General features: G+C 40.8%; 2 protein-coding genes across 3 annotated transcripts; both read right to left on the bottom strand.

Annotated features, from left to right (window-relative positions):
• Positions 1 to 4,599: 4,599 nt before the first annotated feature.
• On the bottom strand, positions 4,600 to 13,761 carry LOC308403205 (uncharacterized protein). Its single transcript, XM_080892468.1, has 9 exons — positions 13,694 to 13,761; positions 13,226 to 13,297; positions 12,302 to 12,407; positions 11,655 to 11,725; positions 9,546 to 11,574; positions 9,119 to 9,460; positions 9,000 to 9,047; positions 6,754 to 6,852; positions 4,600 to 5,459 (listed from the first exon to the last, which is right to left on the bottom strand). Exons 1-9 carry the CDS (start codon positions 13,754 to 13,756, stop codon positions 5,224 to 5,226), a joined length of 3,066 nt encoding a protein of 1,021 aa, XP_080748594.1. The 5' UTR covers positions 13,757 to 13,761; the 3' UTR covers positions 4,600 to 5,223.
• A 504-nt stretch (positions 13,762 to 14,265) lies between these two features.
• On the bottom strand, positions 14,266 to 18,445 carry LOC308403222 (N-lysine methyltransferase KMT5A-A-like). 2 transcript variants are annotated; one of them, XM_080892490.1, is made up of 7 exons: positions 17,754 to 18,445; positions 17,015 to 17,135; positions 16,545 to 16,707; positions 16,184 to 16,376; positions 15,927 to 15,998; positions 15,566 to 15,637; positions 14,266 to 15,169 (listed from the first exon to the last, which is right to left on the bottom strand). In XM_080892490.1, exons 2-7 carry the CDS (start codon positions 17,130 to 17,132, stop codon positions 15,065 to 15,067), a joined length of 723 nt encoding a protein of 240 aa, XP_080748616.1. In that variant the 5' UTR covers positions 17,133 to 17,135; positions 17,754 to 18,445; the 3' UTR covers positions 14,266 to 15,064. The 2 variants fall into 2 exon arrangements, with proteins under 2 accessions (XP_080748616.1, XP_080748617.1); XM_080892491.1 differs by lacking the exon at positions 15,927 to 15,998 and having other exon boundaries at positions 17,015 to 18,445.
• Positions 18,446 to 72,089: the final 53,644 nt, after the last annotated feature.

A 72,089-nucleotide genomic window follows, 5' to 3' on the forward strand; every position in this document is an offset into this window, starting at 1 on the left:
ACTGTAACCCACAATGCTACACTTTACTGTTATCCAGAGCTGAATGTGTTGCTGTTTCAAGCCTGCTGACTCTGAAATTCCAGCGATCTGCTGAAAGCAGCTGAGAGGTGGGAGCATGCGCAGGCCAGCCGTGTGTATGTGTTTGTGTTCGCGCACGTGTCTGCTTTAAGTGAATAAATGACCTGACGTGAAAGAGCTAGACGATGTGTGTTCCTGCTTGTTTCTTCGCTTGTGTTTATGTATCTAAAAATGTCCGTGTTGTCAGTTTGCTCATCGATCTGCTGCGTGTGCATGTGTGTGAGTGTGCACCGCTGTGGGTTTGAATGTGTGCCGCAAGCTCAGCTGTTTTTGACATTTATATGGTGATTGATGTCCGGAGAGTGCAGTGTGCTCCTCTGCTACATCCATTATCTAATTCCCACTCACTGATTTCCAGGAATGTCATGGAAGGGTTCTTCCATGCAGAAAAAAACAGAAAAATTCTGTCATTTCATGAATTTAATCAAGACTGCCGTCGTTCATATAGAGTAGAAAATTTTCCTGAAAAGCATAAGTGAAAGGAATACTTTTGCGAGTGTGGATGAACATACATGTGTATATGTGTACTGAACGGTCTAAACTAACACTGACCAAATTAGAGCCATGCAGACCAAAGAAAGCCAAAATTCCATTGCACGTCTGGCCATCATATCTGCAGAATAGCCTCTGTCATCAGACATGCCATCATTTCCTCTTTTGATTGTATTGCCAGACAAAGCCATTTTTGACAGGCCATAGATATAGCATGATATTTTGTTACCACTTCATTTCCATTTTCACAGCCCAAGGGTCTCTGCATGAAACTCAGTGCTTTTTTTGAAGTAAATCTAGTTTATCTCTGAAGGCATGTTTGGTTTCCAGGTGCCTCTTTAGCTTGCTTGTCACCATGTTAGCGCCTTGAGGCGACTTTTGTTGTGATTTGGCGCTATATAAATAAAATTGAATTGAATTGAATAGTTAGCATTAGCCAACTTTTACTGGCAAATGATGCTCTGAGAGCTGTTACCATCACTGGTCCAGCTGAAGCTGTAGACAGGTTACATTGTGGATCCTTTTCTCATTTTTACTTTTGGTGGGTTGTATCCTTTTCACTGTTGATCACATACTTCGACACATCTCACACACTCACAAGATTCCACCATCAGGAAACTGCTCTTGGACAAAGGTTTATGCAGAAAGAAAGAAATGCACACTCACAAGTACTGATAAACTAAAAAAAATATTTCATTCAAGCTTCCCAATGTGTTAAGCATAGAGAAGCTGCTTCACAACATCTTTCTGTTTTATGTTTGTACCTGCAGTCACCCTGAAGGCGAGAAAGCTGTGCTGTGGACAGAAGATAAGAAAGTATGTATTTGTCTGGAGTCTGCTCCCACTGTAAAGATGCGTCACTTGGTGTTTTCCTTTCCCACTGAGTAAAAGCAGCAAATCTTTCTACATCAAATCTTTCTTTCTGCTTTTATCTCCTCTTCTGGAGATGCTTTCTGTGTACTGAGGAAACTTGGTCTCATCAAAATTGACGCAACAACTGCCACAAAATTTGCTGTCAAATGCCAATCGTGTGAATACTGCTAATATGCATTTTGAAGACCTACATAACGCTCCAGCCATTTCACTGCACTAAAATGAGCCTTTTCCATGTTTTTTTTTTTTTTCAGTTCTTTGGGTTAAGCTCATTGCTTTCTGTGTTGAAAAAAGTGTCTTACGGCAGGTTGCATCTGCTGTGCTGAAGCGCTGAAGATTTCCTTCTTTTCTATCTACACCCTGCTATCATGAAAGCGCTTGAACACATTTTGTGTGTTTTTTGTTGATATTTTGTTTTTTGTTTTTTTTGCATGCCATTTCATGCAATGTATTGGTTTAGGAATGGATCTAAACTTTGACTCTCAGAGTAATTTTAATTAACATTAGATAACATGCAAAAAAGTTAAAGTGCATGCATATAATAAACTTGAAGTGGCCCTTCTTTGTCTTTTGTCCTCTCCTTTAATTTTGTTCCCTTCACCTTTTCCCCTATCTTCCTTTCTAAGTTGCTTCCTTTAGTTTCTTTTTCTCGACTATCTTTTTTCCGGAGAAATATCTTGGCTTGCAGCAGCTGTTACGTGCACGCTCTGTGTGTCCATGTCTGTGTGCAGTTGTGCACTGAAACGTGATCTTTTGGCTGAAAGGAACAGTCTTGAAACTCTCACGTGTATCAGTGCAGCGTGTCACAGGAACGACCAAATAAGGCAGCAAGAGCAGCCGGCATCTGTTACAGCATGCGTGCATGTGTCAAGCTGGCAGAAGCAGCAGGTCTTATTATTATTTAAATAAATCACTTTTTCTCCAGGATTTGAAAGTGGTTTGAAAAGTGTGGGCAATTTTTAGAAATAAAAACAACATTTTTAATAGTGTCAGTTAAGTTCCTAGTAACAGGTTTCTTTCATTGTTCTTCCTGTGCAGGTGTAATGTGATTCAGAGGGGCTGGAAATTTTAGCAAAGATTAAAGAAGTAAAGCCTAGAAGAGATGCCTTAACTTCCTTTTTTGGTACATTGTTTGGGAAAATAAAAGTTGGAGATAAAATTTTCGTTCTATTTACTGACAGCCAGGAAAGTGGAGCTGGAGGATCCTCAAGAAAGGGAGGGCAACTATCATGTAAGGAGCCATTGTAGACCACTGTATTGATTGAAATACAGTATGTGTTTGACCAGACGTGCATGAGACAGATGACTGCAAAACACAGCTGCGATGAATCCCGTATAATGTCCAGTGAACTGTTAGAGACACATGGCCTTTCAGGGCAGGTGCAGGTGGAGCAGGAAGAGCCAGAAGTCCTCCTCGCTGTGCAATGTCTTCACGGTTTGCAAATGCCTCCACAGTATGTACTTCCAGACTCTTATCATGGTTGCACTTACCAGAGGAAGTAAAGGGGCCCATAATGTGTCTCTGCACGTATCACTTTACGTCTCCCTGTGGCAGCGGAGCGTGTTCTGAGTGCAGGAAATTGTCCCATAGCAGAAAACACAACTTGCTAAGTGACGAGGGAAAACCCTGATTAACTAATAAGTGTAGCTTTCTTGCTTCAGACCTGTAGCTCTCCCGGTGAACTGAGAAAACCACCGTCCTCACATAGCAACGCATTTTATGTTTTTCCCATAAAACCCATTAAGGTAACAAAGAGGAGAAAAACAAAAAGACATAAAGGAAACGGACAAAAATGAAAACATTCATCTTTTAACAATAACTTTCATCTAATACATGTTTTAACCTCATGCTTTCACTAAAAACTGCACATGTACTATCTTCATAATAGACATCTCCTACATCAAATAAAACTGTACCTACAGTATAAAAAAAAACAAAACAAAACAATAAAGCAAATGTTTATTGGTTGAGGTGGAAATTCCATCCAAGAACCAGTCAGGGAACAAATAATACATTAAACTTACACTTTCAATGTGGATGGAGAAGGCATTTAGGCTTTTAAAGAACTAAACTAGATGCACCAGAATGCTCAAACCGACTGAAGCGCCTGTTTCTGGAGAATTCTTATCTCACAGCATGATCTTTCAGGTCAAACTTGAACAAACGTCAAACTTTGACCTGCAAATTTGCACTGACCAAGTGGGACATTGCTATATATTGACTTTGCAGAGTGGTTCTGCAGCAAACCTATTAGACAAGAAAGTACCAGCAGAGGAATACTCACCAATATCAGGTTATAATGGCAGTGTTGTGAAACTCTGGGAATATGACTGCATATGAATACTCAACCAGTTGTTACATGAAAGCCAGCATTAAGTGACCATCAAGTAAAAGCATTATGCCAATGCAATTTCACATTGGCCCTGAGGGTGTTACTTGGTGTAAACTTGTCTTTTCTTGAATCATCTGATGATACAAGTGTGATTAATCTGATATAAACAATTACCTTTAATCCAGGCTACACAAACTTAAACTCTCTTCAGTCTTTCAACATCTAAAAGTAGATTAATGTATGTCCTAAAGGTTGAAACACGTCCATCTTCTGCTATTGTTTGAGGTCTCTGCAATTACATTTATTCAATGTGCTGCAGTGTATGAAGTTGTGCAATGTTTCAGATAATGAATCAAAGGCATCCTTCACATAAAAGCTGTAATAAAGCTGTACCGTAAAGCCTGAGGAGATTAACGTAGCGTGTACACCCGCCATGCAAGTTACTGCCTGTTACAGAGATGTACACGGGAAAATTTATGTCCAAACTGTTCATCTGTACATCAGAGGGAGAGAAATAACGAGGGAAGGGGAAGTGAAGTGGAAAGAGATGGTGGCAGAGAGGAGGAAAACGGTAACCAAAGAAGTAGAAGGAAAGACGAGAGTAAAAGTGTGCAGCTGAAAGAAAGAAGAGGATATTGATGACAAGTGAGTCAGTAACAATGTATCTATAACAGTGTGTGTCATTTGAGTTGTGAAATTAAAACTAGGTCCCAGAGGATCGTGGGATATACGTCTACGCCCATGTGCTACTTTCCATTCCTGAGTGACACCTTTAAAACTAATAGACTTCCCTGAGGAGTTCTCACACACACACACACACACACACACACACACACACACACACACACACACACACACACACACATACTGGTAAAGGTGAATTGGAAGGACAATTTTTTCAAACAAGATTTTTGCAACACTAAACGGACCCCCCTTTCCGCTTGTGCTAGATAGATGAAGTGCATCTTTAAAAATCCCATTTGAGTTGTACAACACAAATCTCACTTCAAAATTGTGAAAAACACACCAGAACTCAAAATATAAGAACCTGACAACATGGTGTAATAAGAGGACAACACTAATTAGGTAACTTGGCTCCTCCCCCTGACATGAACAGTAATTGTCAGGGCTAACTTTATTAACAGGACAAAGGCCATACACATACACAAACATGTATTTTGTGTGTATTAAAAGGGCAACAGGTGAATAAAAGGAACAAATTGAGTGCATTTTACAAAAACAGGATTGTTTTGTTAACAGAAATGAAAATAACTGGCAATATAAAATTATATGTCCTCTTAGATCAGATGCACTAAAACAGTGTCAACAAAATGAATTTACCAATCTTCTAATAGTAAAATTCTAAAATAAATAAATGAGAAACCAAAACATACAAAATATCTTTTGTAACTCCTCCAAGAAGTACTTTGGAGTTATGTAGACTCCTCTACATAGGATTTTCTTTTTTCTTCAACGACACGCCCCGATTCCTCACAAAATCTCTGATGTTTTGAATAGAACGACCAGCCAGAGCAGGATCTTCTGCAGTTTTGCATTGCTGGCATTCGATAATAGTGGCCAGTTTTCCTTTTTTGATATGTTCGCCAAAATACTTCATTATCGCAGCAACCTCCGTGGGAGACCAAGGATGCTTTTTGACCCTCCTTGCATTTTCCAGAGAAGCTAGAAGCAGAAAAAAATAAATGTAAACAAACTACTTTTTAAACAATTTTTAAATTAAAGGGGACGTATTATGCTCAATTGTGTGAGTTGACATGGTTGTAGGATGCAAAAATATAATGGCGATAATCGGCTTCCTTCAAATAAGCCGAAGAATTGAGTTCTGCACACACTAGTTTTACAGCCCTGCTAAGAACAGTTAGTGTTTAGTCTACACAGCCCAAAGACGGCCTTTGCATTGTCCACGAGGACAGGTGCTGAGGCTGTGATTATGCTGGATTGTGCAAAATACACTACCTGGGACCTAAAAGAGCTCCTTTTTTAGTTGTTGAAAACCTACACTTAAGGAGTCGGGAGGCAATTCATAACCAAATATACATACAAAAGCAACAAAAAAAAAAGTGGGTTTTGCATAATATGTCCCCTTTAAGGTGAATTTGTTGTAACAGTGTTTCTTTGGTATAAATCCTGTAATGCTGACTGTTTAAATACTTATTACAATGGATGAATACATTTATTTAAATGTAAAATTCTGAAAGGTAGCCCACATTAAGTCAGAATTCCAATAAATAGCTATGGCAAATCACTATGGATGGAGAGCATTTTATTCCACACACCGTTATACAACAAAAAACATGTATAGCATGATATTGTAATAATTTGAAATGTATAACATATACTCAAACATTTCATATATAACTGTCTGACTCAAATGTTTATTTAAAAACAAGGGTGGACCCTGCCTGACCATGAGGTGGGCCTTCAGGTTTTTTCAGTGAACATAATTTTCTTCAAGACGTTCAGGTTACAGCCCACAATTAGCCAAACCAGCCCAAATTTTCCAATATTATCCAGATTCTGCCTATGGGAATAAGATGATGTTCAGAGTATGGAGATAATGTAGAAGCCCAATGGTTGAGGAATCCTCAAAATTAAAAACCCAAATCATAATATGTTCTCATTGCTTTGTTTATTAATTGTTTTGGTGCATTGCTGTTTTGAAAATGATAAGTATTTAAATGTATTACAGATTAAAACAGGCATAGGGAAAGTAATTTAAACATTTATCCCATTACTTAATACAAGGTATTGTTCCACATTGAATGTGATTTATGTTTTACCTTACCAAGTAGGTTAATATAATTGTCTAACCAAGTTGTAGAATTATGGTACGGTCCCTGGCAGAAAGATGAGCATAGTCACCATACTGGCTTGGGTGGTGTGGATAACTGGGTTCAAAAATGCATGAAGTTTACATTTGTGCTTAAGTGACTTTTGTATGCATGTCACCATTTACCAGATTGTTTATTTGTTTTCTTCTTACTGCTTGGCTTCATCTCCTTGTTTAGTATTCTGTTGGGTTCAATGACCTTACCCGCTCCATTTTTACTTTGTGCTGAAAAACAAAACAAAACAGTAAGCATATATTTGTTGTATTAAATCTCTTATAATGTAATGTCAAATGCTCCTGAATGTGGTCAAGCAACTAATGGACCTTGAAATCTTGAATATGGTTTCTAAGATAAATCCAGAGTCGCAACTATGACTTTTAGTTTAAGGTGACACATGTGAATGTGGAATATGGCTAGAGCTATTACAGCTGATATTAAAAGATACAAGGCTGAATTTTTCTCCAAACAAGACTCCGGTGTAGTGATGGGATTTCCGGCTCTTTTTAGAGATCCGGCTCTCTCGGCTCGGCTCACTAAAAAGAGCCGGCTCTTTCGGCTCCCGAACCGGCTCTTCAGGTTATTTTGTTGCTTTCATTCATTTATTATTAACAACAATATAAAATTATGCACAAAATGAATTACTAATGTTTAAAAACGTGTTTTCTATGTATATATGTTCATTATATAAATCTGCTTTTATTTATTCACTCCACATAAAATTTAAAAAATAAATTATAAAATACAAAAACCTACCATTTACAATTTAACTTTTAAAATTTAAACTTTAAATTTAAAAATACCAAGTGCCCAGTGCTCAGCTCAGTGGGTAGACACACTGGCAGCTTCACTTATATCACACTTAATTCACTGCGTTTTATCTTCCCATCGCACTGATGAGTGGACAGTTTTCAGGTGCCCGTGCACCGGCTCTATATGATATCCTTTTCTTGCAGACTCTACACTCTGCCTATGTATTGTCAGTAAAATTTAAATGGTTCTAGATTTTGCTTCTTTTCTTGGTGTCACTCATTTTCTTTACTCCACCTTTCTAATGTGACGACATTGTCTCTTGTTGTTGCTCCCGGCTCTCTTTCTCTCTCTCTCCCTGCTGCTCTTTTCGTGTGCTACTGCTGTTGCGAGTGTAACTACCGCCCCTAGCGCCTCCCTCTGCTCAGAGGCGGGAGGGGTGCAAACGCAAGGCTCTGTTTGCGCCCCTCCCGTCTCTACTCAGCGCAAACACAAGGCTGACGTGCAGCGAAAAAAGTGAGAGAGAGGGCAAGAGAAAGTAAAAAAAAAAAAATCCACGGCTCCCAATAAGGAGCCGGCTCGCATCGTTCACTTCAAAGAACCAGCTCTAAGAGCCATTTCGTTCGCGAACGACCCATCACTACTCCGGTGACTGGTCAACTTTCCACTCACCACTGATTTACTGTAGAAAGAGGATGAGAGCGTAGAGGGAATACTTCAGAAGCGCAAACCAGGTAAATAAAGAGTAGTAGATCAGCCCTCCACACACCAACTATTTTCATCTCTCTTGATTAATCTCATCTCCTTCTGTCTCCTGCAGGGCAGCTTCCTTTCTAACATCCTTCAACAAACCTTCCTCACTGTCCCTTGTTTGCACATGCCCAACACAACCTCAACCTGGCCAATGTAGAACAATGTAGACATTTTTTCCAACATGTGCAGTCCCAATGATATTGTTCTTCCTAATCCTATCCATTCTCTCCACCCTCAAAAAGAATCCCAGCATCTTTGCTTTCCCCAAACTCACCTCCAAGAACTGCAATCTATTAAGAACTCTGCTGCCCCCTTACTCTACTGCACTCACTCTAGAGACTATATCACCACATCCTAAAAAGAACATTACTGGCTGCACACTGACTATAGTATTGAGTGCAAACTCCTAATCAACTTTTAAGCCTTCAACAACCTCGCCCCCGCCACCCTGAGGGATTGTCTTTACTGTCACTCTCCCACAACACTGCTAACACTAACCTCCTTACCCCCATCATCAAAATCATAAATCTGAGGGTACAATCCTTTGCCACTGCTAATTGCACCCTCTGGAACTTCCTCTGCTCATTAGATTCTCTCTAGAACTTTAAATCACAGCTCAAAATCACCTGTTCAAACTAGCATTTCCTACCTGACCATCCTCCAAAACTGACCTTTCTATTCTGTTGAGCTGGTCTTTAGAAAGATCCTTGACTTTCTTTAAATTACCATTTGGACAAAGGTAACAATCACTGGAAAAATGATAGTAATGAATTATCTTTTTTTTTTTTACATAAAGATAGCAAAGATAGCAAAAGTGTCTAGGAAGTAGTTACAAAGGTAAAAGCTTCAATAAATGATGACAAACACATACCTGGAGGTTCCTTGACAACTTTCTTCATCATTCTAGTATCTATAGAATCTGTAATAAAGTCTATTAGTCATGTGATTTCATAAATTGAACAAAGTTGAGACTAATCACATTGTACTTACCAATCTGTGGATATACAAGATTTCCTTCATTGACCTCACGCTCCGCTCCGACCTCCTCACGCTCCGCTCCGACCTCCTCACGCTCCGCTCCGACCTCCTCACGCTCCGCTCCGACCTCCTCACGCTCCGCTCCGACCTCCTCACGCTCCGCTCCGACCTCCTCACGCTCCGCTCCGACCTCCTCACGCTCCGCTCCGACCTCCTCACGCTCCGCTCCGACCTCCTCACGCTCCGCTCCGACCTCCTCACGCTCCGCTCCGACCTCCTCACGCTCCGCTCCGACCTCCTCACGCTCCGCTCCGACCTCACTTTCTTCACTTGAATCTGTCAACTGTAGGTTATCTAACAAAATAAAAGATTGTCTTAATGAATTATAAGGTTATAGTGCAGGAAACGTGTATAATTCTTAACCTTAACACCACTTTACCTTCGATTTCAATCTCTTCAAGTGTTTTGCCTTGAAGGCTTTTGAGAGACCCTTTCTCCATGGCAATCAGTAGTTTGGATATTTTGGCAAGCTGGGTAGTAGCCTCTGGAAGTCTATAATATTCGCGATGAACACGAATATCATGACCTAGGAAGTTGGCAACTTGGTCTAACTCGTGATTCTTGAGGTTTAAGATCTGAGACAAAGTTGCGACATGTTTGCGCAACTGCGTTGAACGTAGGTGTTCAGGGTTTTCAGCCCCACATTCAGTCGCATAAATCCTCAAACAGTCCTGTCCTCTGTAGGGAGTCAGACAATGAGGTCTGGCAAACAGGAATATGTTTTCTGCCAGAACACCACAGTCTTGTCTTTTCTCTGTCAGCCGTGTTATGGCATTCACCATGTCTGGTGAAAGTAGCACTGCAACCTTGCGTCCTCGTTTACCCCTCAATTCTACACGACTGAAGTGTTGACAAAGGTAAAGTTCAAATTTTGTCAGTCCAATTGCAACATCCTTGTGCAGGGTACTAGTGTCTCTCTCCTGGAAGCCATTCAGTGTCATCTTTGAAATTTCTCCCCCTCTTCTCCTGTTAAATAGTATTACATTTGCCATGGTAGCTTTACAAAGTTCACTGTATGATTTTGGTGAACTATGCTCTTCCAAGTCCTTCAGTGCTTGTTCTGTAGTCTTCTCCAGATGTCTATGAAGACGCTGAACATCTTCTGTGAAAGGAAGTGTGGAAGGCTTGTTGAAGTGCCGCTCGTTTAGTGTGGTTAATGCAGTATGGGAGATGAGTTCTGACCACTTTGTAGCATAAAGGGTTTTGAAACTCTGGGTTGACTTTATCAGTGCACTGTCTTCTGCCATCAGTGCTCTGCAATGTATAATATCACAGACTTTCTGCAGTGAGTGTCCCAACTTTAAAGCAAGGCTTGGAGTCGAGTAGCAGTTCTTTTCTTCATCATACCCACACACCTTCTTAACAGCTTTGATAACCACATTGAAATTTGCAGGTCTTACAGCATCCTCAAAAGTGTGTATTGAGCATTCTTTCCGAAGTGTGAGCAGAAGTCTTCCACATTCTCGGAGTGTCTGGCGAATGTAGTCAAATTTGGTGGGATCTTTCCCATGTTTGTTAAAGAATGATTGAGCAAGCTGAAGAATAGAGAAGTCACTTCGCACAGTAGAAGTTATTTCATCATCTTTCATGACAGCTAATATCTTCCAAACACCGGGGGAAACTTGCTGACACAGAGCTGACTCACTCATACAGGCCAGGGACAAGACCTTTTTTCGTCCCCCCTCTGAATTGGCCTCCACTGGTTTTGAAGAACATTTACGAACATGTCTCCAAAGATCTCTTTTAAGATATAATGCCTCGCAATAAATGCAGTGAATATAGTCTTTTCCTTTGTAGGGTTTTTTTGATGTGCGTCTGGTTTTTAATGATCCAATCCCACTTGCGATGACCTCCGAGTTATGTCTGTGGTTTCCTTTGTTTCGCAGCTTAGAAAGCATTTTCAAACGGTCTTTGGACTTCTTGGGAAGACTTAAAACTCGAGCAACATCTGCATGTGATTTCTCATGAGTTTTTAAATGACGTGTAAACTTTGTCTGTAGTTTTCCACAAATGTAGCAGTATGTTTTGTTTCTTAGTGAGGAGGATGTTTTTAAGGAATCTTCAGCCGTAGTATTAGAGTCATCAACAATGCCTTCAGCATCAGACTTTTCTGCTGTGGCAATAACCCCTGATACGTCGAGCTGTCTTGTGCCAATTCCATCTTCAGATATTGATTCGGCATCTTCTGAAATTCTTTGTCCTACTCTCTCTAAAAAACTTTCTAGGCGAGGTCTTTTCGTTTTGCAAGCAGATTGACTGCTGGAGATCTCAGAGTTCTGTACTTGTTTGCAACTTATATTTAAAGGCTCTGATTTGTTGTCCCATGAGCTGTCTGAGTCAGCTATAGAATCTGGCACATATTCCTCTTCTGATGAAGCCCCCTCACTTGAACTATCTTCACTAAAGACCTAATAACAATCAAAAACACAAAGTAAGACTTTGTTTACCTTACATATTTTACTGAGAAGAATTCTGCAAAAACACTTACCTCTGGAAGAGGTTCAGTGAGGTTCACCTTGTGGCTAACATAACATCTTTTGTGCCAGGACTGGTAGCAAACTAGACAGAGAAAAATTAAGTTAATAAAAGAAAGGTAGTTAAAGCCGCTTTCCCCAATTTAAAAAAAACAGGCTAGATGGAAGCATAAACACAGTCAAGAAGGCTCCCCCCTCCCATTGGATATTATCCATAGGCCACACCCCCTGGTGTGCTTTGCTGCTAAACAGGCCAGTGCATAGTGTGGTGGAGCCATGTTAATGTAGAATTTAAGGAGTCAGGAAAGACTGTTCTATCGTTTTTCTGGACTGAGCCATGTTATTGGCTGATGGTTTTAGACAAATGCAACAGAACCACTTCATTTTTTTTTCTTTAATCTCCAAACAACATTTATAGCTATGCTTTGTTAAAATGTTGTTATGAACATGAAAAAAAAATATGTTAAGCCAACTTGTTTTTGCAAATTGGGTATAGCAGCTTTAATAATGACATGGTAAGTAAATATGTAAAAAGTGCAGATGTAAAAGGTTCATTATGAACATATATCATATTTACTTATGGATTAGTTTTTATAGTGTTCCTTATGGATCATATTTAAGATATTCTAATGTACCCAACCTTCCATAATTAAATAATTACCTTCACATCTCACACCACTCCATTTCAGAGGCGAAAAAGGTCCTCCACATGCAAAACATTTTTCTAAACTTGACATTTCGTCAGGGACTAGATCATGATCGCAGTCCTGTTTGGTAAAAAAAAACAAAAAAAAACAGTGTAATCAAAAACAAAATTCATACTTTTGTGATGTAAAATATCACAACCAAATAGTTGTTTTGGTTCCTCTTTAAAAAGGAGTTAAGGACGGAAGAAAAAAAAAAAAAAAAAAAACAGGTTCAAGTGTTACTAAAACTATTAAATCAATTTTTGTAACTTTTGCAATGCAAAATTTAAAGGGAAAAATACCTGCTGTATATAGATCAATTTTCAAAACAATTTGTTCTTCTAGGTTTTATATTATGGTATATATTACAAAACCACAATGAAAAGAAAATTCATTGTGGACCCACAACACCCAAAAAAGATTAGACTTACAATTTGTTCTTTCTGAAATGAGAAGATGTGTCCAAAGTTTTGACTGGGAGTGTAAAAAAGTATAATTAAATCATGAAGTCATGAATCCATCAAGACATAACGGATGGCCTTTACACAACAATGTTACATAAATGTGCTTAGCATTAACAGGAAAGAGTTTAGCGATTGTTTCGGTTGTATTTACATGCTCCTTCCTATAGTAAGCTTCATTCTTGCTCCTTGATCAGCTGAAATTCAAATATGCGATCTAACTACATCAGAGTTCATTTCAACCAAGCCGAGAACTACGTCTTTATGCAAACCAGATTTAGGGTTGGGGTTTCATACTTCTTGTTTCAAATCTCAGTCCTCCTAATGCGTGCATCTTACTTGGTCAAGATAACCAAGGACCCACATACCTCAATACTGCCTAATAACTAGCACCTCAGTCTACAACTAAAACAATCTGACACTGAAACTCCAATTTACCTTTGTTGCGTCGTTAGGAGAGGAACTGGCTGCATTCTCATCCACAGCCTGAGATGCCACCATGTTGGATTTCTAAGGAAGAAGCATGAATAATGAATGGCAGTCTTTGGGTCTAGCCAAGATGAATACAGTCCTCCTAATGTCTGGACCTGTCCAGTTGAGTAATACACAGGACCCGTGTGTGTATGCACAATTGCCAGAGTAACTCTCATTGATCTGAATTCATTTCTAAACTCAGTCCTCCTAATGTCTGGACCTGTCCAGTTGAGTAATACACAGGACCCGTGTGTGTGGGCGCACTTGTAGGTAGAACTCAGTTGTTTATACTTCCTGTTTCAAATCTCAGTCCTCCTAATGCGTGCATCTTACTTGGTCAAGATAACCAAGGACCCACATACCTCAATACTGCCTAATAACTAGCACCTCAGTCTACAACTAAAACAATCTGACACTGAAACTCCAATTTACCTTTGTTGCGTCGTTAGGAGAGGAACTGGCTGCATTCTCATCCACAGCCTGAGATGCCACCATGTTGGATTTCTAAGGAAGAAGCATGAATAATGAATGGCAGTCTTTGGGTCTAGCCAAGATGAATACAGTCCTCCTAATGTCTGGACCTGTCCAGTTGAGTAATACACAGGACCCGTGTGTGTATGCACAATTGCCAGAGTAACTCTCATTGATCTGAATTCATTTCTAAACTCAGTCCTCCTAATGTCTGGACCTGTCCAGTTGAGTAATACACAGGACCCGTGTGTGTGGGCGCACTTGTAGGTAGAACTCAGTTGTTTATACTTCCTGTTTCAAATCTCAGTCCTCCTAATGCGTGCATCTTACTTGGTCAAGATAACCAAGGACCCACATACCTCAATACTGCCTAATAACTAGCACCTCAGTCTACAACTAAAACAATCTGACACTGAAACTCCAATTTACCTTTGTTGCGTCGTTAGGAGAGGAACTGGCTGCATTCTCATCCACAGCCTGAGATGGCACCATGTTGGATTTCTAAGGAAGAAGCATGAATAATGAATGGCAGTCTTTGGGTCTAGCCAAGATGAATACAGTCCTCCTAATGTCTGGACCTGTCCAGTTGAGTAATACACAGGACCCGTGTGTGTATGCACAATTGCCAGAGTAACTCTCATTGATCTGAATTCATTTCTAAACTCAGTCCTCCTAATGTCTGGACCTGTCCAGTTGAGTAATACACAGGACCCGTGTGTGTGGGCGCACTTGTAGGTAGAACTCAGTTGTTTATACTTCCTGTTTCAAATCTCAGTCCTCCTAATGCGTGCATCTTACTTGGTCAAGATAACCAAGGACCCACATACCTCAATACTGCCTAATAACTAGCACCTCAGTCTACAACTAAAACAATCTGACACTGAAACTCCAATTTACCTTTGTTGCGTCGTTAGGAGAGGAACTGGCTGCATTCTCATCCACAGCCTGAGATGGCACCATGTTGGATTTCTAAGGAAGAAGCGTGAATAATGAATGGCAGTCTTTGGGTCTAGCCAAGATGAATACAGTCCTCCTAATGTCTGGACCTGTCCAGTTGAGTAATACACAGGACCCGTGTGTGTATGCACAATTGCCAGAGTAACTCTCATTGATCTGAATTCATTTCTAAACTCAGTCCTCCTAATGTCTGGACCTGTCCAGTTGAGTAATACACAGGACCCGTGTGTGTGGGCGCACTTGTAGGTAGAACTCAGTTGTTTATACTTCCTGTTTCAAATCTCAGTCCTCCTAATGCGTGCATCTTACTTGGTCAAGATAACCAAGGACCCACATACCTCAATACTGCCTAATAACTAGCACCTCAGTCTACAACTAAAACAATCTGACACTGAAACTCCAATTTACCTTTGTTGCGTCGTTAGGAGAGGAACTGGCTGCATTCTCATCCACAGCCTGAGATGGCACCATGTTGGATTTCTAAGGAAGAAGCGTGAATAATGAATGGCAGTCTTTGGGTCTAGCCAAGATGAATACAGTCCTCCTAATGTCTGGACCTGTCCAGTTGAGTAATACACAGGACCCGTGTGTGTATGCACAATTGCCAGAGTAACTCTCATTGATCTGAATTCATTTCTAAACTCAGTCCTCCTAATGTCTGGACCTGTCCAGTTGAGTAATACACAGGACCCGTGTGTGTGGGCGCACTTGTAGGTAGAACTCAGTTGTTTATACTTCCTGTTTCAAATCTCAGTCCTCCTAATGCGTGCATCTTACTTGGTCAAGATAACCAAGGACCCACATACCTCAATACTGCCTAATAACTAGCACCTCAGTCTACAACTAAAACAATCTGACACTGAAACTCCAATTTACCTTTGTTGTGTCGTTAGGAGAGGAACTGGCTGCATTCTCATCCACAGCCTGAGATGGCACCATGTTGGATTTCTAAGGAAGAAGCATGAATAATGAATGGCAGTCTTTGGGTCTAGCCAAGATGAATACAGTCCTCCTAATGTCTGGACCTGTCCAGTTGAGTAATACACAGGACCCGTGTGTGTGGGCGCACTTGTAGGTAGAACTCAGTTGTTTATACTTCCTGTTTCAAATCCCAGTCCTCCTAATGCGTGCATCTTACTTGGTCAAGATAACCAAGGACCCACATACCTCAATACTGCCTAATAACTAGCACCTCAGTCTACAACTAAAACAATCTGACACTGAAACTCCAATTTACCTTTGTTGCGTCGTTAGGAGAGGAACTGGCTGCAATCTCATCCACAGCCTGAGGTGCCACCATGTTGGATTTCTAAGGAAGAAGCATGAATAATGAATGGCAGTCTTTGGGTCTAGCCAAGATGAATACAGTCCTCCTAATGTCTGGACCTGTCCAGTTGAGTATTACACAGGACCCGTGTGTGTATGCATACTTTTCAGTATAGCCTTTATTCATTTAATACTATTTATACTTATACTGTACTATTTACATTATACCTTGCTTCTCCATGGCCAGTTGGAATCACCATAGTTATAGGTGATTTCTTCTCCTGGACCAATATCTTTGATTGCAAACAAACAGAGATGGGGCCTTCCATCCACTCTGGTAACTGTCATTTTACTGTTTGGATTCACATTATCGTCATTTACAAGTCTGCCAAGTGAGCCGTCCTCTCTGGTAGCATCAACACTAAAACAAAAAGTATACAATAACAATTACACTCTGTAAAGAAAGTCATTAAGTATATTAGGTTGTAGAACGTCTGAATAACATTTTAATATTCAATTCAAAATATTATTTGAATATTATAATTTGTAAACCTCATGTATTTTATCCTTTATCAAAGCAGTTACATACCATAACTGTTTTCCATTGAACTTGAAATCAAATATGAAAACCTTGAGTGCATCATGGTAAAGTTTCATTCGGTTTTCTTGTTCCTCTTTAGTTATGATTTGTCCTCTGTACTCAAAAAGAAAATCTCCCTTTTGAAATGACCGACAGCTGAACACACCGCGACCTAAAGACACACATCAAAAACAAATTGGGCAATAAACTATAAACCATTTAATTAAAATCCTTCTTGTTTTTAAATATGTTTTTTATTTGATTATATTGTATTATTTATTTTGGAACATGTAACATGTTCATAATTCCTTGGGGAAAGACAAGGAAAAAATAGAAATATAATAATAATAATAATAAAACAAGTATAATTATATTCGTGATTATTAATTTTCTCATGCATGGTATGCTACAAAAAAACTACAAAAAACATAAAAATTTCTATTTTGAGAAGCTGACTGCATTCTTTGGAATCAACTCACCTTTAAATGAATCAATATACCTCACATCAAATCCTGCCTTGTCTTCACCTAAGGAGCAGTAATACCTAGCATCTTGTATGGGATTTATTTTAGCTCTCCGTGGCCTTGTTGCCGCCATCCCCTGCAAAGATCAGGTATTAATGACTTTAGAAATAACACATTATACTACAAAATGTATGTAGACATAGAAATAAACAGATCGAAAAATCTATTTATGTTGGGGAGAGTTCCCCTAAAGGTTCCAAATATCTGTGTTTCCCAAAAGTTCCTCCTATCTTGTATCACTGTGTGTCAGAGGCTGCATGCCCTACCTGTGGAAGTTCTGTTTCGTATATTTTATTTGGTCTAAGGTTACTGCAAATCTTAATGAGTTAATTTTCATATCCACATTTCCTTAACCTTTTATATTTCTTAAAGTTATAAATTAAAATAATGATTTAGTATGGTTGAACAATAAGCATATTTGTCCTACAGTTTTTGTTTCATTTGTAAAATATTTTCTGAAAACAGATCTCACTAGTTTTAAAACCACAAGTTTTGTGATGCTAAAACCAAAATTAATCAAACCAACAGCAACAGAATGTCAAACTTTTGCTACTAGCATGCTGGCTAGCTAAACTGTCAAAAATTAGATGCTTTGGTGTATCCGAACGTAATATAATAACCTATATTACTTTGCTTTATTGGATGAATATATTTATATAAACATCATGTGTAAGGGAATTTGTATGGTTCTCACCTGATCTTCCACGAAAGCAGTAAGATAAAAGCTGTCTCATTAAATCCTCATGTCGTGCACCTGAACTCTTTAGTGTCCTCTTCTTCTTCTTCTGCTCTTTAAATGTTCATGGTGGTTGGCAACCAGCGTAGATGTACATTAGCGCCCCCATAGTGCTGAGGAGTGGATATCATTGGCCAAGAACAGTGGATTAACACTGGGATTCTTGCAAATAGAATGCTATGATGTAATAGAGTTAAATTGCTCTAGTGCATTCTGACATAACTCACTTGGAATATGTAGACTTAATAATACTGTATAAAATGTAATTTTTCCAAAAGACTGATATTTATGCTTCTAAATTTTTAAAGAATGAAACAAAAGTAGTAAATGGGGATGATGAGTTTTAGTAACAACTTCAAAGTTATTTGGCTAAAAGAGTTTTAAAATTCAAATAATTAACTTGGACCAAAAAGGCATATTATTGCTACAATGAGATTGGTGAATAAAAATAGATTAGACCACAGATATTTAAGTATTGCAGCAATACAATTAATTTTCATGACCTTAAGTGTTTTTGTGATGCTTTCTTTTTCTTTTTAAATAGTAAAAACTCATGACATAATTAGGACAAAGTTTATAATGAAATAGAAAAATCTTTATTATTGTGGCTGGTCTGGGATGCTGCTGCAGGTGAGATGGACTCACCTGCATTGTATCTACAATCTGTTACAGCAACTGTATAATTATTGTAATTGTTGGACAGCGTGAGGGAACGACCGGCTCAGGTGAGCCACAGGCTGGTGCGCTAGCGGGATGGGGGTGCCGCTGGAAGCGTGGGCGGTCCCTGGAACCACCTCGTCACCAGCGCCGCTAGATCTACAGGCGAACGCCCAGGTAGTCACTTCCCCGTGGCTGGGCTGGGGCGCTGATGCTCCAGGCCTATTCCCTCGCTTGCTCATGGAGGGGGGGGGAGGTGGCTCCTCGGTCTTAGTCGGGGGAAGAGGGTATGTGGCGGGGCGTGTTCTGCGATGCCGCTGCATGTGAGATGGACCCACCTGCACGGCATCTATAATCACACCACGCTGGCTTAAAACTTGTGCTCTGCTTGTGGTGTTGTTTGTGGTGATGTGTACGGCAGACACAAACATACCTTCCCACCCTCATACACACAACCACAAACACTCGGCCCTCACCCAACGTGGACACAGACATAAATGGACACTGTACACACAATCACACTCCCCAAACATTCTCTACATCCCAGGTCCAGGTATTCTTGCCCCGGAGGGGGAACTCATACCCAGACCCAGATGTTGCCCTCCTCCCTGAGGTGGAAATCAAGCAGACCGTCCCCGGCTCCGCAGTGGCAGGGGGCCGCTGCAACCCAGGCCTCGATCAGATGGCCAATTCCACCTTCAGGCCCCCCCGCCCTGACGGCTGGCAGAGAGTGGGGCTCTGTGAAGACCCCATGCCTCCCTCCGCTCGCTCATATGTAGTGTTGCTGCGTGCTGTTCTAAAGTGCATTTAAAACACGGGAGGAGATGTCATCTGTTCTTTTGATATTCATCAGAACCCTGGCTGCAGCATTTTGGATCAGCTGAAGACTTTTAGTTGCATTATGTGGACTTCCTGATAGTTAAGAGTTATAGTAATGCAGCCTTGAAGTAACAAAGGCATCAACTAGTTTTTCAGCATCACTCCTGGATGGGATGTTTCTAATTTTAGCAATATTATGGAGGTGGAAGGAGGAGACCCTAGAAACCTCTTTCATGTCAGATCTAAATGACATGTCTTTGTCAAAAAATAACACAGAGGTTCTTTGCTTTATTACTGGAGGCTAATTTAATGCCATCCAGATGAAGGGACTGACCAAGTAATTTGTTTTTCTGAGCTTCTGGTCCAAAGACAACTTCTGTCTTGTCGGAATTCAAAAGGAGGAAGTTTGAAGACATCCAGGTTTTTATGTCTTCCAAGCATGCCCGTAATCTTTATAACTGATTAGGTTCATCAGGATTTAGGTGTGCATAGCTATGGAAATTTATCCCATGCTGTCTAATGATTTTACCAATAGGGAACATATATATAGTAAAAAGGATCAGTCCAAGTACAGAACCCTGTGGTGTACGCCACAAGTAACCATAGAGGTTGAAGAGGATTTATCATTTACGTAAACAAACCTTGAGTCTGTTGGACAAGTAAGATTTAAACCAGCCTAGTGCTGTTCCTTTGATCCCTGCAACATTTTCAAACCTTTTCTTTTCCTTGACTACCTTTTAGATACCTCAGAACATGTTTCACTGCTGTCCAATCATCAACAGTTGGCGCATTGAAGTGTTGTGACAGTTTGCTGACAACATAGCTTAAATCAGGTCGCGTACAATAGCTCAGATAAATAAGACATCCTACCGCTTCACGATATCTCCTCACATCTGGTAATGTCTCGAATTTATCAGAATGAGTCCATTTCTGTTCACAGGGTGTTAACCTTGGCTTACAGTTTTGCATGTTAAATCTTTTTAAAATGTTCTCAATATATATTTTCTATGACATTTTGACACATTCTTTTTCTTGAAGAAAATCTATTCCTAGAAAATGGTTAAGTTTCCCCAGATCTTTCATTTGGAATTTAGAAGAGAGCATTTCTTTCACGCCTGAAAGCACATTTTCATTGTTAGCTGCAATGAGTAAATCATCCACCCACACTATGATGATTACTTTTTCACTTTCAGTTTCTTTTGAATACACACAATGATCAGCAATATTTTGTCTAAATCCACAACTGCTTAAATAGTCATGTAAGGTTTGGTTCCAGTTACGACCCGATTGCTTCAGCCCATAAAGTGATTTCTTTAGTCTATACACCAGTTTATTAGTCTCACTTGATTCTGTCTCAAAACCTTCTGGTTGTTGTATATATATTTCTTCATTTATTGGTGCGTGTAGATAGGCGGTTTTTACATCCATCTGGTGAACCAACATATCATCCTGAACCACTTTCTGCATCAAAACTCTCACACTCGATAAATTAGCAGTCGGTGAAAAAGTCTCCTCATAATCAACTCCTTTTGTTTGACTAAAACCTTTAGCCACAAATCGAGCTTTATATCTGTCTGATCCGTCTGAGTTCTTTTTAACGGCATAAACCCATTTACCCCCCACTGCTTTCTTACCCTCTGGTAAAGTGGTTAAAGTAAATGTGTCATTCTCCTTAAGGGATTGAATTTCTTCATTCATCGCTTTTTCCCATTCTTTTGACTCACTTGACACAATAGCTTCACTAAATGATGTGGGTATTTCACACAACAATCTGTAGCAATAATCAACACTAGTTTGCATCTGTTCATTTTCACACTCTTTCACATCCGTGATATAATCACTCAAATAATCAGGTCTCTTTCTGATTCTGGATGGATAACGTGTAGCTCCAGCATCTACTTTATCCTCAGTTTTAACCTCGGACTCAGTTTGACTGCTTTCACTACCATCTGGAATGTCCTCATCCTTCGTCTGTTTGGGTTCACCATCTTTTCTGGATTCATAAACCTCATCTTCATACATCTGATCACTCTGTGTTTGTTGATCCATTGTCGCGGGATTTAGTATTTTTATCAATCTGTGCTTTTCAACCTTCCCGGTTTTTGGGAAATAGATCAAATATGCTGGACTATTTTTGTCATATCCCAAGAAAACACCTTTGTCGCATCTTGGATCCAGCTTTCCCCTATTTTGTTTATAAGCATAGCACAATGATCCGAATTTTTTCATTCTAGAAAGATCAGGTCTTTTTCCAGTTAACATCTTATACGCTGTCTGACCTGTGCGTTTGTTAAAACATCGGTTCCTAATCACTCCCGCGGTTTGTACTGCATATGGCCATAAAGACTTTGGCAATTCGCTCTCAACTAACATGCATCTCGCCATGTCAAAAAGTGTACGCCAGTTCCTCTCTGCTGTTCGGTTTTGATGAGGCGAATATGGCGCCGAAGTTTCCTGCCTAATGCCGTGTCTACTTAATAAATCTCTGAACTGACTGCTTGTAAATTCAGTTCCATTATCAGAACGAATGCCCTTGATTTTCCCATATGACGCCACATCTGCAATAAATCTTTCAGTTGCTTGAGTTGTATCACTTTTGTGTTTCAGATTATATACAAATGTTGCACCTGAATAATCATCAACAAACGACAAAACAAACTTAAACCCTTCTTTAGAGTTTGGCGTAATCGGACCAGCCAAATCCGTATGTACCAACTCTAATGCTGCCCTGGCCTTTTCATCCGGTTCTCGGTTCCTAGTTTGAATAAACTTCCCTTGTATACAGGCTTCACATTGCATATTTTTGTTGATTTTACCCTTAATTTCCATTCCATCAACGACATTTTGCAGATTTTGAACATCCTCATAATTACAGTGTCCTAGGATTTCATGCCACGTTTGCATATCAAAACATCCATTACATTTATCTTCAAACTCTTGCACAGTGTTTATAAAGAACAGTCTCTCGTGTTCATATATAGGGAATTTTGTTCCATCAACATGTTTAAGAAAACTGTCCCCGTGTTTGAAAACCACAGTGGCTCCGTTACTAGTAGCTGCTTTTACTGACAAAATGTCCTGTGGGAACGATGGAATGTAGAGTGCTTGTTTCAATGTTACCTTGTGGCTGCGTCCTTTACTGTCGATCATACTTATCTCAGCATCTCCTCGCCGCTTTGCAGCTCCTCTGCTCCGCCTTCCGTCAGCCAACTCTACACAATGAGCCTCGGGTTGAAATGTGTCATCAAAAGTCTTAAAACTCTCGATCTTCGTGAAGATATGTGACGTCGCTCCCGTATCCACCAATAGCTGGTTATTCAGCATCTCTTGGCCGCCGTCCGGGACCCTCTGGGGTTTGGAGCCCGTCTTGAACGCGTAGTCCTTCTCCACGACCCCTCTCGCTTCATCCCGTCTTAGCTTCCTTCTACAGGTCGCATCTTTGTGTGTACTACTCCGGCAAAAACTGCACCATACTCTAGATCGGCACGTTCTTGCAGTGTGTCCCTTTAGTCGAAAATTTAAAACACACAATCTCATTATTCTTTGATCTTCGGTCATCTGCTCGCCATGAAGTAGAATCCTGGTCTGATTGCACTTTTGTCCTCATTACGTTGTCATTAGTTATAGCCACACGCATTCGCTCGGTTTCTTCATAACTTCTGAGTTTTACTTTAAAATCTGAAAATGTGATTTTTGCTTCACTCTGTGTAACGTGCACAATCAGGGGTTTAAACGTCTCTGGTAGACCTTTCATTATCATTGCGATCAGAAGTCCATCAGTTAGTGACTCACCCGCATTTTTTAACGCTGTGATAATTGCTTCTGCTCGGATAATATAGTCCGTCACACTTTCATTCTTTTCATTTGTGAGAGAAGTGAGTTCGGTGTACAGACTTATGATCCTTGGCTTGCCCACTCCTGCATAATGACCTCTCAAAATTTTTAGGGCCTTCCGTCCGTCATCAACTGCATCTCTCATAACTAACGATAAACTTTTGTCATCCAGAAATTGTATCAACTCTGCATATGCTTCTGCATTTTTGTCATCATCTTCACCATCGGCTTCTTCATCACCCTCAGCCTTTAAGATGACATCTTTCAAACCTTGTAGTCTGAGATGACCAAGGAACTTCGTTTCCCATATCTCATATTTCCTTTCATCTCCATCAAATTGCAAACGGGAATATCGACTGCCCGACTCTGCCGTGCGTCTGCTCATGATGCACAAAAACGCTTACTCACTCAATCGTGCCAAACTTTTAACACCTGCCGGTAACTTGCGCAGCGGAAGCGTGCTGGGCCCATAACCTGTTAGCAGAGCTGCTCTGGGCCACGTCATGGCATAATATTTTTGAGGGAGAATAAAAAGTCAACACACATATCTTATTTCTGATGGAGGACTCTGCCACTACACTTCTCCAGTCCATTCACAAAGTCGTTGCATGGTGAGACATGGATAGGAAGTGGGCGGAGCCTTTTACCGTCATTTTATTGTGACGCAAAGTACAAACACCTGTGGACACACAATCCAACAGAAACGTTTCCAGCGGTGAGTATCATGGTTGCTAGGCAACCTGAGCAGTGCGACGGAGCCTAGACCGTCCCATTTCACAAGCCTCTCACTTCCGACCTTAGCGGTCTTTGAGTACGCGGCCCTTGTGGACTGCTAAGGCTGCGTATTTTAAGGCTGCAGACCCTGAATTGGGATACAGCCACAGAGACAGAACACCAAACCATGATAACCGAAACATGGGAAAATAATAATCAAAACTGTACACTAAGAAAGCAGAACAACAAAGCATGGAGCAGCAAAAAACCAAAACACAGACAGCAATAAATACAAAACACACAGTGAAGGGAAAGGGTGAACACAAGACCCAGGGAACACAGATAAACGTGAAGGCAAGAGGACCTAAAACAGTGAATAAAAAATAACCACAAACTCAAAATGCTGGGTCGAGAGACCCAGGACCATGACACCTAAATGCATTGAGTTGCCACTATGTGATTGCCCAATTAGTGAGTAGTTAACGAGCAGTTCGAGGTGTACCCAATAAAGGTCACTCTTTTTTACATTTGTTTTAGAATTGCAATATCCTCTTTACACAGGGCCAGGAAAGCATTTCCCCTTGAAAAATAAGATAATAGAAAACAACCTATATTTGTATTCACTCAGGTTCTCTTCATCTAATCTGATAACAGATAAATGAGAGAACAAACCAAAAAATAAATAACTTATCAGTCAAATACTTTTTCATACCACTTTGTAAGTACGTAACTGTATTTACTTAGTATAACTGTGAATAATTACACAAAACCTTAGTGTTTCATATAAAAGCAAAGCTTCATATGTCTTCTTTCCAACAAGGTAAAGCAGGCTTTTATTACAATTAAGTTCAACATACAGTGGTTCATTTGGTGTGGTCATTTTGGAACATTTACCAGTTATCTAACCCACATGTGAATTGGAAGGACTGTGTAAGAATTGGCGGGACAACTACACACAAGCCTCATTATTATTCACACATGTGTGAATATTCATGAGGTCCTGCTATTACACACGCTACCACCAGGGACACTCTTGGTGATACACAGATTTAACACAAAATCAAGTTTATATGTATTAAACCGACATCTTGATTTTTTTGTTTTTTTAGGGTTAGTGGACCAATAGAAACCACTCTACGTTGTTAGATTTCAGTCAAAATTAGCAGGACACCGCCTCTGTCCTGTTAATTCAAAATGTCCTTCTAGTGTGGTGTGTATTCAGACGAAATGTCCAGCTAATACATGTTTACCAACGCACACACACACACACACACACACACACACACACACACACACACGGGGAGGATTTATACCTGCTCCAGGCCCACCAAGCTCCAAATCATGACGGGACATGTGATTCACCCCTGCGTTAGACCGTACTCCCCATACAACACAAGTATATCTATATAACTTCCCACACCATATTTCTGTGTAAATTACTTAGAATCACTCCAGAACTTACATATTTTGTGAAACACGTGATCTTTTGTCTAAGCAGTGATGTTCTCATGACACCTGTTATCTACACAGAAACTATTACAACACATTTTCCTGCGGAAAATTTTAATTTTGGTTCTGAAGGAGCTGAACAGCTTGTCGTTCATAGATTACAAACAGCTGTTGACCAAGAAAATCAAGTCCCTCACTCAATGACCCAGTGTTTGAATTAGCCGATAAAATGATAAAGTCGTGGTTAAAAGTGCGACGGGCTTAAATAGTTCTGTGTCTGATAAACTTTTTGAATGTCTACAGTTTACACGTGAACTTTGGACTCACATTCTGAAGCCAGATAGACATAGATAGTCCACTTCAGACAGGTTTGCACTATTGGGAATACTTTTAATTTCCAGATAGGCCAGCTCTTGATGCCCACTCAGTAGCACTGAAGTTGCCAACAGATTAACTATACTCTTTACATATTGTCACCATGCAGATTTTAACAGGTCTTACAGATTCTGTGTCCATGACTCTTCTAGGGTCTGCTCGCGTCTGATTGACGTAAGTTTCATTATCAGATGGTGAGTCTGAGGGTCTGTGGAGATATCCGTGTGCCTGCCAATTTTCTGTGATGTCATCATAAGTAGATCAACAGCCAGGAAATCACATCATCTGTATACTGGACTCTGGAAAAGGATGAAACTGTGTGTTAGCAGAAAAGGAAATATTCATCCTTTTCCAGAGTCCAGTATACAGATGAAACTGTGTGTTAGCAGAAAAGGAAATATTCAAGAGATTTGTAAAAGGTCAGAACGTAGCTTTTGTTATCCTTTATTTTTACAAGTAAAGGTCTCACAATATTAAAATCTCTTTTTCAAGACAGACCTACTTTGTCATATATATATATTATTTGTTAACCAAACAGTGATGGTTTACTGAGGGTGGACCCTGTACAAATGGAACAAAGGGGGTACCCCTCAAGTTAAAGTGAACTGGATCCATCAGTCATCAGTTTCTGATGAACTGAGAATGATTTGTGTTAGCTACTACTGTGGCTTGGTTAACTGTGAACTCTGCTGACACAAGGATTAAACATATATTGTGTGGTTGACCAGTCAAAAGTGTGCAAGTCCCTCAAGTCAAAAGTGTGCAACTTGAGGGACTTGACAAATACCTGAAGGACTGGTTAAACCTTTTATAGACTTGTGGTATATGTAAGGGACAGCTCTGCACGACTGAAGGATTAGTCAGTTGTGTGAGTAAGGAAATAAAAGTTCAAGAGGATTGCAAAACCTTCCTGAAACTCAAACATCTACCAGACTGGTCAGATAACTAAGACATGACTAGCTTAGCTCCATCTAAGACTGAACTATTGAGACTTACCAGACAGGCATCTATATCGTCATAATTTAAGGTTTGTTAGGTTGAATTATTTTAAGATGTGCATGAACATCCTAAGAAGGCACAGTATAACATTTACACGATGGTTAAAACTTGTTTTTAAACTTTACTTCAGAGTAAAGTTGACTCTGACTTTATTATCTTTCTCTTTTCCACAGAAACTGAACATAAGCAACACACTGAATACCAGAAGAGCTGACAGTGTGATTCACTCCTACTCTTAAATACTTTCCCATGTTGAACAATGAGAAAGGGCAGGACACTGTTTACAGAGCCGTGCCGGTGTATGACAGAGGCATCACTCTGCCAGTAAAACTCACACTACTATCAAACTGAGAAAACAGAGAGACCATGATTATAAAGATGAATAAAAAAAACACGAATCTTTTTCCTTTATAGTGCTCGTTTCATTATGGAAAACATTTAAGCCAGCCATCTCATGTGAAATACATTATGTAAAGCTTAAATAGCACTAATAATCTTAGTCCAGGCTTTAACTTCTGTTAAATCTGAAACCAAGCTTCAGAGTAGGCGGTGTCTGCAGTGGCGCTATAGTTTTTAAAGTCAGTACAATTTGAAAGACAGTAGCAAATCAATTCAATTTTTATTAATATAGTGCCAAATTAGAACAGAGGCCTTAAGATGCTTTATTTTGTAAGGTAAAGACCCTCCAATAATACAGAGAAAACAGAAAAAACCCCAACAATCATATGACTTCCTATGAGCAAGCCCTTTGGCGATAGTGGGAAGGAAAAACTCCCTTAAACAGGAAAACTCCAGCAGAACCAGGCTCAGGGAGGGGCGGCCATCTGCTGCAGCTGGTTGGAGGTGAGGGGATGAAGACAGGACAAAAGACATGCTGCGGAAGAGAGCCTGCGTTTAATAATAGCTAATAATTAAATCCAGAGTTATGTACAAACAGAGTGACTGAAACAGGTAAATGAAGATGAAACACTCAATGAATCATGGGAATCCCCCAGCAGCTGAGTCCGACTGCAGCGTGACTGATGGAATATTAAAGGTCAGCTGATCTAGCTGTAACTGTAAGCTTTATCAGAAAGGAAAGTTTTAAGCCTTATAGTAAAAGTAGAGAAGGTGTCTGTCTCCTGAATCCAAACTGGGAGCTGGTTCCAGAGAAGAGGGGCCTGAAAACAGAAGGCTCTCCCCCCCATTCTACTTTTAAGTATTCTAGGAGCCACAAATAAGCCCACAGTCTGAGGATGAAATGACACAGTACTACGAGGTCTTTAAGATACAATTGATTATTTGAAACCTTGAAAGCCAGCAAAGATAAACCAATATAAGAGTCCTTATACAGTACACTCACAAGATCATTTTGAATCAAATGAAAGCTTTTCAGGGAATTTTAAGGAGAACCTCCTAAAAATTACAGAAGTCCAGCCGAGAAGTAATAAATGAACTAGTTTTTCAGCATCATTTTGGAAGCTTCTTATTTTAGAGATGCTTTGCAAGTGGAATAAACCAGTCATTCATATTTGTTTAATATGCACACTGAAGGACATATCCTGGTCAAAAATGACTCCAAGATTACTCACAGTGTTACTGGAGCTCAAGGTAATGCCATCCATCAGCGCAAGATAAATAGGCTGTGTTACTACTGAATTGCTCTGATGTGAGATAATCAGGATGATATAGCAGACATAAATGATTAGGTTAAAATGGAAGTGAATCTTGTATTAGTTTCTTTGAGTTAGAGAAGTCTGGGCAATGAATCCCAGACAAACCCCCAGTCTGTCATGACTGTCACAGCACAACGTCATTAATAGCGTTTACATCATTAACTTTGGTCCAGGATCAAAATTGCAAATGACCAGTCAAGTTCTTGTGATGTCATAGCTTTGCAATGTGGGAAAAATACCCTTTTTCATTTAAAAGCATTTCAAGGGTTTTCCTTATTTATACCATGTAATTAATATGTTATAAAATTAGGATTGCTGCTAGCCAAAGTTAGCTAGTGATCGTTTTGCAAATGCTAATGCTAACTGAATGCTCACCATTGTATAAATCAGAATGTTTGTGTAACTGTTTGCATTAAGATTTCACAAAACTACATTTATTAACAAAAATCATTTAGTTATTGCTTGAATCTGTGACCCAAACCTAGGAGGCTCCAAGAATAATTTACTATAAACATGCTCTGATAACAAGAACATGATGTGACATACCCACAAAGAAAGGATATTGCCATTAATACTGAAGGATTTTGCTTTGAACTCCTGGATGGAGAATCTGAGATGCCTGAGAGGCTGAACTTTGGGCAAAACAAAATCCTCTCGAGCATTTTCATTGTTTTGGCTGAGCAATCTGACATATTTCTAGGACTCACAGGAAGCTGTTGTGCGTGTGCGTGAACGTGTGCAAAGTTCAGCTCTGGTTTTGCCAAGTGGTGCAAAAGACTTGTGAAATATGTTCAAACAAATGTTGTGTTTAAATGCTGTGATGAAATTGGGAATAAATAAATAAAGGTGTTGCAGAGGTTTTGGCATCAATTCCTGGTCTCTTTAGACTTCAGGTACACATGTACACCTCTATTCTTTGTGTATTAGATAACATGAAGAAATGAAATTATGCAGAGCTTGCCAAGCCAAACACACCCACACACTGATTCCCATGGGATTTTTCTGCATGTGTGCGTGTGTGCAGTTAAGGGTTAGGGCATGTGCCAGCAGGTCAGACTTCTTAATGTGTGACTGAAAATGAAAGATAAGAGTAAATGAGAGAAAATGTTGAAATAATAACAGCAGACAGGCAGATTATTAAAGATGGATGAATAGCTTTTAGGAATGGCAGGTATTTCTTTTTTCCACCTGATTATTCCAAGTAATATCTTTTTGTATAATTAAAAAAAGTTTACTAGAAACATAAACCAAAATCACCATGAAGTTGTACTGAAAACACAAACATTTTCTTACCATTTAATTGTTAAATATAAACAAAAATTCAAACTTTTATGCAAGTTCTGGTAAGGAAGAGGAACGACAGAATTTTCAAAATAAGGCAAGAAAAAATAAGACTTTATGCAGGAGCTTCTGAAATGCTTCTAGTTTGATTTCAATCTGAGTGAAGGATGGAACAAACGTGAATCTGTGTATTTACTGTCATATTTACTGTCACTTACATAAGTGCAGTTAGGCCATTACATTGTTGACTGAAGTACTGAAGCTGACCAAACTTTTCCAGATTTAATTCTTAATGTAATCATTAACTTCTTCTCATCCTCAGGCTTCTTATTTCTACTATTGTTACTTTTCTGTTCACTGAGCTCTGATCTAACAATAGATGCTTCATTAAAACACACTGCTCTGCCCTTTAACTTGCAGGTACGTATTATGTAGCTGGCCTAAATGAGTAACTTTAGTTTGTAGACCTAACACAGAGCACCAAACTGAGTACTGCAGGTTTACGATAGATAAATATATATTTTTTGTTTTGACATTCACCTGATTAGAGATATTGTTGGACTTTTGTCTTTCTACAATGTAAACTATTTGGAAAATAAATTTACCTTTTTACACTTTAGCAGTTCACATACTGGACTGGTTTATTGCCCTCTGTGTTGAGCATCTTGATCCAAATAAACAATGTTGTAAATAAGCTAAAATTGATACTGAGTGAAAGTTTTGGTTTGTTTGTTTTTAAAAAATACAAATATCATGGCAAATATCATATTTTGTGATAGCTCCAACTCCTGACTGCAAGACCAGCATTTGTGACTGAGAAAGGTTGACAAAGCCCAACCTTTCTCAGTTTACTGACAGCACAAGTACATATTGCCTCAGACTGTGAGTACATAGTACAGTTGAATGGCCTTCTGGGTAATACCTACCTTTATGAAATGTGGGAGTGCCTTCTTGCCCTTTCAAGTGAGTTGACAGATGACTTAACTTAGTGAAGAGATGTGGCTAATGGAAGTACCGCTGGCTCCAGAACTTTTGTTTGGTTAATCTTTATGTACACAGGGGAGGTTTGCTGATAAGGCCGATTTTTTTTGTCCAGTTCCTCCACACTTTACATTACACATTTACTTCTATATATACAGTTGGCATAGGCATTGAAGTATAGGTAATTATTAGCTTTCCCAAGTAACTCTTTATCTGTATTCTAGTTTATCTATTTTAAATTATGTAATTTGTTGCAAGATGCTGTGTACAAACTCCCCCTTTTAAAAAAAAAGGCAAAATTGCTGTAAAATAAAGAAAATGAATGAGTTATACTTCTTTAAAAATTATACTTGAATATAGATTTGTTGTGCAAAAAGGAACAGCAACATCTACTTTTATGTTTTAAAAATGAATCCCAAAGTAACGATAAACCTGTTTCAGGGTTCAAGCACGTACTGCAGGGGTCCCCAGTCCCAGTCCACGAGGGCCGGTGTCCCTGCAGGTTTTAGATCTCACCCTGGGTCAACACACCTGAATCACATGATTAGTTCATTACCAGGCCTCTGGAGAACTGAAGACATGTTGAGAAGGTAATTTATCCATTTAAATCACCTGTGATGGATCAAGGACACATCTAAAACCTGCAGGGACACCGACCCCCGTGGACTGGGATTGGGGACCCCTGTTGTACTGCATTCACTGAAGTCGCTGTCTTGTCATGTTAATGCTTTTATAATTTCACTACTCATGTGCTGCATGTTCTTAAATACCATTTTTAAAATCTCATACACAACGGTACATAGCCTCACGATTTCCTGGGAACTAAATTTTGGAATACTTCAGAAAAGAATCACTCAGCCAACAAAGATTTCAGTGTGGGAATTATCTGGATTACTTGTTTTTCAGAACAAGTTACCCAAACCATGCAGCAACATATTAATTAAAACTTTGTGTTGTAGATGGACCCTTTCAGTTCAATTCAATTTAATTCAGTTTTATTTAAAAAGAGCCAAATCACAACAGCAGTCGCCTTGAGGCGCTTTATATTGTAAGGTAGACCCTGCAATAATACATACAGAGAAAAATCCAAAAATCATATGACCCCCCCTATGAGCAAGCACCTTGACTAGAGTGGGAAGGGAAAACTCCCTTTTAACAGGAAGAAACCTCCAGCAGAACCAGGCTAAGGGAGCAGGGGGCATCTGCTGCGACCGGCTGGGGTGAGAAAAGGAAGACAAGACAAAAGATAAGGGAACCTTTGGACCAAAAAAATTGCTAGCACATCAGAGTTAAAAAGTAGATTGTAGTCTGATGTAATTATTCTACTAAAATGCCTCCTGGATGATAGATATGCAAGATGTTACCTGTGGAACCAGGACACGCTGAAGTGTCTGTGTTTGCATTTTCTATATTAGTTTGGAAATATAAAATTAGAGTATTGGTATTGTCACAATAAGTGGAAAATCTAGTCACAGTTATTAATTATCATGAAAAGCTTTACTTCTAATGCCACTTTTATAAAACAAGGTTACATAATGCTTTACAGATAGTGTTATGACCCAGGGTCATTATTTGCGGTACGGGGTTGTTATTGTTTGTATTTGTATTCAGCGATGCTTGTTTCCAGGTGGAGGCCGCCCATTGGTGGAGGAAGGAAAGAGGCCAGCTACAAAAGGGGTTGGACTGGGCCGGTGAGGAGACTTTCCTGGTTTCCCGTGAGCTGTGTGACTGGGGACCGTCGTGGTGTGTGACTGCACGGGGCTGCAATATTAATGTTGAAAAAGGGTTGTACCTGGGCTTGGTAGCTGTAGGGGTGGGAAGCCGTTTTCTTTTATTCCCCTCTTTTTTCCTGTTTCGGGTAGGGAGACAGGTTAGAGAATTGTATTTTGTTTTGGAATCGTGGGAGGTAAGTTAGCTCTGTTTTTCTTTCTAGTGTGTTTTGTTTGTTGTTTTGGCATCGCCCACCCTGAAGTTTGCTACCTGTTCAGTGAATAAATTAACCAACTCTCGTCATTCTGCCGTGGTGTGTTTTTTTTTGTCGTTATTATGTATCGGGTTTATCTTTTTGTTGTGTTGCACCCCGGCTTCGGGCCGGTGTGTAACATAAATGGGGGCTCGTTCGTTTGAGGGATTTCGGGTTCGTTTGTGTGTCGTGGGGCTCGTGTGGGTGTGTGGGGTTGTTTTTTGTGTGTTTGGGGGTTGTTGGTGTGGGTGGCCGCGGATGGAGTTCGATGTGGACAAGTTTGCCGAGGCGCCTTCCTTGCAGCAGTTGGGTCGGTGTCGGAGGGAGGATTTGTTGCTTATTGCGGGCCGTTTTGATGCGCGAGCGCCGGCGGGGGTAAAGAAGGAAGATTTGCGGCAGCTTGTCACGGTGGCTTTGAGCGAGCGGGGTTTGCTGTCGGGCGTGCCGCTTGTTGGTGGGACGGGCGGGGCGGTTGTGGAGCCGTTGGCTCCGGTGTCTGTTCCTCCTGTGGCCACCCCCTCTGTGGCTCCTCCGGCTCCGGTGGTGGGGTCGTCGGCGGAGGAGCTCCAGTTGTTGCTCCGCATTAAGGAGGTGGAGTTGAGTAGTCACCGGTTGGAGGTAGAAGCGATGCATCTGAGGGTGAGGGCGTTGGAGTTGGAGCGTGGACCTCCGCCGCGTGCCCCTGACTCTACGCCGCCCACGCCTGCGCCCTCTGTGCTCCCTGCGCCGCCGGCGCCTGGTCCCGCCCCGGCTCTCCGTCAGGATTTTGATATTGGGAGGCACATTAAATTGGTGCCGCCCTTTTGTGAATCGGAGGTGGAGTCGTTTTTTCCTGCTTTTGAGCGTGTGGCTGCCGCGTTACAGTGGCCGGAGGAGGTCTGGGTTTTACTGTTGCAGTGTCGGCTGGTGGGTAGGGCTCAGGAGGTGTGGGCTAGCCTGTCGGCATCTGAGAGCTTAGATTATGGTGTGGTTAAGGCTGCTGTATTGCGTGCTTTTGAGTTGGTGCCTGAAGCGTACCGTCAGAAGTTTCGGCAGTGTGTGAGGGGGGGGGATCAGACTTATGTGGAGTTTGCGCGCGAGAAGGGTTTGCTCTTTGATCGGTGGTGCCAGGCTAGTGAGGTTAAGTAGTTTGCACAGCTGAGGGAGTTAGTGTTATTGGAGGATTTCAAAGGGTGTCTGCCAGAGCGGGTGGTTGTTTATTTGAACGAGCAGAAGGTCGTTTCCCTCGCGAAAGCGGCGGTTCTGGCAGATGAGTTTGCTTTGACGCATAAGAGGGGTTTTTCCCCTCCGTTACGTCGGGGTTCTAGAGTTTTGCCGGAGGTGGGGGGGGGGCGTTCTCCCCCGCTCTCGCGGCGTAGCCCTACGGTGGCCGCTGGGGACCGCCGATGTTTTTTTTGTCATGAGCTCGGTCATCTCGTTGCTTCTTGTCCCGTGCTGAGGGCGAGGGAGGGGGCGCGGGCCAACATTTCGGGGGGGGCCGTGCAGTGTTGCTCCGCGGTAACCCGCCCTAGCTTAATGCCGATTGGCGTCATTCCGCGGGGGATAGATGAGGTGTTTCGACCGTTTATTTCGTCGGGGTTTTTATCGTTGTCTGGTGATGCGGGGGACCGGGTTCCGATCACCGTCTTGAGGGATACAGGGGCGAAGCATTCGGTGGCGCGGCGTGGAGTCGTGCCTTTCTCTCAGCAGTCGTACTGTGGTTCTGACTTACTGGTGTGGGGTATACAGATGAGTATTTTACGCATGCCTCTCCATACGGTTACTTTGACCTCGTCTTTTGTATCGGGCGCTGTGCGGGTGGGGGTTCGAGATCAGCTGCCGATTGAAGGCATTGATCTTATTTTGGGAAATGACTTGGCCGGGGGAAAAGTGTTTCCGGCTACTCCGGAAGTTATTGAGTGTCCTACTTCGGATCGGTTATGCCAATTCCCGTCGGAGCTGGGTGACTCCACGGTTTTTCCGGCATGTGTGGTTACTCGTGCTCAAGCTCGTCGCTTGGGTGGTGAGGTGGACATATCCGAAATGTTTCCGGACGGCTCTGAGCCGCATGATAGTTCTGTTCCGGGGGTGGATGGTGGGACGGCGAAGGTTTTTAGTGTGGTGTCGGAGGATTTGCGCCTGGCGGTAAACAGGGAGCAGCTCATTGCGGCCCAACAGGCTGATGATACGTTGTCTGCCTGTCGAGCTGCTGCCTTGCAGCCAGGGGCGGTGCCTGGTTCTGCATCTTATGAAGTTGATCGCGGGGTTCTGTTACGCAATTGGGCTCTGGTGGGTGGGTTGGGGGGTGAGGTGGTCACTCAGGTGGTGGTGCCGACGGAGTACCGACCCCAGGTTTTGAGTCTGGCCCATGAGCATCATCTGTCAGGCCACTTGGGGATTAAAAAAACTTATGACCGAGTGCTTCGTTACTTTTTTTGGCCGGGGCTTAAGTCTGATGTGGCGTGCTATTGTCGGTCCTGTCATGTGTGCCAGGTGTCGGGTAAGCCCAATCAGGTCATTCCACCCGCCCCGTTACATCCAATTCCTGCAATAGGGGAGCCCTTCGAGCATGTTATTGTGGACTGTGTAGGGCCTTTACCGAAAACTAAGGCGGGTTACCAGTACGTACTCACCATAATGTGTGCGGCCACACGGTTTCCAGAAGCTATCCCCCTGCGATCGCTTAGGGCTAAGGCCGTGGTGAAAGCCTTAGTACAGTTCTTTTCTATATTTGGGTTACCGAAGTACATTCAGACCGATCAGGGCTCTAATTTTCTGTTGGGGGTTTTTGCTCAGGTGATGACTGAGTTGTCGGTTAAGCACCGGGTGTCTAGTGCTTATCACCCAGAAACGCAGGGGGCTTTGGAGCGATTCCATCAGACCTTGAAGGCCATGTTAAGGAAGTACTGTTTTGAAACTGAGTCCGAATGGGATGTGGGCCTGCTGTTATTGCTATTTGCCATTCGAGAGACCACACAAGAGTCCCTGGGTTTTAGCCCGGCGGCGTTGGTTTTTGGGCATACGGTGCGTGGACCCCTACGTCTGCTCCAGGAGGGGTGGCTCGCGCAGCCCGACCAGCCGCGGCCCGTGCACAACGTGCTTGATTATGTAAGTTCGTTTAGGGAGAGGCTGCACGCTGCATGTGAGTTGGCGCGCAGGTCGCTTTCCGGTGCTCAGGAGAAGATGAAAGAGAGGTATGATAGGAAGACCCTCAAGCGCACCTTTTTGCCTGGTGAGCGTGTTTTAGTTCTCTTACCCATTGTGGGTTCATGTTTTCAAGCTCGTTTTAGTGGTCCGTATGAGATCGAGCGCCAAGTTAGTGACACAGATTACCTGATTAAAACCCCGGATAGGCGGAAGAAGTCCCGGGTTTGTCATGTTAATATGCTCAAGAAATATGTGGACCGGAACCAGAGCCAGACTAACTCTGTTTCCCCTGTGGTGACGGTGGGTTCACCCTCCTACCAACCGGAGGTGGATGGGTTGCGTGAACCCCAGGGACCCAGCTCAGGGGCCCGCTTGGAGAATTCAAAGATCTTGGAGGACCTTGAGGCTCATTTGCTTTATTTGGGTGAGCCCCACAGGCAGGATATTTACAATCTGATCTGTGGTCATATTGTGCTCTTTAGTGACAAGCCGACTCAAACCACTATGCTTGAGCATGATATAGATGTTGGCGAACACCGGCCCATTAAGCAGCATGCCTATCGGGTCAATCCCGGAAAGCGGGCAATCATGAGAAAGGAGGTGGAATACCTGTTGGAGAATGGTTTTGCGGTGCCCAGCTTCAGTCCATGGAGCTCTCCTACTCTCTTGGTGCCTAAATCTGATCAAACCCCACGTTTTTGTAATGATTATCGTAAAGTAAATGCCATCACCAAGCCAGACTCTTTTCCGCTCCCCCGTATGGATGACTGTGTTGATAGGGTGGGCTCAGCCAGATTTGTCACCAAGCTAGATCTTTTGAAAGGTTATTGGCAGGTGCCCCTGTCGCAACGGGCGGCGGAGATTTCAGCTTTCGTGACACCAGACCATTTCCTGCAATACACGGTGATGCCGTTTGGGTTGAGAAATGCTCCCGCCACGTTTCAAAGGCTGATGAACATGGTGCTACTGGGTGTTCAGGGATGCGAGGTCTACTTAGATGATATTGTGGTTTACTCGCTGACCTGGCTAGAGCACATGGAGACGCTACGGGAGGTTCTTGTCCGATTGAAGGGTGCCTGTTTGACATTCAATTTGGCCAAATGCGAGTTTGGCAAAGCTGTGGTTACCTACCTAGGGAAGCAGGTGGGACAGGGGCAGGTACGCCCTCTCATGGCCAAAGTCCAGGCCGTCTTGGATTTCCCTGTACCAACTACGCGGCATCAGCTTCGCCGTTTTTTGGGAATGTGTGGCTACTATCGAGGGTTCTGCAAAAATTTCGCCACCGTGGTTATTCCTCTGACGGCCCTGACAAGTCCGTCGTGCCTGTTTTTGTGGAACTCTGATTGTCAGGATGCCTTTGACTCAGCCAAAGCCCTGTTATGCAGTGCCCCAGTGTTAGGTGCCCCTGACTTCACTCGGGTGTTTAAGTTGGAGGTGGATGCCAGTGCGCATGGTGCGGGTGCTGTACTCCTGCAGGAGGATGACCAGGGTATTGATCACCCCGTGTGTTACTTCTCAAGAAAATTCAATAAACATCAGGTGAATTATAGTACCATCGAGAAGGAAACTTTAGCGTTACTCTTAGCCCTCCAACATTTTGAGGTGTATGTCAGTTCCAGCCCCGCTCCAACCGCTGTGTATACGGACCACAACCCCTTGGTTTTCCTCTCTCGCATGAGGAATAACAATCAGCGTCTCATGCGTTGGTCTTTGCTGCTGCAGGACTTTAATATTGACATCCATCATCTTAGAGGGGCTGATAATATTGTGGCCGATGCCCTATCCCGGGTGGAGACCTAGGTCTAGCATCTCTCTAATGAGATGCTTGATTTTAGGTGGGGGGGTGTTATGACCCAGGGTCATTATTTGCGGTACGGGGTTGTTATTGTTTGTATTTGTATTCAGCGATGCTTGTTTCCAGGTGGAGGCCGCCCATTGGTGGAGGAAGGAAAGAGGCCAGCTACAAAAGGGGTTGGACTGGGCCGGTGAGGAGACTTTCCTGGTTTCCCGTGAGCTGTGTGACTGGGGACCGTCGTGGTGTGTGACTGCACGGGGCTGCAATATTAATGTTGAAAAAGGGTTGTACCTGGGCTTGGTAGCTGTAGGGGTGGGAAGCCGTTTTCTTTTATTCCCCTCTTTTTTCCTGTTTCGGGTAGGGAGACAGGTTAGAGAATTGTATTTTGTTTTGGAATCGTGGGAGGTAAGTTAGCTCTGTTTTTCTTTCTAGTGTGTTTTGTTTGTTGTTTTGGCATCGCCCACCCTGAAGTTTGCTACCTGTTCAGTGAATAAATTAACCAACTCTCGTCATTCTGCCGTGGTGTGTTTTTTTTTGTCGTTATTATGTATCGGGTTTATCTTTTTGTTGTGTTGCACCCCGGCTTCGGGCCGGTGTGTAACAATAGATTACTGGAAAAAAGTGAAAACACACAAAATAGTCATTAAAATGCAAAGTAAAAGCTGCTTTATAAAAATTGTTTTTACAGGACTTTAAAAGAGAAAAAATAAAGTTTGTACTGTATGTATAAAAAAAGTTTGTCTTACATGTCTTGGACTTAAAAAAAGAAGCAAAGGAGAAAAGGCGGAAACACGCCAAATTATACAAGAACAAGACCTAAAATCTGTGAATCCAGTTTATGTTCAAATAGGTGTCAATATGTATTGAGGCTGTGGCTGTGTTGAAGAATAAAGGTGGTCATACCAAATGTTGACTTTAAAACTCATTAGAATTTAACCTGTATTTCAATGTACTCTCATGTTGTGTTATTTGACAAACACTGAGCCAAAAATGCAGAAATGCTGAGTGAGAAACTAAGTGCACCTCATAATTCAGTTGCTTGTTGAACCAACTTTAGCAGCAACAATAAAGTTAAATAAATAATTGTTTTCCGTGTCACTTTTTGTCTCTCACACCACTATGGAGGAGAAAGTTAACTCTTTTTAGCAGTTTTCTATTAAAATTAACTTTAACATTTAACATGCTGACGTTTGTGCTTTTAAAGAGGTGCTCACCAGGGCTGGGCTGGGACAAAAAATTGGTCCGGGCATTTTGACTAGAGACCGGCCCATAAAGCCTTTGAATGAAAACAAATGCTGTTGTGACAGTGATGTGCACTGTCTTGTTGGTATATGTATGATTTCAATACATTTTACATCAGATGACCACTTTGGTTGTAAGACTCAGATAATTATTTTTTTAGAAGTGAGACATTTTAAATGAGAATAAGAAAGTATTTCTTTGTGCTCCCCTTTCCCTTTTAATGCCCTACATGAGCCCCTGGCAACACTTTGCTAGATCCACCCCTGCACAGTTACCAGCTGTCAGCTACTTAGAAAAGGATCCTGGTGTTATTTGTCTCTCAGAAACAGTTCATAACTTCCCTTCAACTCATTCATGTCACCTGAAAGGTAAACCTGTTTCTCCATCACCTGTTCAGCTCTGATGATTCAGTAAGGACATCTCCTGGTTTCATCTTCATGTTTCCCTCTCACCAGATATCCAAACCGATATCATGACCAGCAGCTTTTACGGCTGTGGCTCAAGCAAACATCAGCTGATACTAGAAAGTAATATTAAATAAATTCTAACAACAGCTTATCACGCTTAAACGTGCTGCTGGTTTCCTCTTTCTGGTGCAAAGTGGGCAATAAACAAACAAGAGAGAAAAGCCGATCAGCTGATCATTGATCAGTAGCAACAGAAGAGGTAGGGGCAGACAATGAGAGAAGAAGAGGCAGGTGCGCACCGTAAAGACACAGAGTAACTCCAGCTTTGTGTCTTTTTTGCATTCTGAGGTCCGGGACAAATCGCATTGCTTTCCACCTCAATACTATTTCCTTCTGTTTGTCTTTGATAAGATTGCTTTCAGAGCCGTTGCCCAAGCAAGGGGGAGCGTGCATCCGAGCTCCTCAGAGTCCATTATGACCAATTGGCTAATCCATCACCTTTCATTGTTTATACCGTTACAAAAACAAACAAACAAAAAAAACATCGGCCCATAAAAACAAAAAATCACAATCGGCCCACCGGGCAAATGCCCGGTACGCCCAATGGCCAGTCCAGCTGTGGTGCTCACATTTGCTGATGATGCGTTAATGTAGCACATTGGATTAGCAGCACCTGGCTGCTAATTACCCTGTTAGTTCCCATGGAAACAATAAGGATGTGCTTAGTTTTTCCACAGGACTGCTTCTTAATTTTTGTTTCAATTACAAAAAAAAAAATGATGACGTATGCCATGTTCTTTAGTTCATGTAGGTTAATTCATGTAAGGTTGTATTTACCTAATTTTAGGAGCTTCTCAGATTATTTCTTTCTGATAGAACGTCTTATAATAGAAAGAGGATGTGCATCCTTTTTACCACAATGTATAAATGCTAATGCTGTCTTCATCATCATGCTGCATGTAATGTCTTTACAACTCTTCTTTAGCACATGCAAGGCATTGCATTTCATGTATTTAATTTATATGAAGTATGAATTAGTACATGTGCACATGCACACACACTCACAAAGTAGAGATAATTCTGACAACCAAAAATAGCTTGAAGTTAGAATCAAATGTTAGATTCAAACTATTTAAAGAGTATAGTTAGCTTTGAATTATTATAACAGGGGTGAGCTGGATCTTAGTATTGAAGTCAGAATCTGCAGTGTGTTTTTTTTGCTTGTTGTTCGAGGCTAGCAACAGCACTGTTTGGTTTCAAATCTATCTAAATCTATTTAAAAATATACCACATGTCACTTCCTTATTATTGCATAACAATGTCACTTCTCTGCATGCATGCATCAACGAAAAGTGATGACCAAAACAAAGAAACACAACGAGAAGCAAACACAAAACACAACATTAAACTTTAAAATTAAATAAATGCACAAAGGAATAAAGTCATGCTCAGCAGCTCCTCCTACAGCCTCATACTACAGCTCTTTCCGGTTGTCTCTGATGTGATAAAACTACTTTGGTTTCCTAGAAGTACAAAATCAACTCTGGCCTCTTCCTTTCAGACAGGAAGCTTCCCTGCAGCTTGCTGTCTTTTGGCAGCACACAAACATCACAGAACAACCTGAAAAGATCTGCAGATGTGGGTATTAGTGTATGTCTGTGGTCTGCGGTCACACACATATACACAAACAGGTGAAGTGAGGTTGCTCCGTTTCCATGGCTGCAGCAAGTTCCTGTCAAAGTCAAAACATGGCAACAAGAAGAAAACATGCCTTGAAATCTTACAGGAAGAGAGCAGGGCTTTAAAGTGGTTCACTCTCACTGCAGTTACCATAATAGCAGAAAGAAATATAGAAAAGGAAAATTAAGAGAAAAAAAATCATAGAAAGAAGAATAGAGAAAGTGAGACAAGATGTGCACAGGTTATGAGAGCAGGAGCAGGGCATAAAAGAATAAAGAGGGAGATGAAAGACAAGCATAGAGAATGAATGGAGGCCTGCAGCCTTCTTGCAGTCACAACAACAAAAAAAAAAAAGGAAAGGAGAATGAGAAAAGCTGCTTGAGGAATTCCATTCAGTCATTTCTAAGAAGGCGTGGGAATTTCTTCAGGACTGCAATGGAAAACTCCAAAGAGGGAATTATGTGCTTGAAGGGTCAAGATAGCACACATGCACACACACATGCACACAAGTAATCCCATTTTACCATAATGCTATGTTCAATGTTGGATTTATGCTTAAGTAGTTTCAAGTTATGAAACTCAGAAAAATGCTAATAAGAACTGGTTTGCATTTACTGCATGTACTGTAGCATGCATTGTTGTTGGTTATAGCAGCCTTCCTTCATTTGTGATGCAGGAAGAACAAGTAACACTTTTCAGTGCACACAGACTCAGTGACTGTCACAGTCCAGGCTTTTCCTAACTTTAGGTTGACTTCACTGGAAACCATCATGAGGTCAATGAAAGATATGAAGAAGAAATAATGAGGAATTAGGATGAGAGAAGAGCAGATGTTACTGATGTGGATCTGCTGTATTCAAACTTACCAAAAAGTCCTAAAGTTATAATAATAACAACAGCAACAACAACAATAAGAAGAATATCACCAGAAAAACAGAGAGCAAAACAAAACAAACAAACCAAAAATCAATCAGATAAAAAAAAAGAAATAGATTTCTGAGTAACATCTCTTCGCAAAATGGGAAATGGGGTCAACTGGGATGTTAAATGTAACCATATAAGTGAATGTGTTTTATGTACGCTTTTTGCATACCTTGGATTTGTACTAATTATTACTAATTACCATATTAGCTTATAATTAAAGATATTGTTCCATCTATCCATTTTTTTCCATTTATTGGGGGAGATGAATATCTATTTCATCGAAAATCTATTTTCTAAATCAGACACAGGAGGAACGTGCACAGAAGAAGAAACCCCAAACAGAAAGACCCCAGCCAAATAGTGGAAATGAAGGCAATAGTAAGCCAACATTGCTAACCACTGCACCACTCTGCCCTGCAATAATAGTTACTGAATAATATTGTATTACTTTAGCCAAAGAAAGCAGGTGTGTGAGCAAGTAGCTAAATCCGATGCAGCATATCTGTTCTCCTTGGAGATGAATGGATTTACATTTAGCTACTAACAAATAAATAACAATAAGTTTAACCACATTTACCACAGAATTGCTCAACAGGCAAAATAAACAAAGATGCATTTTTTTTGCACCTTTGGAGGTTTAGATCATGACACAGAAGCTTCACTTATTGATCTGAAGTTATGGAAATTTTCCAGTTTATGATGGTTTAAAAGTTGAAATATGTTCATTGTTCACAGGTGACAAAACCGAATCAGTTCAGTGAGTATTCCGGGGTACCCATTGTATCACAGTCTTAAGGATTACCTTTAAACCATGTGATAATTTTAGTTCACTCTCTTGTATGGCTTTTAAAGACCCTTTTTTTGTTTACTGCTGAACACTCAGCAGACATGTCATTATCAGCTACTGAAGGCCTCCTACATTCAAAGCACAGCTCAACTTTTCTCTTTCCCAGAAGTCTTGCGTTACTGTGGGGGGTTTCTCAAAATTAGGGGTCAGATCCACAAATGGCTCACAGGTGTCCCCCTACCCAGCCCCCTGCCTCGACACCACCCCCCAGGAGCTTTCACAGACTTGATTTAATGAGCAGAGGGTCTCAGGAAGAGAGGGAGATATTTCACATCCGATATCCACAGCATGAAAAATCACACATGCCCCTTAAACTAGACAACAGACCGGCTCCACATTCAGCTGCCAGAGCATGAAAATGACACAAAGAGAGTGCAGGGGATAAAGACAAAAATAAATCAAAAAGGATGAAATAAAAACATAAAAGGCAACGTTGGAGAGGATGTGTGGTTTTATTTGGGGTGAGCATGTTCTTGATAAAAGGTGGGGCTTCCGTAACAACAGGAAATCAGTGAGAAAAAAACAAAACAAAACTGCGATAGCTTTTTTTCTCAGTTCCACAGAAATCACAAAATGAAACAAAAAAAGAAAAATATCAACACTGTTTTCACACATGCACTGCTCGAGTGAGCTGCATGTTCTGATGTCCTGTGAAGTCATTAAAGGGTCTTTAACCTGTTCGCTCCCTAGTGTCTGATGCATATGAGCACAGAGGCCCTGCTTTGGAGCAGAATCCATGGAGCGTTGTGTCTGATGATTTGCACAGTAACAAATAAAGCTGTCAGATATATTGTAATCAAACAGAATTTGCATTTTTTTTTCTTTGAGTTGTAACAGAGTACAAGTAGAAAATGGCTAGAAAAAAGTGTAGTCGTTTTTAAATATACTTTTTCCACCACTGGAATGAGGAACGTGCCCTTTGGAGGCTTATACATTTTCTAGCATTTGGCAGACTGAACGTGGTCTTCAACGTGGTCTTTATCAAGTTGTGCTGCAATGTTCGCACTCACACCAGATCCTTTTTTTAAAAAGTAGTTTTATATATAACTTGAATGCTACAAAGTGCAACAATTAAAAATAGCTGTTTTAGTTTCTGGCCTCATGATATAGCTGTAAAAGGACCTGACACGACCCAGATATGGCTGTTCTGTGCAACTTTTATTTTATTTTACACTTTCCAGTGTCTGTCCTCTGTCATTTCGATCCCCGCTGCCAGCTCCGCTCCTATCAGCCGCTCCGATCGGCTGTCTTCCTCCGAGCCTGGCGGCTACTGAAACAGGGAGGGCCAGATTAGAAGATGCTTGCTGTCTGTGACAACCAGCCTCCCGCTGACACAACGCCCTGAATCCGCTGCTCCACCCCTCCCCTGCAGCTGAGCCACAAACGCTTCACGAATTAGCGTGTCATCCTTGCGCAGGGGCCATGCTAATCTTCTCTGTATCGTATCCAATTTAGCGTACGCGCTTGCCGAAGCAAGCACACAAACCACCCCCTCCGCCACAATAGCGTTTCCGCCCTACATTGCACGTTGATGACATAGTGGTATAGGCTGCCAAGCTCAATCGCGTATCTTATTGCCTGGTGAGTCAGTTTGTGCCATGTGTACTCCCTCCTCCAAACTCTAAATCTCCTTCCCTAAACCAAACAGAGTATTTCCACTTGTGAGAGCTACCACCTGCTGTGTGCTTCATGTAAGAAAGGCAAACGTGTCAGAGTAGTTTAAAACATATGCACACGGCGGTTAGGCTGACTAACTAAATGCAAGTGGAAGTGCTTCCTGCTACACAGTTCTTTTCATCTTTAAGCTCTTGACATGAGTCAAAATTACCCTCACATGAAGCTGAGGTCTTGACTGTTTAATCTCTGGCAACTGAATTTGTAGGCAAAGGGCAAGAATATGCCGTGCTTGTAGTCCAAGCTCTGTTCACCAATCATGTTTGAGCAGGCTTTGATTGCAAGCAGTTTGCAAAAGACAGAGCCAAACTGTCTTTTGCTCTTAAACCTTGCAGTTGCTTTGCTTGCTAGCAGGTTGCTGGGGTCGCCCATAGTTCGAGTGGAAGATCCCAACGTCTCTGCAAACACTTACTTACCTACTGAGTGGTACGGAAACTTAAAACAATTAGATCAAACCAGAAGGTTTGTCTTCAAATTAAAAGTTGCATCTTTCGAAAGATGCAATGCAGCACGGTGGCACGGTGCTTAGCACTGTTGCCGCACAGCAAGAAGGTCCTGAGTTCAGTTCCACCATCAGGCCGGGGTCTTTCTGTGTGGAGTTTGCATGTTCTCCCCGTGTTTGCGTGGGTTCTCTCCCAGTACTCCAGCTTCCTCCCACCGTCCAAAGACATGTACTTATTGGGAATAGGTTAATTGATTAATCTAAATTGCCCATAGGTGTGAATGCGGGAGTGAATGTGAGTGCGAATGGTTGTCTGTCCCTGTGTGTTAGCCCTGTGACAGACCGGCAACCTGTCCAGGGTGTACCCCGCCTCTCGCCCTATGACAGCTGGGATAGGCTCCAGCGGAAGCGAATGGATGGATCTTTCGAAACATTTAAGTTTTCAGCTGTAAAGTTTTACTTTGAAGATGACCATTCCCTGTTTCCAGTTTCACTATGGTTTAGCACTTAGTTAGTGAGTGTTTGCCTACAAGCCGACATGCTCTATTCGAACTAAGGTTGACTGCGGCAATCTGCTAGTGAGCAAAGCAGCTGCAAGGAGATAGCACCTTCGTTGTGCTCAATGTCATCCAGGTGAAGCCAGCAGTAAAATCCTGGATAAAGTTCTGTATATTCATGTTCATGAAAATGTTTAATTTTTTAAAAATGTCCAACCCTGCTTATGTTAAGTTAAAGGAAGTGAGACAAATTATGGTAACTTCAGCTGCAAATACGCTGTAGCTGGTCAATGCAGTCCACAACTATTCACAATCATTGATTCTTTTTATAAATTTCAGTCTGCTTTTTAATTTATCAGGTAGAGGATGATAAGCAACAAAATGAACAACAGCATCAAAATAAGGACTCACAAATGTCAGCAAATTCCTGGATATAGACTGCTGAAACTATCAGAACGGATGTGTGAAGAAGTAGAAAAACCTGAGGGACAAATGTTTGACCACACCAAAGAGTGGGGACCCAGAAGGGAAAAAGTTAGCTAAAAGGATGTTAGCTGATTCAATCATGGCTGACACTGCTTATAAAACCCTGAGACACAACCACATGGTAATCAACACATAATGTACCAACACGGGCATAAATGTCAGCACTGATGTCAAACACTTACGTGTGTTACATCGTAGGCTTTACAAAGATTCCCCTGCAGAAGCCTAAATCGGGCCTTATCTGAGAGACAATCTGAAAACCGCAGACTATAATCTGACAATTAATCTGCAACAGTAAAAAATGAGGGCAGCAGGAAGTCAGTCGATGCGCTGATGCAATCTAACAGGGTTGAATGTATAACTTTAAAATACTTCAAAACATTTTATTTCATCTTTTTCGTTAAGATAATTGTTTTAGCTGTTTGAACTGGACTTTGATGATGTCATTGTTAGGCTGGGGGACCTTATCACTATGTGTTTGAGGTGCTATATGATCCCTTTCTTCTTTCCTCAAAACACATGTGCACAGTCCATTAACGTCCATACTGTGTCATTACAGCCTGAGTGGAAAAACAGCAAGAACAGCAGTCTTGGAAAAACATCAAGAGATAAAACGACAATGAGCGTGCACGAAAGAGAGAGTGATCGCAGAGTGGGAGAGGGGATACTGTGTAAACACTCGCCCTGCAGACGAACGGCACGTTCACTGGTTGTTATTCCACTGTTTAGTCTGACAGAAGCACAGGATGAGTGTATGAATGAGTGTGAGAAAAAGCAAAGAGAATGAATGAGGGACACAGAGCAGTGGGATGGCTACGAAGTCCGGGGGCGTGTCTGGTTCATGATCAAAACCAGATGGAGTTACAGAGGTCAGCTGAGTTATGTTGGGTGTCCACTCTCGCAGAAAGTATTCGGTTCACTTTGCGCGAATCTGCTGAGACGAACGCTGTTATGTGTCTCATCATGGCAGCTTTATGAAAGCTACTGAAGAAATGCTACATGTATATTTGGGGTGCAATGATTTAGGGGTCTTTTTCTATCTGTGTTTTATAGAGAGATGGTTTGAGTCCCATGTATTACAGTTAAAAAAGAGAGTCACTGGCTTCTGGGGAATGGCTGCTAGAAGGTAAAGTAACAAAGGCTAGCAGGAGAAAATGCTTACCTGTGTGTTTACATTTGTTTAAATTGCATCAATGTAGTGTATTTTAATATCCAGAGGTCTTATAGATTAAACTGCTATAGGTGTTTGATTATGAGTCACTGTTGGGCTAACAGTTTAACACAAGTTTGAAATGATATCGGCTTAATGCGACTTTATGTTGAGCGTAGACAGGAATTTGAAACTAATCTGAATTTAAAATCCTCTGAAAAAGAGAAGAATCATATTTTCTCAGTTTTTGAAGGATGAAAAAGTGAAATGAAAAGTACCATATAAACCATGTATAGTTTTATAATATTTGTTATTATACTGTAGCTATATGGCGAAAAGTGGCTGTTAGTGCCTTTTCTGAGCACAGTTTTTGCTTAATTAAAGTAGCTTATAATATTTTTATTAAGAGGAATAATAATGATAAAAACGCCACGTTGTTGGAGGAAAATCACAGGCTGCGTTTACAGACCGAGACACAGACATGGAAAGTCAAAGGTCAGCGGAGAGTTAAAGATCTGCTCACATAAGCACAATTGAACGCACACACACACACACACACACACACACACACACACACACACACACACACACACACACACACACACACACACACACACACACACACACACAGTCACTGCTTTAGAAGATGAACAAAGCAGTGCATCTCTCAGTTTCTTTGTGTGTGAGTGAATGGCAGGACTTGCTTCAGGCTGGGAACACTGGTGTTGAAGATTAGGCTTTTTTTTTTCTTTTCTTCTCTTCTCTTCTTTAAGTCCACTGAGTACAAGTTTGCAAACTAAATTCATCCAGGTCTAGTATTCAACGTAATTTTTTTATTTTTTGTGCTTTTGCATTTTTGCATGCAAATAAAGACATTTCTAACACATTTTAATCATCAGTTCAAAGGTTCAAACTACTTTCTGTCTAATAATTTAAAAAAAAAGCTCTTTATCTTGTTGTGTGCTTGTGGGATTTCATTATGGGACCATTTTTTTCCGTAAGGGCGTGAGAACTCGCTTCTGTTTTCTCTTATAACATCTCGTAGGTTTGCTGATAATAATCTCACCGGAGTCCTTGATTCTTCATCTAAAAGTGGAATTTTCTGTTTGTTTTCTTACATACAAGGTTCAGATTGTGTTCATGAAGACCTGTTTACATGAAATAAGAAAATAAAGATTAACTGCTTTATAAAAACAGCTGTCACAGATTCATGTGACACAGCCAGGCGAATATGCATTTGTAGGAAAAACCTTTGTGATTTTAATGTCAACGTCTAATCAGAAGTTACTGTGTTACTGTCGGCTTGCATTACCATGACTGGCCTGCGTTACTTTTCTAAGTGATTATCTGTAATTACCCTTGAGTAATCGGCCCTTAGTTAACAGGGTAACTGACAGGCATTAAATCAATAAACAATACACAACATAGTATGTACAGTCCAGTTTACCAAAACATTTCTTATATTTCTTTATAGTGCTTGTATACTGCTCTTGCCTGAAACACAGCAGCAGTTCTGCGTTAATGACAGCTTACTTTTGTAATGGATTACTTTGCCGGTCACTCATTTACAGTGTTGGGTAAGTTACTTTAAAATAGTAACTTAGTTACATTACTAGTTACTTCTCTCAAAAGTAACTCAGTTACTTCAAGTTATTCGTTACTTTCAAAGTAACTAGTTACTAGGGAAAGTAACTTTGGTTTTACTCAGAATTCTCTTGTTAATGTGTTGCTTCCATAACTTTGCCAGTCTTCTAGCTTGCTTACCTGCCACAAGTGCACTGTGCCACCTACCAATAGAAAGGAAAAGATAATGTGCATATTTCCACAAGAGAAATCCCACGCCTGGACCGTCATTGACTGCTGCCATGATTCTAGCCTACGTCACAGAGTCATGTGCGCCTTTTACATCCAACACAAAAACTGCTTTCGATTGTACTCAGAACTCAGAAATTCTGCCTTCTGAATAGGAAGATGTAGGTAACGCCAGACTGCAGATGAGCTGCTTACAGGGCTGGACTGGGACAGAAAATTTGCCCGGGCATTTTGACTAGAGACTGGCCCACCATTATAGGAAAAATCATAAAGCCTTTGAATGAAAACAAACGCTGTTGTGACAGTGATGTACACTGTTCTGATGGTATATATGTATCAATCTATCAATTGTTTGTTGAAAGATTCAGATAATTATTTTTTAAAGCGAGACGTTTTAAATGAGAATAAGACAGAAAAGTATTTCTTTGTGCCCCCCCTTTCCCTGTTAATGCCCTACCTGGCCCCCCTGGCAACACTTTGCTAGATCCACCCCTGCACAGTTACCAGCTGTCAGCTACATAAAAAAGGATCCTGGGGTTATTTGTCTCTCAGAAACAGTTCATAACTTCCCTTCAACTCATTCATGTTAACTAAAAGGTAAACCTGTTTCTCCATCACCTGTTCAGCTCTGATGATTCAGATAACCAAACCATATCATGACCAGCAGCTTTTTTGCAGCTGTGGCTCCAGCAAACATCAGCTGATACTAGAAATTAATATTAAATAAATTCTAACAACAGCTGATCAAGCTTAAACGTGCTGCTGTTGTTTAGCGCGACATCCGCTGGTTTCCTCTTTCGGCGCAAAGTGAGCGATAAACAAACAAGAGAGCCGATCAGCTGATCACTGATCAGTTTTCATGATTGAAGTAGAAACGGGAGAGGGAGGGGGGAGAATGAAAGAAGAAGAGGCAGATGTGCAGCAAAGACACAGAATAACTCCAGCTTTGTGTCTTTTTCATTGTAGCTGAATTACGGGACAAACTGTTCCTTTTCACCTCAATAAGAAACGCGTAATATTTTCTCTGAATACCAGACGGGGCGGTTGGCAACTCTAATAACTTATGAACAAAATAAAGTTCAACATCATTAACTTCATAGCACCACCCAGCTGTATAGAAACTCCGTCATGCTAGCTAGCACGCAGTACGGAAAAAGTCAGAATAACGAAAATAAACTCCACCTAAACTTGGTTTATATCTGACCCAGAGAGACTGCAGGTCATAACTTCTTACCGGAAGTTCAGTTCACACTTGGACCGGCGGCCGCCTCGGGTCTCTTTTCCTTCATCCACCTGCTGCCTCCAACACTTGCTAATGTTACTGAATCTGTGGAAGCTCCGCGATAGCCACCACACGAAGTAACGAGTAACAACCCTATCTAAATCCCAGTAACGACTAACGCGTTCCTGATTTTGGCATAATAACTAGTTACCGTGCTCGTTACCACAATAATAACGTAGTTACTGTAACGCGTTACTTAATAACGCGTTAGTCCCAACACTGCTCATTTATCTGAGCAGCCACTGCCACATCCAACTGAGGAAATGCACTTTCTTCTTGAAGACGTCACACTTCTGTGGACACCAGTGTGAGTTTGACACCATGTCTTTGTTATCCCTGTAGAACAGCTCTGATGTGTTTAACATGAGAATCAAATGAAGGAGACTGGACTAGGTTGTTGTCCAAATATGGCTGGCAGATTACATCCCGGAGGCTCCTTAAGTAATCCAAAGTATTCAGAATACATTACTCTCATTTAGTAAGTAACAGAAAACATTACAAAATACATTTTGTAATGTATTCTGTAATCTGTAGTAGAATACATTTTAAAAGTAACCTTCCCAACACTGTAGACTTTAGAAGCAACAAGGTTAAGGGCAAGAAGAGTATAAGAGAGAATGTGCCAAATGTGCAGCTAGGCCGCGACAGCTTGGTGACCTGTGTAGATACTGGTACCGCTGTGGTCAGGAGGGCCATCTTTCTCGAGGATGTAGACAGACTGTCACGCCACTTACTGAGCTTTTGGGAACAGAACCACTAGTACCTTTAGCAGTTAATGGTAGTGAAATCCCATGTGATGAGTGGATAGAAACAGAGCTTTACTTGGACTGTCACCCTGAAAATCGTCTTCTAGTTCTAATGCTAGTATCCAGTAATCCCAGTGTTGCATAAAAGCCCATTATTGGATTTAATGTAATAAAGGAAGTTGGTGGTAAATGGGGCAAGCAGCAACCAAGATCACACAAGATTCAAAATATTAGACAAATCTTCTCAGTATCAGTAAACACTACCAAATCAGTACTAAAACTATTATAGACACCGGACTCAAGTGGACACTATGTCTGGCTTCTGAACAGATTACTACCACATGTGTCCGTGCACACATTGGAGCCCAGTTTTCAGGACAAAGTCTGTTGTTTGTCCCGAATGATGAATCATCACCATCCCTGAGGGTCTTGTCATCCAAGAGGGACTGAGCTCGTCTCCCAGTCTCAATGGCTAATACCAACATGCGGGGTGTCAACATTATGTCTTACGCCTTTGCCTGTTCCAAAGACCTACATATTTGTGCCAAAAACCTCTGCAGCAAGAAGTGAAAGACTATCTTTCAGATCTGCTGAACTGTGGGTGTATTTCAGAGTCCAGGTCACCCTACTCATCTTCAGGCATCTGCGTTGGAAAAAGTCAGGGGAATTGAGATTGTGCTGTGATTACAGCGAGCCCAACAGGAAGTCGAGAACACAGTGTACAGTCGAGTCTTAAGAGCTTACTTACAACTGGGCTTGTCAGACACTCTTTTTGGCTGCAGTGGTTATTATTATTATTATTTACATGCTTCCAGCTCCTGTTTCTGCTCGGTGACAGCTAGTACTTTTCCACTCTCCTTTTTCTCCCTCCCTTGCGCTCACAGACACATAGCAGCAGTCCATTGGCTTCAAAACAAGCTTTGTGTCCTTTAACAAAAGGTATAAAAATCAGGCACAAGAGCTGAATTTTTAAAAAATGAAATAACAGCTTAGCAAATTGGAGTCAAAATTATATTTAACAAAGAAAAGGTTATATTTAGCTATGACATTGCCTGAAGTGATTGTCAGTAATCATCACTCATTTCATTTTTGCAAACTGATCTGCCGTCAGTCACCTGAATCAGATTTTGTCATGTGTGTGCGGATGATTCAGGATGACATAAAAAAAACAAACCAGTGAGCGACACACCTGCTCATCTGTGTGTTGAACCTAAAAAGAGTAAAGTGCCAGATTCTTTTCTTCAGATCAAACGAACTGAACTAGAGATGTGAAAATGTCCTAAATCCTATTTGGTCCTCATCATCGATGACCCTCGGTAACCTTTGATGAGACGGGGTCATGGCCTGTTTTGTGTGTGTGTGTGTGTTTTGGGGCCAAGGAGAGTTGAAGTCAGAAGGTCGAGTACTATTAATGATGCAACTCAAAGCTGTGCACGTGTCAAGTGGCAATAAATTAATTTCTACTATATATTATGTGTTTTAATTTTGGATTTTTGTTTTTCAGATGAAGACCAAAGAGGAGAAGATGAAATATTTGTTTTAAATGTATCGTTACACATGAGCTTGGATTTTATTTTAAAATTATCAGTCATTGAGTTTTTATTCAACTCGTGTTTTACAGTCACAACCATACCTGCTCCCAGTACAACCAGTATTGCATAATTATTAATTCTATTTCCCAGAAAAAGAGAAAGTCTTCCTTCATATCCTCTTTGAGCACATTTTCATAGCATCATGATATTCCTCTCCTGCATGCTCACGTTCCTGTTTTTCAGACTCCAGTGTTCTATAATTATCCTCAATGCTATAACTTTATATACTTTCCTTAGTCTATTGCTTTAAAAGTCCCTCAGTTGTCGCTGAGCTTGTATTCATAGCCAACCCCATTTCCTCTATTATAATATTTCTCTGTGTTGCCCTCTTCTTTTCTCTTTTCGACACCTCCCTGGCCTTTCTTTCCTTTATTCTTCTCTTCATATTTCTCTTTTGGTTTCTTTCCCTCCACTTTCCCTTTCTTTCTTCTTTCCCCTTCTTCTTTCTTGTGGATTCAATTTTCCTGTCCCTGCTCATTTTCATTATTCCTTTCTTTCTCCCATTTTGCCTATTTCCTCTTTTCCTTATTTGTCCTTTCCTTCGTTGCTTTTGGCCAAACATTTGTCTCATTCATTAATCAGTCTAGGATCATTTTTCCCAGGAATTAATGTTTGATGAAAGGAAGTGTTAGTGACCCTTGTATTCTTAGACAAAACTTGTTTACATTTTCTTTCTGCCCTCATCTTTCATAATAACTTCCACATCAATTGATGTTTGTACCTTCCTTGTATTGTGGTTAAATGCTGGTATTTATTTTGCCAACATCCGGTGACTCAGTGTGTTGTAAGGCATTCTGCTTCAAATCAATAAATGAAAAAAAGGGAAAAAAATCAAGAGGGTGTGTCTGGTTTGCCAACCTTCCCGTAAGTAAATGGAGTTTTTTTTTTTTTTCAAATCGCTGAGAAGAGGAAGAGGTCTGTTAGTCACTTCAATATTAAATTACGCAGCAACTTGAACCTAGTCCAATTTAAACGGTCCCGGCATTCCTTTGCAGCCAATCACGGAATTCCTTGCCACCCACACAATTTGTCTCAGCCAATTGCAGGAAAGCCTAGAGGGACACGAGTGGTATTCCATTCATTCCTCAGCAATGAGCATTAAAGCAGCGGTTTAGAGTTTCCTTTTTTCTGTCCATCCCTCGATTGTTCTTTCCATTATCTGTGTGCTTTAGGGGGCTTGTGTGTGCAAGGGTGTGTGGAATGTGTGGTGGGATGTGAGCAACTTCCTGTTTTTACTTGTTAAGTACGTCCCTGCGGTGCTTGACTTTCTGTGTGTGTGCGAGAGACAGGGAAGAAGAAAAGAGTAGAAAGAGGGGATTTACAATACAGCACACGCTCCAAAGTCAGTGGACATCGTGACAGTATAAAAAAAGCAACAGTGAACACATGATTACAGCCTGCTGTAACAACCTACTCCTCTGGTTTTAAGGTCTGTTGAAACTTTTGGTTTCAGGCATTTGCTCACATTCAGCAAAAACAATAAAACATTATATTCAAATACACTTAGGTTGTCATTGCTAAGGAGGTTCAAACAGTTGTTTCAGTTTGTTTGATTGTTTTTTGGGATAACTCAAAAAGCTGCAAGATATTTTGGTCTATCCACACAAAATTTCAGTTTAACAAGAATGTATCATAAACTGATCCGGTCAAAGATGCAGTCTAAAAACCTGAGTACACCCTATGAATGAACAGCTATTGTAGAACCACTTTTAGCAGCAATAACTTGAAGTTATTATCATTTGGCTTGATTGGTTTTCCCATTGTTGTGATGGAGGAATCGGTAGAGGAGTTTTCGGCCACTCTTTACAGCGTTGCTTCAGTTCTTTGACGTTCAAGAGTTTTCATTTATACCAGAGGTTGCAAACTTCTGTCATTTTGTTAGTGGCAGATCATATATCATAGTAGGTCTTAATACCACCTTGTAAATCTTCCCTTTCACTCTTGCTGCTATCATTCTGTCACAAATCACTCCTGACACTCATCTCCACCCACTCCACCCAGTCTGCACTTTCTTATTCACCTTTCTTGCACACTGTCTGTTGCTTTGTATGGCTGACGCCAGCCATTTAAACCCATCCACCTCCACTGTTGCCACTCTTTGCATGCTCACCTTCCACCTCTCATTCACACTCATATATTCTCTCACGCTGCTATTGACTTTGGATTCCACTGCACGCCCCCACTTCTCCTGCCTGCTCCCTAGTCAAGTTTATTTCTATAGCACATTTAAAAATGTCTGTTTATCTAAAATAATCATATAACAAAAAACATAGGACAAAATAACTCCCACCCACTCCATGACGTGCTGGCTAGTCACAGGAGCATGTTCAGCAAGAGACTGAGTTTACCAAAAAGCACCACTGAATGACACAGGAAGTCATTCCTGCACGTGGCCATCTCCCTGTACAACTCCTTCATCTAATACATTGTAAAGACTGCAATAGTTACACCTTTTTGAACACTGTCTACAGTAAAATAGAAAATGACACTGTTCACAGGTTAGAGTCAAATGTCAATCATATATATTCCACCTCTGTAATCTTTCTGTCTTGTAGCAACTATAACCCACATAATTTCCTTTAGGATTAATAAAGTATTCTGATTTTGATTCTGATTGAATGAGAGAGTACAAGCAAGGAGACATAAAGTGAAAAAACCTGGGTAAAACCAACGCAAACAAGATCATGTGAAAGGCTGTTTAAAACTGACAGCAGTGCAGTGCAACAGTCGCTCTAAGAACTGGTTCAAATCTTCAAACCCCAGGGCTGCTGGTAGTTTTGAGGCAGTTCAGGTAACAGCAAGTGGCAAGAAGCCATTCACAGATGGCCAACAGAAAGAGTGCTGTGTTTTAGGGTCTTTATTATCACTTATTTGCCTTACAGTATAAGGTGCCTTGAGGCGACTGTTGTTGTAAATCAAATTAAATGAAATTTATTATAACATCAGAGCTTCTAATCTCAGATTTCAAAAACAAAACTGAGATAATTAAAAAGCTAATAATAATATGCCTCTCTCCAAAAATACAATCACCCTTGTGATTGTATTTCTGACCTTAAAATTGGCAACAAACATCACTAGTTAGCAAATACAGAATATCAGTTCAGCTCCAGCATAGTCAGTTACCCGTGATGAGTCAATGTACCTGAACAATATTGAACAAATAGCATTGTATGTGTATGTTTGTGAACTCAGATGGAAAGAAATCATGGCCAAATATGGGAGGAAGAGGGTTTTATAGCAGAAGTTAATGAACTGAAAACAGTTTATGTTTCATTACATCTTGCACCAAGAAGTACTGTGCGTGCAAACGCTCTCACCAGACTGTGTGAAGGAGTGCGTATTCAGGTATAGCGCTGCTTAACAAAATCCAGTGGCAGTCCACAGGCTTAGATGTAGAACGTGAAAACTTTCCTGGGCTGATTTACATGCAGAAGCAACTGGAAGATCCCAGGCAGATGAAAAAAGTGCATTTCATACTGGACACGAAAAGCCACCCAAACATGATGAAGAAAACGTGGTCAAGGAAAGGGAGAAACAAGTTGAGAACGTTCACTAAGGATGTTGAGAGAGACACGCTCTCAGACTTCCTCTGCCTGAGAGAGTTCAAAGAAGGACACAATTACATCAGTCGTGATTATTTACAAAGTGCAATCATTGGAATGCAAGCTGCATACGGGGAAAGAGTCAGCGAGTTCAGAAAAAGAAAAAAGCTCCACTGGACACTGGCCCATCCCTGTTAAACGTTTTAACATTAATTGCAGTGTATAAAGCTCCACTTGGCTTCATACATGGAACTGGCTGAGATAGCTGACAAAGACTGACAGCCAAGGACAATGATCCCTAACCCTTCTAGTCTCATGGTTTAGAGACACTATCAGCACAAGCATGTAGCTACATTAGAACATCAACATGACTATTAACCAGTACAAGATGTGAATATCCTGAATTTTACAATTCAGCATTCTGGCTTATAAATTGCAAAGGCAACATCTGCATTTCAACAACAGATGTTTTTGACCTTCACAGTTTGAGCTGTTTCAATTGTTTCACATCCAAAGTGAGGAACAGGCAGAAAAAAAGGCTGCTGTGATGAAAACAGATAAAAGTGTTTACAACACAACTTAACCAGTGAGGTGTTTTTTTTCTAAGTGTGTCAAAGGTCAAGTTCACAATCTCCGTGTAAACTGTGTAATTTAAACATGTACATGTGTGAAACACAAAGCAAACAAGTAGTTATCATTTTAATTATTTCAAGAACTCATCATCCGCATTAGCATGTCAGCGCTTCTTTGATATTTTATATATTTCATAGAAATCACACATAAACATGACTACCTGATGGAAATTGAATGAGCACACATGAAACAGACTGCGGATTACAGTAAAACACCTCAGGACTCGCAGGGAAAGTGTTTCTGCATCGGATGGATCCAGTTGATCATGCACTCTGCTCGTGAACACAGTGGATGCTGATCTCTGTGTCTTTACTCTGGGTTTGTTTGTTTTGTATATCAAGGAGCTCATGCCTGTTTTTACCTCAGTGGACGTCATGGTTTGTTTGGATAGCTCGTGTGTGCTTTTGAAGTGCTAGCTGCAGGTTGTTATTCTTGCTCTGTCCCCAACTTATTGGTTTCTAAATATAATTAGAACAAGTAATAGAATACTTAAAAATCATCTTTCAGAGAATTCACTTACAGATTTCCATTCTTTGAGTGCTGTGTCTTTCTCTGATATCTCCATCTGGTATCTATCCCTAATAAGTTACAATACATGAACTAACGATATGACATAAATTAGTTAGATAATACGGAGTGATGATGGTTTGAAGATTGTGCCACTGACAAAAAGACAGGAGGTGCAGATTTTGTTTTTGTTGGGAGGAACAGGATTAGAATGAGTCCATCAGAGGTACAGCTCAGGTTGAGCAGTTTGGAGACAAATTTAAAGAAGCAACATTGAGATGATCTGGACTTGTGCAGAAGAGGAGTAGTGAATATATATGGGGCAAAGGAACTGCCAGGCGGAAGGAGAAGAGAAAGACTACAGAAACGGTTTATGGACATAGTGAAGGAAGAAACAGAGAGGGTTGGTGTGAGATGGAGGCAGGTGATCTGCTGTGGTGACTCAAACAGGGACCAACTGAAAGACAAAAAGAAGAAGAGATAAAGAACAGGTTTTACACCAGGCTTCATGTTTCTGCTGTAAAACTGGCCATTTTACTCACTGGTGACTGACTCACTTTTAAAGGGAACACGAAATTCTTTAGGAGAACTGCAGTTCTTAGCACTTCTGCACTCATTACCTTAACGTGTGACACATTCTCTTCAGTGAGTGCATTAATATTGTGCAGAGGTTTATCTTAACCCGAACTTTGATCTTGTTCTCAACCAAAATCACTCGATAATGCCTAAATTTAAGCCCCCTTTCCATTAGTACCTACTTGGATTGACTTGCCACAGCTTTCCACTTGACTCAGATCAACTGGTTTTCCATTACAATCGAGTACCACCTAATGTGCCTGGTTATTGTCATAGCAATGCATCCAAACGTCCTGTGTTGTAATTAAAACGTGACACAAATGCTACAACAAATATGGACGTTGAGGCAAGAATGTGACGTTTTCAGAGCACATGCCACCGATTGGCTGGTCAGTGGTGTCACTTAATGAGCCTTAAGAGCGAATCGTTCATAAAAATCAAAACCACCATTTTTGAAACCTGGCAACGAGAGAAAAGGCTACAAAAACAACGCTGTGTACCTGGTCGGATCGCTTGGAACCCCGGCCAAGCAGGTACTAAAAAGGGCTTAATGGAAAACACTGGAAACTGTGGCGAGCTGTGGAGAGTCAATCCAAGTACCCATATGGAAAAGAAATATTAAAAACTTATATATGATTTACTCATGAAAGTGGCCACTTTCTCATTACTTTCATATATTGTTTTAGGAAGTATCCAAAACATACAAGTTTCATTATATAATTTTTCAAGGGATCTCATATCTGTTTTCACTCTTATATGCTTTTCATACAAGTTTCACACAAGACAGATACAAACTTTATAAGATTTATATATATCTTTTCCATATGGGTAGGTACCAATGGAAAAGGGGCTTAACACTGTCTCAGGGCAAACTAACATCATAGAAAACAAAATGGGATAATTTGAATTTATTGCCTGTGATGTGAGAAGTCTAAGTTGATTGAGAGTGTTGCATGAATCCAGTTTAGTTATTTTCAGAGTGTATTATACTTTAAAAAGTGCCTTACAAATAAAGCTATGTTAAACAAACCAGAGCAGGCAGCTAAACAGACAAACACACTGGTGGATTGTTGTTAGTGGCTATGGCCGATCAGATTTGAGGACTTGTTAGGATATATCACTGTAGAATGATACTGTTAGAGACTCGGTCCTTGCCAGGTTTTTTCACACACCAAGGTTCTCGGCCTTCCTTAAAAAAGGCCACAGTGAGGTTACACAGACTTTGTATACCCTTTCTAACCTTTGAACTTTGACCACTGTGCACTGAGTGACATCATTGTTTTGTCATAGAGGAACTGAAGCTTGTAGTTCCGCTAATGAGGCACACACACCCTGGGAAGGGTGGTTTATTAATTCCAGGGTAAATCAGTTCTAGGAAACATGTTTTTGACATTTTCTGATATTAATATTTGTAATCTCCATTCACTCCATCCTTAGTCTACATAATAAATGTTTTATTTTGTTTCGTTTCTGTCTTTTCCTGCTCTTATTCCTAAAAATCTTCTATTGTGCAGCAGTCTTGCACTGCTGTGCTCATCCAAATTTTTATCTGAAACAGCCCATTCATTCCTTCTGGGGTTGACGGTTCATATTTCTTAGTGCTGAACTCAGAGGCTTTCCTGTTGGAGCCTGTTAGGCAATAGTTCACTGTGTACAGCATGCGTGTGTCCTCTGGCTGCGAGCCCAACTAAACAGAAACCCCATGTGTGAACTTTTGGCACAGCATGAGTTGAATGTGTAAGCATGTCAGTGGGTAATCCAGGGAATTGCTTTTTTGTGTATCTTTTCTCAAAAATGGATGCACATATTGATGAAATCTTAACTTTTATTTAGGGTTACATTCAATAAGGAACATTCTGAGGAGTTTAGAGTGGAGACTAGATACTCTGCTGTTATTTCTTAATACTAAATTACTATTCAAATATAGTCAGCTGTGAAAGTGTCAAGAAAATCCGGTTCAACCAGCACGAGATCCTGATAACTCACGTAACATCTTTGGCTGCAGAGGAGGCGATAAACTGTGGACAAGCGACAACAAGTTGAAAAAATATTTCAGTATCCATGCTGTAAAAACTGCCCGAGGATAAGATATTCTATCAGCCCTCAACTAATACAGTGACACGATGAGTGCTTCATTGTGTCACTATTGTCACGAGGAGCACTCAAACAATGCAAGGAACATTTTGGAAAGATAAAAATCATTTAGACTGAAAAACCAGGATAAGAAAACACTGAAGACATCAACCATACTATGTCTTATCAGTTGCTGTTGGCCAGTCAAAATGGCCAAGGGCTCATTCCTATTGATTATGTCAAAATAAGATAGGAGACAGAACGATAATCAATGTGATAACTTCCAGAGTTGTAAATTCCTCTCACAGTATCATAAACTCTGTCCAGATGCTTTGATCTTTAAACTTGTGGTCTTTGATCATATGCTGTCAACACCTGTTAGCAACACTCTACACATACAACAACTCGAGTCTTTTTTAAACTGTCTGTTACTTACCCGTCTCCCCCTCCCTTTGTTTGCCCCGTAACACTCATTCAACAAAAGGCGTTTACTATCAGTGTAACTGAAACAATAAAGAACAAAACATAGAGTTTACTTGTCTTGCTCCAAAACTTGGGACATGTTTCATCAACTGTTCTTCACAAAGTCTGCGATCACTCCTTACCTAATAGTCATATTGACTGAGGAACACTGTACCCTTACGTGGTTGCAACCTGTCTGACTTATCGTCTATTTTGGCTCATTTGGGAACCATAATTTATTAAATGAATATTGTGTTGTAGTCAGTAAGACCTGAAACAAGCAGTTTTTTTGATAAATTCTTTTAGAGTGTTTCACTGAGGCCACAGATCAAGGGAGCACTAGAGCTTACCCATAGACTTTAACATAGACATTAACTTGTCCACCACTTTGGCCGTCTGACACTCATGGTGAAAATGTATAATCAAATGAATAAGGCCCCAGTCAAACAGGCCAAACGACGAATCTGTGAAAATCTGGTAACCACTTGTCTAAAGGGAAAGATGTATACTCCTCAACCAGTTGATAAAAACCACCTTGTGAATGCTTTGTTGCTATGTTGCTGCAGTCATAGTCTGAATGGAAGTTATCTACAAACATTGCCCAGCTGCTCTCTGAGCTGTAGTGAAAGTGCGAAATGTGTGACACAAACCGGAATTGGTTTGTGTCACACGTTTTCTCACAGCACTGAGGCAAATCTTTCACTTTGACAGTGAACCTTCTCCATTTTTATGCTAATAGTCAGCAAGTCATTGCAGACAAACACAAAAAAACTACAAAGCAATCGCTGGGAGGTTTTTGGTTCAGCGCCTTTTTTGCAACAGTTTTTACCCAGCGAGACCCAGAAACCTCCAGATCCACTGTCACCCAGTCAGGAGACACATTTCTTTCTTACTAAACAGTTGCTATATCATGTCCAATATGGTAGACAACTCTTGAGTAGAAATAATGGAAGTCGACTTCAGTTTAATCAGAAATTCAAATAAGAAGGAATATAGCCTTGAAGAAAGATGAAGAGCGGATTACGGACGCCTTGCAATCTCAATTCTTTGGTTTTAGAGGTACTTATATACAAGCCAACTCTCTCACCCATACTCACATAGTCACATTGCCTGGAAAGGTTAGACCTCAGACACATGTATGTGGTATGCTTTCCTGGAAGGACTGTATGATCCTTTTCATGGCCCTGTGTGTCAGCACACTATGTTACTGTCTGAACCACAGGCAGCTGACATGCAGCTACAAGTGCAAACTCCTACAGTTCTTACGTTTGGCAGTAAAAGCCACTGATCAGGTTTCATGCCATAGTGGGGCTTTAGGGATGGCAATATTGCTGCAATTTTTTTGTTCAGACATGAAATTATTTAACAAAGAATGAATTAATTACAATGAAACTGGGTATAGGCACTTCCCTTACGTCCATATATGGTAGCTTGTCAGATACGTTATATATCCACATGCGCTAGCAGGTTATTTTGTTCAATATTTTGATTTATGACTCCTGGCAGGTCCAGAAACTGCTGATCCTATTAATCACACAAATGACCCTGATACTGTGTTCTTGTTTAAACAACTGAATATATTACAATTACACAAAAACTTAGAATGAGCCTCAATACAGACTTTCAACAAATAAAATTTTGAATGACCATTAATGGTTTTCTTTCTTTCTTTGAGGACCACTGTATTAAATGTAGGACTATTATTCCATTTGTAATATTTGGGAGTGTGGCGTTGTTCTGGGACCTCCCCATCTTTTCATGTACAGCCTATATGCAGAGAGGGAAGAAGCAAGACCTCCTTATTGAATGGAGCAGGCATCATAAGTAATGATGGAACTGACAATAACCTAGTCAGAAACAACAGAGGAGATGGGGAGGAGGTGGGTACCAAAGTGGCTTGTAGAGTTGCTCATGCTTTTGAGCTGTAACAGATCGTTTCAAGGCTTTCTTCCACCTGCTTGAAAGAGCTGCAGCCCAATGCTTACAAGCTACAAGCAAGAAACAACAAACAGATGAGTGTGAATTCTCTTTCAAAATTGGGAGTGTGTCATCAGGTCAAATTGAATTGTGAGCCGTTTTTGCTTTTGCACCACCATGACTTCACACCCACCCTGTCCTTCCCGTCAACAGCTTGAATGTCTCTGGAAATCACAAGTGAGCTGCTCTGCTAAAGGTGCTTTCTTAAAAGGCTGGTGATCAAACTGAAAAACAAGAAATTTTCCACCATAGTGACCTTTCCACCTCCACATGTTTATATTTGTTTTTCTACAGTGCATCACCATTGAACACAGGCTGTAACTTCGCCTGCGCTTTAAAATAACCACTTTCATATTCTTGCGGAAATCATTTAAATAAGATTTGCATTCCTGTAAATGTGTCTTCAGCGTGTATCTGATCCAAAATACAAGACAGCGTGAAAAGTAAAGGTTCAGTAGGAGAGATCATGAGGGCGCTAAATGCACAGCTGAAACATAAAAACACTGAGCAGGAGCTTCTCGAACAACTTCTGTGCATTTCTGTGTGTTTGTTGGTGCTTTGAAGCTTTGAAGGTCTTTTGTGTTTAATTTTTTTAGTTTGCGGATACAATAATTTGATTCCTGTATCATTTAGTAGTCCGTACCAACACCAGTAGGGTTAAGGCCTTCGCACACTGGACGCGTAAAATCTGTATGAATATTTCATGCATTAAAAATGTTTCTGTTAATGCAGCCGTTCACATCGACTTCTTAATTTTCCTGGACAGATTTGCGGCATTTATACGTTTATTTTTTCTGAATGAACAGTTTGAACAACCAGAACATTACATTTGACAATAAGTGCGCTGGTGCAAAAACGTGCAACGGTACTGAATGTACAACAAAACAATAACACAAAACACAATTAAGGCTTTAGAGCTCAGAAGCATTTCCTACCTTAGCCTAAAAAAGCACATTAGCATTGTGTGCATATTGTCTTTAGTTAAAGAGTTATCACTTGATTCTTATTGCCTTTCTATCAGCGAGCCCGGATAACGCTCAGCAGCCGCACTAGTCGACATCTTACTTCTACGCTCTTCTACGTTAGCATGTTTGGATAGATTAGAGAACTTGTAGATATGTGCAGCCTCTGTACATATACCACTTATGCTACCTACAGTAACAATTGAAATTTTGGTATTTAAAGGTATTGTGAGGCTACGTCCACACTAGCCCAAATAGATTTGAAAACTGCTCCACGTCCACACTAGTGTTTTCAGTCGTTTTCACAGAGTTGTGCATCCACATTGAAATGGCCGAAAACGCTACGTTCCAGTCCTGCGCATGCGCAAAAGCGAGTGAGAATTTAAGAATTTGAAGAAAAGCTATCTGGAGCATGTACAAACTGATATTAATCTTTTTTAGGGCTGTCAAAATTGAGAGCAATCAAAACAACTGCTGTATAATACGCTCCGCTATCTTTGTTTAATTGGTCACATGACTGCATCACATGACTAAAATGCGTCATCGTTTTAGAAAGTCTGCGTTTTCGAGTGTCCACACTGCGATGGGACAACTCCGTTTTGAAATGTATGCGTTTTCGAGAGCGTTTTCAAAAGGAAAAACGCTGTCTCAGTGTGGACAGGAGGCCAAAAAACGAAAACACATTAGTGTGGGCATAGCCTAAGTATAGGCAGCATCCTTACTGTTCTCAAATTGTGGGGTTGGTGGCATGACTTTTTCGACTATTTTAAGGGTGTCTTGCAAGAAGACGTCTGAGCCACTGCTGTAATATGCATCTTGCTACTTAGCACTTCACAGTGCTTTCAGGAACCTTCATGTGGAATTTGTCTACTCACTTTCACGTGGAAAATCCCAAAAGCATTTTTCAGCCATCATTCAACAAAAGCATGTGTGAACCCTGGCCTGTGTGGGTTGTTTCAACCCCCCACCTCAATCAACAGATCTTCAGTGGCTACCAAAAAAGACACATGCCGAAATTCCTGGGAATTGCTCAAGATGGTTTGGCATTCAAATTCCCTGTCACTGAAAGATTAGTATTTGAATGGCATTTGCATGTGAGTGGAAGCTGACCCGAGGCGACCACCTGAAGTATGAGGCAACCGAAACGTTAGAACATTCCTGTCAGGGCAGAGCTTATCTCTGCTGTTGCTTATCTACTGCCAGCATTGACGGGAGGCAGGCGCTGTGGAGGCTTTGTAGGCTCTGTTTACACAGTCCCTTCTTTGAGCTTACACCAGTTCACAATTAGATTAGAACTTTCCGTTAACAGTTCTGTTTTGCATACCTGTTGTCAGTAAACTGATACAGAAACACTGACGAATCAGAAGGAATCACTCAATCAAACCAGTGTTAGAAGTTTAACAACACAAAGTTTCTCAGTAGTAGTTTAGCTTTACAAACTGGCTGTTACATTTTTTCTATGATAGAAATATTTGTTTCTTTCATCCCTCGCAGCCATTTATTTGTAGTTTGTGCAAACCGACTGATGCGTGATAAAGCATGATAAAAAATATGATTTATTGCATGGCCTCTTTTTCTTAACCTATCTCATGTAGTTAGTGAATGTAAATGATCATTTTCAAAACTGAAACAGACAGCCAAAGTTAAAGTGGAAAGTACAATTTGATGGAAAGTGATGGAAATACTTGGAGGAGTCTTTTCACTCTGGTGACCTAAAAGATCAACAAACTTTCTCAGTATGACTTCACCTCGGCTCCCTTTAGGCTGTTCTGCCTTTGTTGACCCCACCCTCTATCTCTTAGCTATGTTCCAGTCATCGCTCAGTTCACACCCTCACCACAGAGAAATCCCTTCAGCTTGCATCGTTAACCACGCTGCTCCAGTATACCCTCGGGTTGTCCTCATAATCATATTTCATATGTTGCATCTTTTTTTTTGTTAGAGAAAGCCAGTAGGTGTCAACATGACAACCAGGTTGCATTTTACATCAACAGTTATGATTTTATAAAACTAACAAAATAGTATTTTAATACCTAAAGATAACCATGAAAAATATTTGTAATTAATAACATATTTATAAATCTATGAAAAACTGTGACGTATTTACATATATGAAGCATGACATTCAGGACTTACCATCCCTCCGCCTCCACTGTTTTCTTACTTTTTTTTTTTTTTTTTTGCTTAAAAAATAATGGTCTGGGGTAATTCATGTTGAGAAACACAACATTTTAAATTTACTATATAATAACAGAGTGCCGTGAAACCAGATTGTGATGTGGGTAACTTTCCATTTGACACATAAGCCTCCTTTCACCACCCTAATTAATCCTTTCACAGATGGCTCCAGGCTGCTATAGCTGGTAGCTGTTCGCTGGGCTACACCTTCTGCTAATTCATTAAATTTGTGAAGTGGATTATGGTCAATGCTGTTCTGGGCATTTTTAATGGAATTATCAGACAAATAACACAGATTGGTTTATAGTTAATGTACTGACAGAATATCAAAGACATCTGTGAAAGCTGGAACCCTTTCGGAGAAGGTGGAACAAAGAGTTAGCTTATTACAGAGTCAGAAAGTCAGAACTCTGAAGTGATGTCTTCCCAAGTTGAATGATTTGATTTGATTTTTATTGATTAGCATTCAAATATCTCAGTGAAAACAGAACAAAGATCTACCACAAAGCAAGAAAGCATGAGACAAGGCTAATCAAAAGGTATTGGCTGAAGCATTTGCTTATTACGCCAACCCTTTTAACAAAATATCTTTTTGCATGCAGCTCCTGTACACAGGGCTCGAAGCAAATAATAAAACAAAGCAAAAGCAAAAACAAAACAAACAAACAAACAAGAAAAAAAAACTTTCCACCTTAGATAAGTAACTACATCAAAGCAAAAGAATCAAAAGGTTTTTTTTTTTTGGTTTTTTTTTTTGCTCTTTTCATTCTTGATTTATATATTTTTCTAATACTCTATTTTTAAACATATTTTTAAACAAGGAAAATGAACTACACCTTTTTAATCACTGTCATAACTATTCCAGAAAGAAAGAAAAGAAAGGGTTTTATTGCCAAATGTTGAGCAGGTTTACAACATTAGGAAATTGCTGCGGTGCTTCAGTGCAAACATACTGTCATAAATTACGCTTAAATAGACATGAAAAAATAAAAATAAGAATAAGAATTAAAAGTGCTACGTAGAAAGATATATGCATGAGTGCAGGTGGTGATCAGTGCCAAACATGGAATGATGCAGTGAACACAGCGTAGGGTCATGTGTTAGTGGTGGGAACAGTCATAAGGTTATTGTTCATGTGTCCAACAGCAGAGGGGAAGAAACTGTTCTTATGGCGAGAGGTTCTGGTGCGAATGGACCGGAGCCTCCTGCCTGAGGGGAGCAGGTCAAACAGCCTGTCTCCAGGGTGAGAAGGGTCAGCTGAGATCCGAGCTGCACGCCCCAGTGTCCTGGAGGTGTACAGGTCCTGCAGAGATGGGAGTCTGCAGCCAATCACCTTCTCGGCAGAGTGCACAACACGCTGCAGTCTCTGTTTGTCCCTGATAGTGGCTCCAGCGTACCACACGGTGATGGAGGAGGTGAGGATGGACTCGATGATTGCAGTGTAGAATTGCATCATCATCCGTGTTGGCAGGTTGAATTTCTTCAGCTGCCTCAGGAAGTACATCCTCTGCTGGGCTTTCTTGATGACGGAGGTGATGGTGGGCTCCCACTTCAGGTCCTGAGTGATGGTGGTATCCAGGAAGCAGAATGAGTCCACAGAGGTGATGGGGGTGTCAGTCAGGATGATGGGGGGGAGTGGGGCTGTGTGCCTCCTGAAGTCCACAATAATCTCCACTGTCTTCTGGGCATTCAGCACCAGGTTGTTGTGGCTGCACCAAGACACCAGACGTTCAACCTCCCTCCTGTAGGCAGACTCATCCCCGTCCGAGATGAGCCCAATAACGGTGGTGTCATCTGCAAACTTGATTAGCTTGACAGACTGGTGGGTGGAGGTGCAGCAGTTGGTGTACAGGGAGAAGAGCAGGGGAGAAAGAACACAGCCCTGAGGGGAGCCGGTGCTGATGGTCCGGGAGTCCGAGACATTCTTTCCCAGCCTCACATGCTGCTTCCTGTCCGACAGGAAGTCAGTGATCCACCGGCAGATGGGATCAGGCACATTCATCTGGGAAAGCTTGCCTCGGAGATGGTCTGGAAGGATGGTGTTGAAGGCAGAGCTGAAGTCCACAAACAGGATCCTGGCGTAGGTTCCTGGGGAGTCCAGATGCTGCAGGATGAAGTGTAGGGCCATGTTGATGGCGTCATCTACAGACCTGTTGGCTCTGTATGCAAACTGCAGGGGGTCCAGGAGGGGGGCCGTGAGGGTCTTGAGATAGGAGAGAACCAGGCACTCAAATGACTTCATGACCACAGGTTCCACAGGTTAACTCCTCTAACAGAGACACATCTCTGCTTTATATTTGTCCTCATCTTGTTTTTTTTTTTTAAAGAAATCTGTTCCCCTTAAGTCATATTGACTCTCTCTGACTTTGAACAGCTTCTGAGTACTGGGGCAAAGCAAGTTATTTTGTCCTTTATACATTATCTGTGCCATTTTATATTCAACTAAATCATAAAATTTCAGGGTATTCAGATTAATGGATTCCAGCTAGAAAATTGGAAAAGCAAGAAAACATAGGATTCTATTTCCTTCTGAGCAAAATGCAGCAATTCGTGCTTCAGTAGCAATACAGTACAATGTTTTTTTTTTTTTTTCAATGTTTCAAAACACTGCTACAGTGCTTTCATGGATAGAGCCTCAAACACACAACAGTGACAGAAAAGTTTCATAATTTTAATACTGTTTATGTTGGCTGAAGCCATCTTGGATCGCTAACCTGGGCGTGGTAGAGCTGCTCAGAGTTTCCACGTTGGATATGTGAGATGAGGAGGTGTTTTAGATGAAAATTCTGACATCTGACGTCCTCTGGAACACACAATGAATTAAATGATCCAAGCATAAACAGACAAATCGTAAAAAAAGAGAGAGTGATAGTGTTATAAAACTTATGTCAATGTTGGAGGGTTAAGATAAGATAGCATTTATTATTCCCCACTGTTGGGAAATTCACAAAGGAAATTCAATTAGCTGCTAACTTACACCTCTTGTCCCCATATGGTCACATCTGGCTTTGAAAAGTTAAAGAACGCATTGTTTAAAATGCTGCCAAAAGGGTTGAAAAAGACTTCATCTTGCTATGTTATGTATGTCTCACAATGATATCCAGGAAAAAAGTAAAAATCCAGAATTATATAGTGATGGAAATAATAATAGTGTAAGAAAAAAAACTTACAGAACTCTAGAAACTCACTTTCTAGATTATAACCCAAAATCACTCATCATGTTCATTGTCTGCTTTAGCTCAACAACCTTTTTAACATGTCCGATTCTGTATTTACTTACATACTTACACATACCCCGAGGCTGCTTTTATTGTTGCTGGCGACTTCAACCACACCAACTTAAAGACAGTCCTCCCCAGATTCCACCAACATGTCTCCTGCCACACCAGAGGAGACAAGACTTTAGACCATGTGTATTCCAACCTGGCTGGAGCCTACAAAGCCACACCCCTCCCCCACATTGGACAATCGGACCATCTCTCCCTGTTCCTCACACCTCGGTATTCACCACTCATCCAACGTGTGAAACCTGCTGTGAGAACAATTAAAGTGTGGCCAGAGGGGACAGACGCAGTGCTCCAGGACAGATTTAAAAACACAGACTGGAATATGTTCACCCACACAGACCTGGACCAGTACGCCTCATCTGTACTGGATTACATCTCCGAAACCACAGACAGTGTCACCACCCAGAAACGGATCACCATGTACCCCAACCAGAAGCCTTGGATAAACCGGGATAAACCGGGATCTCACCTGGACGACCAACTGCTCCAAGCTGGTCAAGAAGGCTCACCAGCGCCTCTTCTTCTTGAGGACTCTGAGGAAGAACCACCTGTCCTCAGACATCCTGGTCCTCACATATCTATATTATTGCTAATATATATTGTAATATATCTATATCACTAAAGCACTTCTGGATGGATGCAAACTGCATTTCGTTGCCCTGTGCAATGACAATAAAGTTGAATTCTGTTCTATAAAAAAATTAAACCAAATCAGAGTTAGTAAGTTACTGTACACCTTAATTATATATTTTTAAAGATTGAAATGTTTTGTATGAAAGCAAAACAGGTTTTTTTTCATATTCCTTTGAATTAGACTAAATTAGTGTTAAACATATTTTCCATGAGAACTGCGCAAAAAAAATAAGTTGTATGTTCTTAGTTTAAAATCGTTAATTCTAACAGACAAAAATGAAATGTGCTGTTTTACTACAATATGCAAATAGTTTGCCTTTTGACAGAGAATTTAGCCTTCAGCTTTTACTTTTGCTTAAATGTAACTTAATTTTGTTTGTGGAACAACTGAGCCATACGCAGTACAGGGGATTTACACGCCTGCAATATTGCACATAAAAAAATCCAACTCCGTCACAGTATCAACACGTGACAGAAAAGGAAACGCCTATGAAGAAAAAAATCGCTTAATAGGGTTCAAAGGATGTGAAAATGTGAGTGGAAAGAGATGAAAAGGAATAGCAGGGGTGACGTTATCTTCCACTGTTCTCTGTCCCAGTGGTTATTGTTGTATGACTTTTTCTGAAATAAACTAGTTAAAACATGAAATATCTTCTCACTGAATTTAAACCCAAAATCAGAAGAGGAAGAATTTGGAGCCAAACATATTTACAAAGGATTTACAAGCCTCAGATGGGATATATGCAGATATATGCTCCGTATATATTTCCTCAGACCTCATGAGTGGAACCACACTTGTCTTTAGGCCTTCATCTTTTTTTCTTTTTTTTTTAAACTTGCAAAGTTTTGTGAACATAGGATGTTTCTATAGGGGACACAAAACATGCCCCTTCTGCAAATACCTTTCCAAATAAGCAGCTGAACCCAAGTGCTGCTAATCTCACAGTTCACAATACACACCACACTTGTAAAAAATCAGGATTTCTGTCAATTTGTGACCAATAAATCATTAAGTTGACCTTAAAGACCTTGATGGACAGTCAAATTTTAATAGGTTGTTAACATGACCCCACCTTTCGAGGTTTTATCAGAATTCATTCAAAACTTTTCAGGCTAGATAACTTTCATCTAGAAGGTAAAATGAATATTTACATCTGCACTGTAAGTAAAGTTACTCAGCCCAAAACCATTTTCAGGTGCCTGTGCAGCCTCTTTTACGGTGGCCCTGAGAGGCCAAACAAACTGCAACTTAAGAAAACACCAGCAATAAGAAAAACGCGACAAAAGCACACAAAACACAATGGAAATAGGAAAAACGACAACGGATATAGGAAAAACAACAACGGATATAGGAAAAACGACAATGGAAATAGGAAAAACACAAACAGAAATAATAAAAACAAAAACAGAAATAGGTAAAAAACTGATTTCCAAAAGCACAAGGGAAGTGTTTCTGGGGAGACAATAACCTGACGGACCAGTTGCAGAAACCAAAATATGCTAAGAATTGCGCTGGGAGACACTTACAAGAAGTGGAGGATCTATCGGTTTTGTGAGGAAAGAAAAGATGAGAGGTAAGGGTCTTAACCTAAGTATTAGCCTAAAAACCCGTCATCAGTACTATAGGAATCCTGATAAAATACATCTACCATGTTTTGGGTTCCTGCAACTGGTCCGTCAGGTTAATGTCTCCCCAGAAACACTTCCCTTGTGCTTTTGGAAATCTGTTGTTTCCTATTTCCGTTGTCGTTTTTCCTATTTCTGTTTTGTTTTTTCCTATTTCCGTCGTGTTTTGTGTGCTTTTGCAGCGTTTTTCTTTTTGCTGGTGTTGCCTTAAGTTGCAGTCTGTTTGGCCTCTCAGGGCCACCGTACTCTTTTCATATAATAAATCTGTATGAGGGAGAAGGAGCAGACAATGAGCCTGAAAAATCATAATCTATGTATATATTTCTTATTTCATAAAGTATTCCCTGTGATCCCTGCATACCGCGTTATCGCCCATTTTGAAAAAACTGCTGTCTGGAACTAGTCACCAGTTACGGGATGAGCAGACAAATTGTGTCAATTTCTTTTTGACACAATTTGTCTACAGACAAACCAAACATCTGCTAAATGACTCTAAACTACCTATTTGGTAGTTTCATCTACAGTAGCTGTCTACACACACACACACACACACACACACACACACACACACACACACACACACACACACACACACACACACACACACACACACAGCCTCACTGTCATAGCTGGTAATAACTTGCTAACAATCAGCTTTGTTTCAATTCAAATTATGGACCAATCAATCACCTGGCCTGTACCCGTAGAGGAATCTGATTGGCTGACAAGTGAAACAGAATGGCAGGCTGTGTGAAGGCTCAAATAGAGACCACCATGACTTTCAGAATTAATGTTCTCTGGTTGTAGCATCGTCAATGATTAAACACAGTTCACGGCCACACAGTCACTTTCTGACTTGGCCAATCGACTCTCTGTTCATTCTGAGACGCTTAATGACTCACGCACACAAAGACCTTTAGAGGCTGCTTTCAGACCCACAGTAAAAAGAAACTAAAGAGAACTCTGGTTTCCTTTCAGGTAGTAGACCTATTTATGGTTAGCCCACTGAATGAAGAGCAAAGACTTTAAATACAGACAACCTTTTCTCCAAGTGAAGCCAGATCAGCAAGTTCAAACGTTTTGTTCGTATCATGATCTTAATATCATTTAAAAAAAAAACTGAAGTTTCTTATTCTTCTTATTCTCCTGGTTATCCCGTTTTACAGATTCTACTCGGTTAACTTCTTCCTGATGTGCAAAAAGCCATTTATTGGGAAGGAGTCTGAAAACCTGCTCACTGACAAAATGCACAAATTGTTATTGTGTATTTTTTCAATGTAATGTCATATTGTAATTGTTTATTTATTTAATCATATAACTCAAATGCAGTAGTATATGTGTTAAAGTGCTTCACTTGGTACTGGTGAGGAGGGAAACTAAAAGTAAAAGTGCATTTAATTGTAAAGCTT

Source organism: Rhamphochromis sp. 'chilingali' (genome assembly GCF_963969265.1).
Source record: "Rhamphochromis sp. 'chilingali' genome assembly, chromosome: 9".
Taxonomy (NCBI): Eukaryota; Metazoa; Chordata; class Actinopteri; order Cichliformes; family Cichlidae; genus Rhamphochromis; species Rhamphochromis sp. 'chilingali'.

Coding starts and splice junctions, on each gene's coding strand:
- LOC308403205 (XM_080892468.1), bottom strand. CDS start 13,756: ATGGTGGCATCTCAGGCTGTGGATGAGAATGCAGCCAGTTCCTCTCCT. Junction 12,408..13,225: donor CTCCTAACGACGCAACAAAG/GTAAATTGGAGT, acceptor TTTACCAAACAG/GACTGCGATCATGATCTAGT. Junction 9,048..9,118: donor TCTTGTATATCCACAGATTG/GTAAGTACAATG, acceptor ACTTTATTACAG/ATTCTATAGATACTAGAATG.
- LOC308403222 (XM_080892490.1), bottom strand. CDS start 17,132: ATGGCGGCAACAAGGCCACGGAGAGCTAAAATAAATCCCATACAAGAT. Junction 16,377..16,544: donor TTCAATGGAAAACAGTTATG/GTATGTAACTGC, acceptor TTTTTGTTTTAG/TGTTGATGCTACCAGAGAGG. Junction 15,170..15,565: donor CTCCTAACGACACAACAAAG/GTAAATTGGAGT, acceptor CTTCTTCCTTAG/AAATCCAACATGGTGCCATC.